Genomic DNA, 72,089 nt, shown 5'->3' on the forward strand with positions numbered 1-72,089 from the left:
GGACTCAATTACATAGTACAGTTTCAATTGCTAACAATTTTTCTTTAATGGCATGATTAAGTTTTGCTTTCTGTGTGTACATATGGCTAAAAAATAAAATTGACAGTCTTTCTTAGAATATACAAAATGTCAGATTTTGCCTTTGCAGTTGCCTCATTAATCATCTCCAATGACAAATTATGTTAATAAAGGTGGGAATATAAGAAAAAAGATTCTATTAAAATGCAGGATATTAATAACAGGATGATATATTAAAAACATTCTCAAAGCTGATTTTTCAAGTCACTTCATTTCCATTATATATGCAGAAAAAGGACTTTTACAGTGGCAAACCAGCTAATGCAAATTTATTCATTTTTTGCTTGCAAATAATATTACATCTGCATCATTTAAGCTTAGTTTCCCAAAAAATAGCCATTCTGAGGTCTAGTAGATTAGAGTCACAATGATACTATAAAGAAATTGCTCACATTAAACATAAAAGTTATAACAAACTGGCACGATGTCAGTGAGTTATAAATGCTTAAAGAGTAAAAACATCCCCCTTTTTCCCTCTCATATCCGTAAATGGCTAAAATTGCAATGAAATTCTTCACCTACACAGGCAAAATGTCCACAGATTCTCAGCTCACGTTCTTGGATTTTGTGCTGAAACAAAGATGAAGGATATGGTGGTAACTTTCAAACAGCACGCAGTAAAGCAAACCTTACAAAAATGCATTTTGGGTAACTATTTTTATGGAATTTCCTGACTCATATTTTTAGAGTTCAAACATTGAGAAGAAATATTATGCCAATGAATACTCAATAATGTTAAACTGGCTACCTAATGAAGACAATATTCTCATTCTTCCATCTTGGCGACATAATGCACCAGGACTGTACTCATAATCTTTTTCAAACTAAGTATAAAAATAACAAAGTAGTCATAATTATAAGCCTATCCTGCTGCTTAAGGAGAGGGATGGCTTGGGCCTGAAGGACCTGAAGTTTTATAAGAATTTAATAAAAATGAAATATTTCTCACTTCTTTTAGAATATGATCTGAAATGCAAATAAAGGAAAAAATAACTCACATCTTCCTCGTAATACATTTTCTAAAGGGAGTTGAATCATTTATTTTATACATGTTAAAATTGTACCGCATTAAGAAATCAATTAATTATGAAATTCTTGAAAGCCTAGGATTAAGCAACGTTTAAATTTTTATATCAAGCTGCAAACTTAATCTTATCTTGGAGAAGCAAGTTTAATCTTATGTTAAGTGTTATATACCAGTGCCAACAAATTAATATTCTACTTTACAAGAAATATTTCTGGGTGCTTTTCTTTAAAATCTTTTTTTGAGCATTGGTTTTTCATATTAAATATTTGATTCTTAGCTTTAAAATGAAGAAACATTAAACTGGAAAAGAGTGAACAGTATGGATTTCTGACATTATATAAATACTTACAGAAATGAAAACATACGGTTTTCTAGCAATGGAAAAAATTTAAGGCCCTAAGTACTCCTCAAATACAGTGTACACCCCTTTCAAGTTCCCACAGTTGCACAGACCATTATGTGAAAGGATGTGAATCCATGTGGCATTGGGAGATGGAATAAGGAGACTTCAACTCAACTCAGTCTAGAGAAGAACTAATAAGATGGATCTCAACCTAATATGGCTGCTATGTGAGCTGGAAATGAACTGATGAACTGATGGGATGAGGTCAAGCAGAGGCTGGATAAACAGGTGTGGTTTTTCTCAGGTTCCTTCAATTCGAAGATTTTATTAGTCTGTATAGTTAACAGAGATACATACATGTTGATATGACATGATAAAGTCAGCTAGACATCACCTCATCAAATAGTGTTTACATGGCTGGCATGCATTAAATAGCTTCAGAAAAATCAAGGTTATAATTTTTCTAAAGGTAACTTTGCTATGCTCATGATGAGACTCCATACACCAGAAACGTAAATCTAAAGACCCCCGAGGTCATCCACGAGAAATTAAAGAACAGTGACCCAAATTAGGATGTGATCGAAAATCCTCTGTGCGTCAAACGACAATGCATGGTGTCATTTCAACAAATCTTTGTCAACTCTGAAGAGAGGTCAACCAAGTCATTGTGATCATTTGGGACTAAGAACACCAAGGGAAAGAACACTGGGAGAGTGCCCTGCAAAGAATTAAAGGAACACCAACGTGTACAGGGTCAAGAGGAGGGCTGTGTGAAGGAAATCAGTCATTCAGTCACAGTAGCAAATGCTGCAGAGGTGAGGATCGTGGCCTTTAAGAGGGTAGTTTCAAATATTGAAGTTGCAATCTAGGTTGCAGTGGGTTGAGGAGTGAATGGGATGCCCAGATAGGAACCCTGCTGTATTCTCAAGTGACTATGTTCTTCTCAGAGTTCCATTGTATGTCCTTTCTGGATATATTTGACACTACTGATGGGACAGTACCACATAAGATAGAAGAGATACAAAACTTTTTCTAAATTTCTTAGAATCAGACCATCTGTTCTGATTAATTTTAACCTTAATTATAAGGAAAAACTCTTGGAATTATTTTAGATCAATGTTGAAATTATGTTTTAATAGAAATTTTGACCAAGAAGGATTGTGCTCAGTATTTGGTTCATTTGCCATGTACTTGGGTCTACTATTACAAGAAACTGAGCAACACAAAGATCATCCTCAACGGGACTTACAATGGGGAATTATGTGTGCTTGAAACAATGACATAGGCTTCTGAATCAGTTTGATAGTCTTTAGTTTGGGGAATTTTCTTCTTCAGTGTGATAGAAAGTGTTTTTCAGGTCAGATACTTTGGCTCAGTTACTCACAAGCTTAGCATTTTCAAACTGTGTCCAAGAAGACTGACAAGTCCAATTTACTGACACCTTTTATAAGTGTAGATATTAATGAAAGTCTCCCAAAATAGTTTACATTGTAAAGGCTATGGAAAGTCAAAGTCATAGTACTCAACTTAGGTTGAGGTCTGATATAAAAGAATCTTTTAACAGAGGATAAAGGTAGGATTAAGTGGCAATAAAAGGGTCTAATTTAGAAAGGTACATATTTTTATCAGCAAGTTAGTCTCCTCTTTCAAGCTCTGAATGTATTTCTGAATTGGACATATCCTTTCTCTCATTTAGCAACTGGGGTATCGGGGGAGGGAACACTCTGTGTACTGAGGTATGGTATTTAACTGAATTCCTGTTAAGGTCTTATTGCTTAATCACAGGCAAGATAGTATCTAAAATGGTGCCATCGAAGTGTTAAATCTTGTTGCTACCCCAGATTTGTAATTCTGGAAAGGAAATAATTCACTGATGTTAAGAAGGCACATCATTCTTCAATGTATATATTGAAGTATTTACTGTTTGGCCCTATACAGAAAAGGTTTGCTGACTCCTATTACAGATTATTAGAATCCTGACCGAAAAGCAAACTGTAAAATACACCACACACACACGGAACATGAATGAGATGACTGGAATTTTGAACATTGACTAGGTTTTTGATATTAAGAGATTAATTTTAGTGAGGCGTAAATATGCTATGCTAAAAAAAAAGCACATCAAAATTGAGTAAACGTACTAAAAATCTTATATTTGTACTTGTATGGAAATATGTATGGAAATATGTTAATATAAATGTTTCAGACATTACATGAAATTTCTAAAAATCTTATATGTTCTGGTATAATGTTATAAGTAATAATCCTAGTTATTACTTTAAAATGTATATCTCAGAAATAACTAATTTTCTTGTCAACTGCATTATTATGAACTGTCATCAAATGTTTAACCGTGGTCATTGTTAAGTCTTTTGTCATTTACAGACAGTTCTGGGTGTACTCTGATGATTTTGCAAATATGTTCCTATAAAAGGGTTTCATCTTCAAGAAATACATGGAAAAGACTCTGACAAGTACAGGTTTCTGGTAACGGACTGTACTGCTGAACTGAATGAATAAGCATTTTCAGAACTCTAATGAAAAACTGATGAACTCATAAAAGTGCTAACAAAAGATCAAGATGAAAAAAAAAATTAATTACATGGGACTGAGTGAACTGATGAGGATGAGTATAATTTTTGTGACTTTCTGTCTGAATTAAAAAAAAAAAAAAAAAAAAATTCCACAAGGACTCAGAGGCAAAGAATATACAAATCAATTTTCACTGCAAAGTAAAGGAGCTGTTACAGTGGAGGATTACTGGACTGAATGTCAATACTATGACATAGTATGAGTGTGTTTCATGTTTGGTAATTGCAATCATTGTTGCTTTTGTTGTGGTCATCCATGTACAATGCTTGGTGTCAGTCGATTTATCTCTTGTAAAAATAAAATACAGTGTGTGTGTGAAAAAAAAATAAAAAAAAAAAAAAAAAAAAAAAAAAAAAAAAATTGAGTAAACGGGGTGGGGGGGAAGCGGGGTGGGGGGGGTGGTAGGATGAATTGGGAGATTTGGATTGACATATATACACGTATATACACTAATATGTATAAAATAGATAGTTAGAACCTGCTGTATAAAAAAAATAAAATAAAATTCAAAAAAAACTGAGTAAAGATCTTATCATAACTTTCCTTAAGAATAACTTGGGGTGGAGTTGGGGACTACGGAAGCCTGTGAATTTCATCCTTTGAGAAGAGGTGATATTCTTTCCCTACTCAGAAAATATGTGGAATGAACACTAGCCCCAAGTTCCTACAATTTTACTGAACTGCTTTGTTGGATACGAAACCTCTATGTCAAAGTCTTCATCATCTAGGTCCCCCAAACAGTAGGTAGACTCTACTAAGGTGTCCGTTTCCCTGAGTACACAGATGGGTCTTCCGAGAAAAGAGGAGCTTGTCTAATCCTACAGACTTGTCCAGTATAGCTGACAGAGAACTGGGAGGCACCTAGAAAGTAATAAGTTTTCAAGGTGAAAGTATTCTTTCTCCTCTTTCTTACATTGAAGAGGGACAAAGCAAAGTGCTGTGTATGCATTACTAACTTAATCTGCACTGTTTTATATTTTCACTCCACACCTCACAATCACTAACTTTTTTAAATTGCTGAAATGAAAGGCCTCTTTGATAAAGTTCCCTGATTGTCTAACTTTGCATCTTTTCCCATCCCAAATGTCTTGCAGAATAGAGAACAGAATATACACTGTGACCCCATTATCCATCACAGGTAACTGTTTTCTCACAAATTGGTATTCAGTACATCTGCCAAATACATGTATGACCAAAGAGGAAAAGAGTCCACTGACTGAAATGGGAGCTTACATTTTGAGTGTCGCGTAAGTCACCAGTAGTAACAAAGAAGGGCCAGCAAATAGACTAGGGTGCTAAAGAGTCAGCGACCTTCAGAAGGCACAAATAGGGCAAAAGTTTAGGATGATTAATGGCTCAAAAATAACTGCCTGAAGTCTAAGGTAGGATTCTAATAAACACCCTCAAGCCTATGAAATAATAAAATCTTTTAAGGAAGCAAATCAAAGAAAAACTATACCTACATATATAAAACTCTAGTTATTTACCTAGAACTAAAGTAATTCTTAAGATAATTTCTTCTCATTTCCCTTGCCATAGATGAGAAGTATAAGACCCTGGGTTAGTAACTCTTGGACACTGATCCAATTCCTATAATTGCCATTCTTTGGAATGAGCTAATTGTTTTAAGTGGCAATTACTTGAAAATTTAGTGTGGTAAAACTTGCTTTGGAGAATCACTCATGTCTCTTATGTAAATACCACCATCTCAGTTTAGGAATCTAGGTGCTACCAAAATCCAAGTGGATGACATAAGAACATGGTACAGATAAACACACATTTGTCTTTCATATGGTAAAATATAAATGCAACACCCAACATTCCTCTTCACAAATACCAAAAATTCGTATCAGTAAACTAAAACATCAGATCCAAATATCTTTATTGATGCATTGCTGCAGTCTACACTACATGAAGGAATACACTCCAATCGGGTTTTCTTCCTAGTTTTTTCACATCTTCCTTATATACACTGAATATTAGACATTTAGATGTTAGTGGTGGCTATGCCAGTCATTAAAATTTTGCAGCAAGTGGCTGATACTTAATCTTGTCACTTGTTATGGAGATGGTGTAGGTTAAAAAAGAATCACAGAAGACTACTTGCATTGAAATGTCTATGGTAGTATTAGCCAAAGGTTGGGTTTGGTCATTGTGCCTTTGGGTATGGACACCTATGGTGGTGTTGGGATAAAGGGCCCCGAGGGCTCAGTGTGATCCCTATGCATGGCACAACACAGACTACTTCTAAACAAAATTAGCTTGAGAGCTACATGCCACGAGATACTAGCAGGCAAAAGCCTTAAAAATGTTGAGGTCTTTAAAATAATCATTCACTTAGGAAATAATTTCGAGCTCAGACTATGTGTCAGGAATTTTATCTGAATTTTAATTTGTAGTCTCTAATGTGAAAGTTTTCCCAAATGTTAAATATTTATTGAATGAGTTTGTTGTGGGGAAGATACTGAAATGAAAGCCGAGGAGCCCTGGTCTAAAATTGACTGCAAAGTCATTATAGTTCCCTCTCTGGGAATCAATTCTATATTAGTTATCTCCTAAATCTTTATAAAGTTTCTTTACACCTAAAAAAATTCTACAATTATTGAGACCATTTTATATATTGTCCTCTCAACAGCTGTTGGGACATGTGTCAAGAAGGCTGTCTTTTGCATGTCTTTCACTAAGACTATAAAACAGACCTAATTATGCGTGGAAAATTAGTATTTTCTTATTGCCAAACTGATTCTATTGGAAAAAAGAAAAAACATTCAGAAGGTAGTATTAATAGCATGTAAGGCACCATGCAACTATGGAGCCTATTTTTTATTCACTTTAACTGAATAGATTTCCTGTAGTCCATTTTTAAATTTCCCTTAGTTCAAAATTCACTTAGGACATAGACTAAGATCTGAAGGACCTCTAATTTTCTTATCTAACTATAGATCCAATAACTGAATTTCCTACACCAGCTTCCAAACATTGGTCTGTGATGACTTGTAGTGAAAAAGAAAAAAGCTCAAGTAACAGTTTTTTCCATAAAGCTAAACATGATATTCTAAGTTTCAACTGTGTTCATTTTGGTGTCAAAATATCCTTCATGAGATATTTACACAAAATTTTATCAACATTCTAAGCAAAACAAAAAGTTGATAACTACAATGGTCCAAAAAAATTACAACAAAAAAATCCACCTTGAAATAGAAATTTTTGGTCAATACTGCCTTAGCCAAAATGCTTCTCAGGTAATCTTTCATTTTATTTAGGACATCTCCGGTGGTGAGGGGGTTTGGTTTTTTCCTGGAGTAATCCCACTTCATCTTCATTTATTAAAAACTGCTTTTTAAACCTTGAGCACTCTGAGCAGTTCCAATCCTAATCCCTTGGAACCGCAGAGAGTCTATCTATATAAACCATTAGAATATATCTAATTCTGCCACATGACAGTTCTTTTAAAAGTTTAAAGATACTAACAATTATATGCAATACAGGCATTCCACCCATTAATTTGCTGTTTTCCAAACTAAATCAAAACTCATTTCTTTAATAATTAAAAGCCTGGATATCCAGTCATTCTATGATTTCCTTTGGGCTATTACTAACACCACCACCACAAAAACCTCTAAAAAGTATGTTTTTTCTGTATTATTAAAAAGTTTCAGACTTGAAATTTATATATTTACTTATAATCCATTAATCCACTAGTATGCAGCAAATATGAGATGAAGTAGTTCACCTTGGCTTTTCAACCCATTTCCAAAAGTATGTACATTTCAGGAGGAATATTTCAATGTTTTCTACAACCTGTAGAGAATTCCAAAAAAGTAATAAAGATGAAAGACAATATGCTGATTACAAAGCACTGCTATTAATTAAAGCAGCTCTCCAAGCATTACTGGGAGGTAGTTTGGGTCTTTTATGCACTTCACATAAAAAGAGACAAACCAAAAAACCCTTAATATTCTACAATTCAAACTTGTAAACCTTAAGTACAAAGGTATCTGAATTATACATAAGTCAAATTTTACAAAGGTGTTCCCGACCCCAATTAGTCTAAATTAGTATATGTTAAAAGCAAAGAAATCTGAATTAAATGTCAGAGTCAACAAAATTCACAAAGCCAGAAGCAGTTCAGTGCTCACAAGTTTATATTTTTAGGTTTGATAAAGATTCTTGTGTATTTTCTAAATACACAGACAAAACAGTTGTGGAAGTTTACATACATGTCTTAGGACACTTATACTAGGTAGGTAAATTACATTAAAAAATTGGTCTTCGTAAAAGATCTTCCCAAAGAGCTTTTACAAACAGCAGGCAGAAGAAAGTGTTCTTTTATGTTTACAGTGTTTAAAATGCTGATTCTCCCATTTCATAATGGCCTCAACCATCCCTCTCCTAAACCCAAAATTTTGTTCTCAATAGCCAGCATATTCCAAATTTTAAGTACCCAATGTCATAAAATTCAGGGCTAGAAAACATCTTTTAAAGTGTGCTTATCCCTAATACATTTTAAACTACCTTGAACGGTTCAACTTCACTTGAAAGTAGGGATACAGCAAGAAAAAAAAACCTTTCCATTTAAAATCCTAAAGTGACTAAGAAAAAAAACACCTGTTAGTTCTAAGCATGTATATTATGTACCATAGTTAAGTTTAAGGATCTGGGTGACTGAACGGCACAAAAACTGGGGTTCACATCTAGTTCTTCAGTTAAAAATCATCCTTTTAAAAATGAAAATGCTATAGCCAATTAACAGCATGTGCTACACTGAGGTTGGGTATCTTGCTTATAATCATGTGATGTAACAATTGCTGTACTAGGAGGAAAGAGTATTAAGGATATTTGGGGGAGGAAGGATTAGACATTCAAATTCCTAACATAGCTGTTTTACAGGAAAAAGATGTCTCCATAGACAGACTCCTTTAAAGAGCTAAAATCCTACAAAAGTTGGGGCAATAGAGCCCCCTAAAAAGAGCATGGGCTTCAGAATCAGACCTGGTCAAAATCCAGCTCTACCACTTAGTAACTGTGTTACATTAGTGAAACTAAATTAAGCAAATTTCAACGGAGCCTTTCCTCTTCTATAAAATGGAGACAATAGCACCTACTTATAGGGAATTTGATAAGATAATGTAAAGCGCATGGCACGTGCAGGCACTAAAAAAAAAATGCTAGCTTTTGGAATTATTCAGAAAAATAACTTTTTCATCCTATGTTAACATCCTAAAAACATAAATAAAACTTATTGGTTTTAAATTTTATGATTTTTAAGACCCATCTTCCATCACACTTTCCCCTATTATACTACTCCAGTCATCTTCAGGCCTTTTACAGCACATTGTATTACTACAAATTTCTAAGCCCCAATCTTTTCATTTCCTATTTTCTCCCTATTCTCCACCCCTTTCCCCACTTCTTTTCGTCTTGGTATCCATGTATTATTAAACAACTAAGATGTGTCATGCCCCTATTACGCACCAGGCAGTGTTCTAAGCGCTTTACATGAATTAACTCATTCATCTCACTCTTCCTTCATCAGGATGGCTCTACCAAAACCAGCTCATGTTTTCCCCCCAGATTTCAGAGCTACTCATTACTGTTCAGTTTCCCCTTCCTATAATGTTTTTTTTAGCTCTTAATTGCTATGGTGCTAAAATTTAGCAAAATATCTAGTGAATATGAAAAATGAGGGCCAATAACAATGAAAAATCAGGGACCGTATGAAGTAACTGTCTCTGAGACTCGTAAGAAAGAATGCATGATCTTGATTTATGAGAGGGTCTGTTACTACAAAATGAATAGGAAATGAACAGTTTATACTCTTCCCCTTCATTAAATAAAAGCTCTAAAATATTTTTCATTTAAAATATAAGTTACAAGAGAAAAATTCAGCAAATGCGTAACACATAATTCCGCCAGGGCTCCACAGACAAAATTTTGAGTATTCCATTGTCACCTCTCTGAGACCAATCATAAGTTCTTAGTATCTATCAACTTCCTGAAATTGTACTGTAAGTCAGAAAAAGAATATACTTAAAAAAATAGAAACATCCAGTAGTATACCTTAGTACTAAACTATTTTTTTAAAAAAGATCTGGAAGGGAAAAGGCAGTCCCCTCGAGATCATGAAACAAAATAAGTTAGGCAGTCAGCAAGTAGAAAAATCTGTCAATTCTGTTTCTGGTAAAATGTTTACTTTAAAGATGAAATTTTTATATAGGCTGAGGCTAATATATTCAAGAGTATAAACATTTTTCCTTTGGATTACCTTTCTAAAAACAAACTCTTAAAGTATATTTCAGTTGACTAAAAATATAGCCAAATCTGTCACAACACAACATAAAAGGTAATGGACAATAATTATAGAATATTTTAAATTAACAGTAACAAGCCATCTACATCAAACCTTGTTTCCAACTAAAACCAAAACAAAAGCACAACAATCCCGTAGTGTACCAAGAGTGTATTTCAATTTACTGTATGCAATCTAACAAAAATTTGGTCATAATTTACCAGATATACATAAATGATTTAAGTAGTAAAAGAAAATTCAGTTTAAAGAGAGTAAGTTCATATCTTAAGGAAAAGTAAAAGTACATTAAGAATGTAAAGCCAAGTCCAGTTTCTATGCAATAAGTGAACTGTAGTTCACTTAAGTGAATCTAATAAAGCAGACTTAGGTGATTTTTAGATATATATCTTTTCTCTTTAATATATATTTATATATAGACAGATCTACCAATTGTAAACTATGGTTTATTTTAAAGGAGAGGGATAAATGGGATGAAAGAAATCTTTATACTATACTTACATATTCACAAAGCAGAACATTTTACGTTTAAAATACTTTTCCATTCATAGTATCTTTGCCCAACTAACGTCTACTTTGGACCCAACCAGAATTACATTTTACTCATTTGTCTAGAACATTGAGAAAAAGATGTACTCTTCAGTCTTAAAAGTCAAACCAAAACTATTCATGTCAGTTTTTCAGTTTTGTAGAAACTATGATAAAGTTTAGGTGACAAATGATGCATCTAACCATGTAACTGTACTTTATCTTTCTTTGATTTATCCAAGCAGAAGCATCAGTGTCTAACGTTAAACCATTTTTCTACTGAAATCAGAGATGATAAGAAAGCCTGTCTCTTAAAAAACCTATCATCTTTTCAACTTTGATCGGATGGAGCACCAAAAGGATTATGTCTGTCAAAGTGTACTTTGCAATTTTTTCCACACGACTAGCATAATTTAGTTACCTGATATAAAATAGGAAAATATACTCAATTTCTATTTAAAAGAAAGCTGAAAATATGATATCCCTCAATCTTATATAATATACAATATGTTCCTGATAAATGTTGTGCATGTTAATATCAATTACGTGAAATGCTGCTGTGAGTCAATCAGCTAATTCATCTGTCATCAGGCTAAATAAGTCTGGCAATTTCAACTTAACACATCACCCCCTTGTACCCTGAAGAATTTAGTTAACAGAATAAAAATTGTAAAGCCTCTCAATGCTTTATTTGTAAGATTTTTGCAGATTGTTGAATCATGGTGACTACTAGAAAGACTATATATCAAGATGTAGTGACTTCAAGGAATTGAAAAATAAATTAACTAAATTATCTATCATAATTTCAAACACTGAATACCCCAGTAAGTATGAAACAAAAGAGAATGCACTTTTTGTGTTAATTTTAATGATAAAAAGGGCACAGGAGTAAAAACCTGATATTTCACTTATATTGCATAACAAGCTAACCAAAACTGGACATGGAGGATAAATTATAAAACAAATCATTTTATCTATGACTTTTCTTTCGATTAGATTTCTGTCTTTTCAAATAGGACTGAGGTATAGTACACTGGCAAAAATAAAAAGAAGCAAACAAGAGTAGTGCCAAAGTAACAGATACCCAAAACCGAATGCCTTGTCAGAAAACGTCATATAGTAACCATTTATCAGATTAGAGCAGCAGGAAAAAGTTACTTCTAAATCATAATCATTTTAGTGGTATTTGTCAACCTCACCACGGTACTTTGCAACATCATTCTTCATTTGTAAAGTAGTAAAATTCATGTCAAAAAGGAAAAGGGGAATGGAGGAAGTCAGTTAGTTCATTCCAATAAATTACCTCTCCAGTTCTTAGAGACATGCCCATCAGCACAAAATTGAGAAATAATACCTAAGACTAGAAGAGACTTGGTTTAAGTTATGAAGCAAATTAAAATGGAAAATACAGAAAAGTAGAACCAATGGGGTTGAAAAGGCCCCTCACTGAAAATCTGTATTAAAAAAAATAAAATTAATAAAAATAAAAATAGAAACAAAACTCTACTAGTACAAACTAGCCTGAGTGGTTTGATGGACAGAGTAATTAGGTCAGCTGTCACTGTACTCTTAATAATGGATTTTCTTCATTCATGTTAAAGTGGCACATGAATGTAAGCTTTTTAAGAACAGGTACTATATTTCCATAGGACCCAAATAGTTACTGTATATCCTATAAATAAAAAATATTTTTACTTTGATAACTGACTGAAGATGTGTGGACTCCATGTAATCCAGCCACAAGGTTGTCTGCTGTACAGTCCTGTGCAAATATAAAAAAAAATTTTTTTTGCTATAAGGCTTTGACCCTACAGTTTTCACAGCAACATAACTACCATCCAGCATGTACCATATTTTGCAAGCCTTCAAGTTCAACAGTTCAAATTGTTGATTCATATTATGTCCAAATGCAGCATCCTTGAGGAGTATAGTAGGTCAGTTAGTCATCTAGAGACATACAAACATCTCCGGATTCATCCCATCGAGATGCATCATTCTGATCTTCTCCATCATCAACCAGCTCTTCGTCAGCTTCTCCTCCTCCGTTCCCCTCATATTCTTCATCCCGAGGGAAATCTGTATCCTGTCCCTGATCTACACCTTCCTGCCCTCCTGGTTGTGATTTATCTGCACAGTCTACACAAACACCATAGCGTCGAGATCCATGTCTTATTCCAACACTGGCTGCTAACATGAAGATCTTCTTACACACCATACATTTGTATTTTTTATCCTTTTTATGCACCTAATTGAAGGGGGGAAAAATCCAATGTAAGGATAGTACAGACAATATAATACATTTGAACCAATCAAATTAAACATCCCATTTAACAGTGAGTAAATACATCATTATCTTTCTGTAGCAAGTTCAGTACTGGTTCATAAATCACATTCATTGTTTAAAGCAATTTATTTAATTATCTACCTTCCTTAAATTTGCAGGTAATAGTGTTAAAATATCTTAAGCTTCACTGACACAAATATAGTTTATCTCAAAGATCAGTTACATTTAAAGTTACTTACCAGGGAATGTCTTTTTACATGTTCTCTGCGAGTAAACAGTTTCCCACAAATATCACAGCTAAATGATCTGACTCCCGTATGAATGAGCAAATGCCTTTTTAGTGTTCGTCTGTATTTGGCTACATAGCTACAATGAGGGCATTTTAACTTGTTCATGATTAGAGATGATTCACCTTTGAGAATTAAAAAACAAACAAAAAAAAGCACTTATTATATATTAAACAGAAAACTTGCTATCAAAAGCTTGTCTATTCCTGAGAACAGGGATTATTATAGGGCTACTAGTATCTGAGTTTTTTAGAACCCAGAATGTGGAAGCTTTTTAATTGATAAAAAGTATTAAGAATTCTATAGATGTTTGACTAATACTTGCCATTTTCCCAAGTTTCTTGTTTTGGCCAAGATTCAGGCAATAATCCATACTTGAAATCGTTAGAAGCACCTGGTAGCAATCCATACTTGAAATCATTTGAAGTACCTGGTAGCAACCCATACTTGAAATCGCTTGAAGGGCCAGGCATCAGGCCATACTTGAAATCATGTGAAGGACCTAAAACAATTGAAAAGTGATCCTGATGTAATGATGGTAATTAAGATCTGTCTCTTATTAGAATAAAAAAAATCTATATTTTATGATAGAACAGCTTAATATAAAATAGCTGAATTAAAAACTATATTTTAGTCTAAAGCTGAGATGGCCTCATACCTTATTATCCCAATTTATAATATCCTGGTTGGCAGGCTATTAGAATAGAAAACAAACTAAAGTTTAAAATACAATTCAACCACAGAAAAAAAAATTCAGTAAAATAAAAATACTATTTAATGGTATGTGGAGCCACCTGAAACTACCCTTTTAATAGCTGCTGTTTCTAACTATACTATCACTTAAGACCAGTATCAGCTGTGGAATGGGAAACCCAGCTGTGGAATGGCATAGTCTCGTATCAGTAGAGAAGAAATGGGCTAAGGATGAAGAATATAAATATAGGGTAATTACAAATGTAAAGTTCTTGTATTATTAGACCCTTGTTTGTTGTTTCAGACACACTGGTGCAAGGTAACGGGGAATCTGGGGGTTCATCAACACCTCTCTAATGTCATCCTTAAATAAATAAAAGTCTGCAAAGTAGACTCAATGAACCTTAGGGAATTTGTGCCTGGGGATCTTCAGACAAGCTAAAGTAGGAATCATCTCCTCTGCATTTAATTCCATCTTGAATATGTATGTAATTCCTCGGATCCAGGAATCCTTTGGCAATGTGAAGATATCCAGAATCCCCCATAACTACTGACATCCTATTCCAATTGACCATCAACTGCTGCCTCTGGATTATCTTCAATAGCCATCTGCTTGTCTCCCAGCTCACACTGTGCTGCCTTCCTAGAGTTTATTCTCAACACAGCAATCAGAGATTCTTTTAAAACTTTAAATCAGAGCAAGGACTAACCATCGTACTCATAGTACAAGCCAAAAACTTCCAATATACTACAAAGCCTTACCTGATCTAGCCCTTGTTTCCAAACCACCCCCTTGGTTACTCTCTTCCAATCATACTGGCCTCTGTGCTGTTCCACCATGATAAATTGGCTCCCACTTTAAGGCCTTTGCACTTTGCACTTACTCCTTCCCCTGCTTAGAACACTGCTTTCTAGGATACATGCACAGCACACTCGTGCACCAATTTAATAATTTTCCTCCCATATACACGATTTTATAAAAGAATGCTTGCCAAATGGGTTTTCTAAGAATTCAATTTCCTGTATCTACTTCCCAGATACATTGTTTCTTTTAAAAATTAAAAGAACTTAAGGGGCTTCCCTGGTGGCGCAGTGGTTGAGAATCTGCCTGCCAATGCAGGGGACATGGGTTCGAGCCCTGGTCTGGGAAGACCCCACATGCCGCAGAGCAACTGGGCCCGTGAGCCACAACTACTGAGCCTGCACGTCTGGAGCCTGTGCTCCGCAACAAGAGAGGCCGCGATGGTGGGAGGCCCACGCATCGCGATGAAGAGTGGCCCCCACTTGCCGCAACTAGAGAAAGCCCTCGCACAGAAACGAAGACCCAACACAGCCATAAATAAATAAATTAATTAATTTAAAAAAAAAAGAACTTAAGATTTCCCTCTTGAGGAAAAATTGAAAGTATCAATACCCAACAACACAGAAAGGTCTTAAGGTATTTAAAAATTGCAATTCATTACTACTATTGTAAATTGTTTTGTACCTGGAATACCTTCACCCACTTTTTTTTTAATGTTAGGAAAGCCCTCTGTATCCATAATTATATAATTTAACTGTAATACTGCTTGGGGTAAAGTTTCAGAATCCTAAAGTGAGACACCATATCTATATGTGTGTGACAGAGATAAGGTTGGGAGTAGTAGCCTGTGAAAGTTCATCAATTTTCAGTTTCACATTTCTACATAAAGTTTGAGTTTTATGATTCATAGCTCTTGTCCAAATCAGTACAAAACAAAGTAAGCTCTAAGAGCAAGGACTGTGCCTGTTACTCACCTCAGTATTTCTAATGTCCAAAACATACAACATTCAATTATTTGTTGAATAAATGTATCTAGCAAAGTGCTAACATGTACTATTTTTTACTTGCTCAAAAAACTTGGAAAACTAACCTCATAAATCATGTTAGATATGCTAATATCCAACAAAATATTATTCACTGCATAAGAATAAAGAGAGCAGCCCTAAAACAAGTGATGACTTGATAACTCAAGATTCAGAATTGAAGATTTTTAACACGTGAAATGTTTCTCTAGACCTATAGTAAGATACAATAAAAAGCATCCATGGTCCAGGCAAGAAAACCGTATGTGGAATACAAAATGGTAATTCAAACTAAGAAAGCCTCATCTCAAACTTCTTTCGTCTCTCCAAATTCTTATAACCAGTACAAATTACTTTTAAGAAGTATAAGAGCAACTTGAATCAAGGTATTACGCCTTTGAGTGGGATGGAGAAAAAGGATACTTTGGAGTTAGTGGATGCAGAAAATTAAAATACAATTGTTACAAATAAAGAAGGGAGACTTCAAAAACAAAAGAAAGCCACAACCCAAACAAACCAAAATTTAAATGCCCAGAATTGGCAGTACCAACTGACTAGTATCATGGCAGTACCCGCCCACCCAAGAAAATTGTGCCAACGCATTTAGAAAACAAATATACAGTAAAAGTAAACACAAAAACAGCAAATTTCAGGTAACTATTTTGGATTGCAAAGAAGGATACATTTAATGTTCAAACAATCTGATAAAACACCCATTTGAAAACTGAAAAAGGTATTTCCTTTGCAATTCATAAAACTGAAGGATCATTAAGGTCATTAAGTTCTAAAATTGTGCTTACTGTTTAATAACACCCTTCTGGGTACATTATTCCATAATGGCAAACTAAGAAGAAAGCACTTCTTTTTGATGTCAAAACTATTAACACAGGGGCTTCCCTGGTGGCGCAGTGGTTGAGAATCTGCCTGCTAATGCAGGGGACACGGGTTCGAGCCCTGGTCTGGGAAGATCCCACATGCCGCAGGGCAACTAGGCCCGTGAGCCACAACTACTGAGCCTGTGCGTCTGGAGCCTGTGCTCGGCAATGAGAGGCCTGTGATAGTGAGAGGCCCACGCACCGCGATGAAGAGTGGCCACCGCTTGCCGCAGCTAGAGGAAGCCCTCGCACAGAAATGAAGACCCAACACAGCCAAAATAAATAAATAAATAAATAAACAAACAAACAAACAATAATTAAAGGTGATAATAATTTAAAAAAAAAAACCGTAACACAAGGGATCTCAGTTGCAAAAATACTATTTCTTTTTTTTTTTTTGGCTGCACCGTGCAACTTGCAGGATCTTAGTTTCCTGACCAGGGATTGAACCCATGCCCCCTGCAGTGGAAGCACAGAATCCTAACCACTGGACCGCCAGGGAATTCCCCAAAATACTCATTAATGCATTAGAATGTCCCCTAAAGAGAAATGACTCTAAATCAAGGATTTGCTTTTTAAGAATGAAGTGAATCATATGGACCGTCCTCCACTGAATATGTTTATGTGCACAGATTTAAATTTTACATCTGAATTCACATGCCCAACTAAATAAACCCATTCTTGAGCCAGATTTCTAAAACAAGAAAGCAAAGTGCAATAAAGTACTCTTGGCACTATTAGTGATTTTCTGTACAAGAGACAAGTGTTCAAAATTCAACGCATCTAATCTGTAAACTGCTAACTTCAAAATCTTTGTAAATTCTTTTCAACAGTTAGGAGAAACCACCTTAAGGCAGTTTCTTCAGAATTATGGCTTAATTTTGGTCCGTGCACACTGTATATTCAAAAGCCCCTGAGAGTTTTCTGTAAAAGTACCCCCATAGTTGTCCTGGTCCCCATCAATTGTTTATAAAGATTTCCAAAGCTACAGAAACTGAATCACTGAATATCCCATATCCCTTTATGTATCTTCAACAATGTTAGTCTTGCCACATGTGCTTTCTATGTATACATATACATACCTTTGTGTACTATTTGAAAACAACTTGCATGCTTCATCACTTCACCCCTAAACACAGCATGCATCTTTTAGAACTTCCTCCTATATAAACCATAGTGCCTTTATCACATCCAAGAATTTTTAAAATTGTTAAGACTATCATTTAACCCAGACTACGTATTCACCTTTCCAACTATCCCCAAAATACCTCTTCATTTTTCTCTTTTTTTTTTTGGATCAATGATATAATAAAAGATTGACATAATGCAAAATGCATTTAAGTTGGTCTCCTTCGACCTAGTGGTTCCTCTGCTTGTCTTTCTTGGCATTAACATTTTAGAATCTGGACGTGCTGGATTTGGAGAGATTCGTCTTTTTTTCTCCTCATGAATAAAGTCGAGTGAAACATTCTGGCAAGTACACTATAAGACATAGGTGATGTGTGCCAGCTAGTGCATCATACCAGGAGGCATACTAAGTTTAATCACTTGGCTATGATCATGTTCATCAGATCTCTTTACTGTACAGATATCTTTTCTCCTTTGGGAATAAAAGTAACCTGTGGTATGATACTGAGACCACGTGAAAATGCTATTACAACAAACTTTCGCCCAGTCATCATGGGATAAGCCCATCAATGGTGGCTTACTATCCAATGATGACCTTGAATTATTTCCCGTGGACATTGAAAAACAGGTGTTTTCCCAATTCTATCATTCTTCTATGTTTATTAGCTTGGCATTCTTCTGTTAAAAAAGCTTTCTCCCTTTCTAATTTACCTATATTATTCTTTGGAATATTCATGGATTCTTTGTATTCATGTGCACTTCCCCCAAAGTAGTTGTTATAAATATCACTATTTAGAATTAACGTTTTCTATAGTCATCAACAACCACACTATTATTTTACATCAAAGCTAATTAAAATACATTAGTCAACCATTCTGATAGTTACCATTCTTATTCCATCTATATACTAGCAGAAAGCCACAAGCTCTATTAACTTAATTGCTTTTGATATTTAAGAGTTTTAACAACTCTGAATAAATGACTCCCTCAAACAAGAAATACCTATCCATTTGTATTTACCAGGCTTCTAAATTCTACAATCAACATAGCTGCCGCAGACTGAAAGTGTTTATACCTAATACTTTCCTTTAAGGAAGAGAAACTGCAGTAGGTCCTTAATAAACACATACACAAATACCTCCCAATCTTCAAATCCTCTTAAAGGTACTCCTGCTAAAATTCTATTGTACCTACCAGCATCACCTCCATCTTGACTGGAGCCAGCTTCAGCCAATAAATTTGTATTCACATTCCTATCACAATCTGGCCCTGAGAGTAGAGCACCATCCAGATCTGAAAAGGAGATACAGAATAATCTGTTATTTACAACCACACAATAGCCATCACCCAGAACACCACTCTCTTCTTGGAATTGTTTCTTATGCAGACTAAATAGAGGATATCTGCAAGTACTGAATAGCTACTACGTGGTTAACGCTACAAGGCACAAAAGCATACATAAGACATGTTTTTCAACCACAGGAACAAGTGCACACTCACAGGAACACCAGCACACTAGATTAAGAATGAGCTTTAGAGTCTGGCTCCATTTGTACAAGCATGTGCCTCAGTTTCCTCATATGCATCTTACCTATATCATAGATTTGATAAGGAAATTTAATTAGTTAATGCAAGCCAAGTGTTACAATTATGGTGTCTGATACCCAAAAGATAGCTGCTACTGCTAGTATTAAGCACTAGATGTGTAAAACATTGTTTCTGTACTGGTTCAGAAATGGAAAAGACCAATTAATACTAGATTAGTAAAGGAAGACTTCAGAGAAGAGGTAATTCCTAAGAGTTAATCTTGAAATATGGAAAAGCAGCATAAAGGGCATACTAATGAGATAGTACTTTTGGTTCCAATCTGTTATTTCCCTTGAATCTGTTCCATCTCTTCTTTTTCTCTACCGCTGCCTTAATTCAGGCACTCATCATTATTCTCCTGGATTAGTTAGTGAATTACTTCAACAGTTTCTTGGTCCCCTTGCTGCAAAATACAGTGCTCACTCTTCATTTCCCACAACATTGCCAGAAAGATCTTTCGACAACATAAAACATGTTGCTCCTTTACTTAAAATCATCAATTCACCAGTTTTTAGGATAACCTTCAAACTCCTTAATTTAGAATACAAGGTCCTAATATTCAGGTTTCTATTTATGAATCTAGCATCATCCCACTGGTACTATCTACTCCTCAAATCAAAGTCTCAGAAGACATTTTTCAAATGCCACTTTTAATAAGCAATCTCTCCTCTACCTCCCATTCAAGACTCATCTTTGGTGTCACCATCCTATACTACCAAGAATTCAAGATGGAGACTGAAGTATGTGTTACTTTCATTTCATTCAATAAATACTGAGCACCTTGGAGGTCACCTGGTGATCTTAGAGTGGTACTGGTGGATCAGCTGGCAAGTAGAAAGAGTGAGAGTGGCCTGTGCTGTGAATGGAAGATGAATTAGAGATACATACAGACAATCTGAGAAATGTGACTGTAAAGGGCAAGAGTGAGATATAGGGTACGAGTTTTGGGTTTTTTTTAAGATGGAATAAACAAACATGTTTAAATACTAAAAGGAATAAGTCACCAAGAAAGGGAGAAGACACTGAAGAAATACTGCAAAAAGAAGGAATTATCCATCTTGTAAGATTGCTAAGGAGTCTGGGATCCAGAAGCGTTAAGACAATCAGTATATACAGAGAGAAGTTTGAAGACAGGCACTTAAAGACTAAATGTCTATTGGCTTTTATTTTCTCGTAACTTAAAACAGTAGAACGTGAGGTTACTGCCTAGAGTAATGGGTTGGAAGTCAGAAGGAACAGTAAATAGACACAGACTCCTTTCCTGTTCCTTGAGAGCAGGGATACTATCTAGATTTTATTTTCCCAGTATTTATCATAATGCATGACAAATAAAAGGCTTTTCAACAAATGTTGTTAAATGTTGGCTTCAGTAGTCTGCCCTTTGCAACCTGTGTTACTAATTTAAACTTATGAAGAATAATTTCTCCGGAGTTCCCTGGCAGTCCAGTAGTTAGGATCCAGCAATTTCACTGCCCTGGCTTGGGTTTAATCTCTGGTCAGTGAAGTAAGATCCTGAAAGCCATGTGGCGCAGCAAAAAAAAAAAAAAAAAAAAACATAATTTCTCAGTTTTCTGGTATATATTAACACTAAAACATCGATTAACTGAAAATTAATTAATTGGAATTTAGTGGCTTTGCTTTCCTATGAAAAGTTAAATATACTTCAATAATCAAAAAATAAAATTTAAATCATTATTTAAAAAATGTTACTTTTCCCAGCATCTTTTGAAATAAGTCATTATTCTAAAGTGTACAGTCTGTTCCAAGGGCACTTCTTAAAATTCTGCCAAGCAGGTTTGTAAATACAGGGTGTTTCTATTTATGTAATATTCTATAGTGATTTGTTCAAGGCTTTCAAGTATTAGGATTTAATTTGTGATCTTTAATGCTACATGGACACCAATACAGAATACCTCAACCTAAAAACTTAATAGATGGCAAATGTATTCTTTCTGCGTACAATAACAAAATCACATCCATACTACAGATGTTAAAACCCATTTGAAAGGTACCAACTACTTGGTTCTTGATACCAAAAATAAATCTTAAAATAGGTGAGCTTGTCCAGGTTGACAACAGCTTTCAAAAACCACGATTAACTTAGGCATCAATACATCATATCACTGCTGTACCTTATTTGAAATCACAACCCACCTAGCAACTTATTTTTAATCAGCTGAGTTGATGTGAGTAAGATAGAAGCCAGGCAACCAACCAATCACTTGATACAAGAATATATTCTGGGGGCTTCCCTGGTGGCTCAGTGGTTAAGAATCCACCTGCCAATGCAGGGGACGTGGGTTCAAGCCCTGGTCCAGGAAGATCCCACATGCCACGGAGCAACTAAGCCCGTGTGCCACAACTACTGAGCCTGTGCTCTAGAGCCTGTGAGCCACAACTACTGAGCCCGCATGCCACAACTACTGAAGCCTGCACGCCTAGAGCCCGTGCTCCACAACAAGAGAAGCCACCGCAATGTGAAGCCCCCACTCGCCGCAACTAGAGAAAGCCCCGCGTGCAGCAACGGAGACCCAACGCAGCCAGAAACAATAAATAAATAAAATAAAATAAAATAAAATAAAAAAAAAAAAGAATATATTCTGGGATTTCCCTGATGGCGCAGTGGTTAAGATCCCACCTGCCAATGCAGGGGACACGGGTTCGAGCCCTGGTCCGGGAAGATCCCACATGCCGCGGAGCAACTAAGCCCATGCACCACAACTACTGAACCTGTGCTCTAGAGCCCGTGAGCCACAACTACTGAAGCCCGCACGCCTAAAGCCTGTGCTCTGCAACAAGAGAAGCCACCGCAATGAGAAGCCCACGCGCTGCAACGAAGACCCAATGCAGCCAAAAAATAAATAAATAAATAAATTAAAAATATATATATATATTCTGCTTCACCAGGAACTCTTGGTCATCATCTTTTTCTCAAAAAAGTAAACTCTAATATACTTTGCTTTTGTGACATTCATGACCTTCCTATGGAAATCTTTCTCTTAATGTAAACTTAGCAAAAAGGGCTGAGACCTCTTTGCAAACAACAAAAGACCTTTTTTGAAGAGCTATTAAAACATTAGTTTTATAAGAAAATAGGAGGTATATGTACACTATGTAATACCATTCAAATAATCAGAACTAAATGCTAAGCCACGTGCAATTTCTTCTATTTTTACAAACGTATTTTCTTCAGTGAACAGATAATAGCTGACCCCCTCCATAAGAGAAAAAAAAAAGGTTTTATGCATAAAGTCTTTTTGTATATGCAATCTCATTTAAATTTCACTACATATTTATATAGTTAAGAATATTCTTATCCTCAACCTTTAAGAGGAAACTAAAGCTAGCGCAGAGTGCTGCACTGTTTGTTAACTGTATTACACTGCCTCCTGACAACATGAGCACCAAACCTGGCACTAACCAGGCAATTAAAAAAAAAAAAAAAGTACAATCTGCAATGTTGGAAATGAGAGTGCAGAATTATAAACATCTTAAACTTACTTTCCTAGTGATACTTGATATCTACTGCTAAATGAACAAAAACAAACCTACCTACACTCTGTGCCAAACCAGCCTTCACTCTATTAACTTCTTTACTTAACAAAGGCACCTCCAAAATCTTAAGTGTACCTAGTTATTAGCTGTCATTGTTCTTTAAGTAGTACATTTTTGTCTATCTTCAAAGCAACTTCCTCCTTAGAATGCACTTTTTTATACTTCTCTGATTAACCATGTATTGCATTCTTTAAAAAAATGACATCTTATTCATGGGTTTTTTAAAAACCTGATTACCAAGCAATGCAAAGAGAATGAGATGAAAAAGAATGGTATAAATCTCAGTCTCTACCTTCTCCCAAATTTATAACAATCATAACTTAACTTTCTTCACAAGGAAAGAGTAGCAATATTTACCCACTTCACAAAGTTGCTATGAAAAGTAACATTAGTAAATAAAAATACTGCATAAATTATAAAGTGCAACATAAATCATGATGTCCTTAAATGAGTTTAATCTTGGTGCATGTGGCTATAGGTTTCTCTTGGACCACATTGGGCTAGCATCACTTCCAAAGCATCTGGTGCTTAGTAAGGCACCTGCCTGTAGTGCTAAACAAAGCTATGTTGGGAAGGAGGTCTCCCTGACCGTTTGCTTTTGGTTCTCAAAATTCCAAACATAAGGCAGGTGTAGACTAATCCAGATTTTCTTAAAACACAAATATTCTTGAAAAGAATGAAATATGAGAGAGGACATCAGAAATCAAAGTTCTAGAAATAACTACAACTCCATCCTACAAAAACTCAGTAAGGTCTATTCAACTTTTGTTTTCATGTAAATATATACTAGCAACAAATTTCTCTGAAGACAGTTTCAGAGAACTAAGTCTGATTTTTTTTCATAAACAGTTATAGATTTTTTTCTATTCATTCACTGTTTTCAGAGTTTTTTTCCCTTTCAGTGGAGAGTAAATTCAGTTGCAAATGAATTATACAAAGCACCCTTGACAGTTCTATAGCAGCCTAGAAACTCAACAAATAGCAGTTTCCCTTTACCTCCAAACTCGATGATTCAAATGACAGACTAGGCTCTACTGTTTCTTCTTTGCTTCTATTCAGACAAGGCTGTTATTTCTTCCATGACTGGGCCTTAACAGGTCTCCTCGGGACACTCCTCTCTCCAATTCATAAACAACACCCTCCAAATGCCTTTGTGTTAAAGGCAAATATATACAGCTCGGATCCCTAATTTAAAACCTCTCACTGCCTCAGAGTCTATAAAATAAAATTCACAATTTATTACCATGTCAAACAGAGAATTACAATCTGGCCCTAACGTTTGACCCAACCTCATCGACCCCTACGACACTCCCCTTTCTATTCTTTCACCCACTTACTCCAATTTCTTGCCACCTTGCACCCTCTCCTGGCAAACTCCTATACAATACAAGATCCAACTCTATGAAGCTTTCTCCAACTCTTATGAGCAGTCAGGAACCCCCCCCCCCCCATTGCACCCTCTGCCGTACTTCTGATTTTAACATTTATCACACTGCACTGGTATGTTTCTACCCCACAGCCATCCTACTGTGAACAAGTTCTCAATCTTGACAGCAATATCACCTGACCTGTTGCTCAGTTTTTTGCGGATTTAAATAAAAATTTTATTACCAAATTTCCTCTTATGATGTGGAAAGCTATTTTGGAGTCCCAGAAAAGTAATAATATGTGATTATAACATAAAATTTCTGGTCACCCCAGAATATTAAAGCTATATCAGAAAAAAAAAATTTAGTCTTACAAAAATTTTCAGGGGTTGACACAGGGTTTAGACAGCTTAATCCCATCAACAGGTAGAAGTCACAAAAATGCTTTTATAACTGATCCACATAAGGCTTCCTCAACACACAGCTTTAGTCTGGCCACACAAATTCTATTTCTTTAAGGCTTATAACTTGAAGAGAAGGATCATTAGTGTAGCCATCTCTTGGATCAGATACGGCAGACAGGGAAGGGAAAGGAACACTAGGCAGAGGAAAGTAAAGAAGGAAAAGAAAGATGGCAGAATATTCCTATTACCATATAGTTACCTATTATCATCCTTTTAAGATTAAATATTGAGGAGTCTTATATATTAGTATAGTTTGCAGTCCATTAGCTAGTGGTGGACATTCATTTTTTAAAATGAGCATCAGGCCTTCAAACTACCATTTAATACCCAAATGTAAGTTTCTAGAGAAAAATGACTTTAAGTCACTTGTAGTTCATCCTTTGTAACATACTCAACCAAAAGGATGCCTGCAACGTAAAGCAGTACATCTGGAATCCCTTAAGAAGAAAGAACTAATCCAGGTCCATAAACCTGTTATGTAAAACACTTGGGCTAAGATGTAGAATGCATAAATTTTCAGATTTTAGGCCAGTAATAACTACAACACCCCCAGTGGGTGTAGGGTAGTAACCTGTAATCAAAATGGTATTTCTGCAATGAAACATATGGATATTCACATTTTAGGAAATAAGTAAAAAATATAAATAGGTGGTTTTGCTGCCAATTGATTATCAGGTTTTGTTGCCAAAATGATTTTTAAAAGCTTTGATTTATAGCCTCCAAGATTTCATAATTATGAAATTTTCTTTCCTTCTCATTAGAGACATTATGTGTGATGAACTCAAGCCAAGTTAAGTGGAAACATTTTAAGTAGTTCATACAGTAACTTTATATGGCATGGCCAAAATATTGGAAAATCTCAAATCAGACGGCCAATTTTCAAAGTTGTAAAAACGTTTAAATTTAAAAAAAAAGATCATTTAAGAAAGCATTTCAAGATTCTGCAACATCTGAAAGTGATGCCGTGTATCAATTATCACCCCAAATATAGAAGGGCATAAGTGCTGGTAATTCACTACTTCAAGTATGACTCATTAGGATATCTTAAAGATATATAATTTGAGCATTCTTTTCTCAAAGTTGTTTTCTAAATACTCGAATTAAATGCTTTTTAACCAAAAGACAATTACACAAATTAAAGATGTTAAAGCTTAAACATGAATTCAACTCTACTTGTTGGAATTAATAAAAATTCACAAATGCCACAAAGCTGTTTTCCCATCCAAAGTACAGATGAGAGAAAGGAACGTTTAGATTGTTTAAAAGAACCCTAAATTATATCCTTTGATCAACTAAAACCACCTTGCATCTGAGTATTTGTACGGCATCATGAAAAATTCAATTATCTAGATGAAATTTTACCAGCTTTTATTAGATAAAAATTAATTATATAATATACTGTTGCATTTACTAGAAAATGCTTTTGAGGAAATTGTAGATTATACTACTTGGTGTCAACTATACAAAACCCCACTGGAGAAATTCCTTTCAGAATTCAGTACCAGAAAAGTTTGTCATCCCACAGAACTGGTATGTTTCCTCACTTTGAAGGGTTTCTTATCATCTTAGAACCAACAAAAAGCAATTTTAATTAGGCTAACCATATTAACACCCTTGGCTAGCACACTTCTTTATTGCTAAATTTTATTTGTATTTTGATCATTTGTTTCTTGTCAGTCATTCAAAATCTTTGTTCAAAATGAGATATGTATTGCATGCATACATAAAATGTACGTATTACATGCAGAGTACAGTTATTTACAATGGGGGCAACTTGCCAGTGTGACTGGCACAAATAATACAAAAATACAGATTCAGAAAACCCAATGTTCCATGAGTCCAGAGTAGATCAAAAATGGGATTAACACACCTGACTTGTTCTAACAGTACAGATGAACACACTGTGTGAAACAATGTAGGCATTAGTTATTTTTGCCCCTACAATTTAATTTCTAATCTTAGATTTACATGTACTTTATTTGGCTGAAATTTGTTTTCTGGCTGTAAATCAGGAAGATGAGGTTTTGAAATTTTTACATTATCAAAGGAACTCATTAAATGACTCCTGTTTTTCCTATTTTATTACCCAGAATTGTTTTTCCTAACAGTTTTAATTATCCCATAAACCCCAATAAGACAGTAAAAAAGACAGAAGTTTCTAACTTTTCCTGAGTTCCACTTCCAAATATCTTCATATATCAAAAATGATTTGAAGGGAATCCCAGTATTGAGTCAAATAATAGGTATACTAGCTTCTTTAAGATTAAAAAAAATACCATCTGAATACAATCCCTAAACCTTCCTATCTCAATATCTCAATTATATTTATGAGGCATCCAAATACCACCTTCAACATTATATGACAAGAAGACAACATTATTTAGAGCTGTAATTTACAAATAGTAGGCTTAAGAATCTGGGAAGTCACAGTTCCTACAAGAGACCCACAAATCCAAATATGCCAAGCACTGCTTATAGACTAAATGTGTAATTCACCACTACTTTTCAGATGTTTAGGTATAGAATTTTAAGTACGTTTAAAAGCATTTATTTCACTGAAAAATTTCACTATTTTTTCAATAAGTGAAAATGAAAAAAAGTATAACCATTAATGTGGAATTCATTAAAATGTTACAAGTTTTAAATGGACCTCATTTTTTAAAAGACTGGGTCACTAGTTTATTAACTGCCAAGGTTTTAATGCCAGACAGTCCTAACATGGAACCTGCCTCTATTTTTACTAACTGAATGACCTTGAGAAAGGCCTTAACCTTGGTAAATACAGACCCACTGTGTTCTTTACTGGTCAGAATTTGCCTGGAGAGTTCTAGTCAATTCTGTGCACCAAAATTTCAGGGTGAAACAAACTGTCTATGACTGTTAAGAAGGGTGTAAAAGGGTTTGGAGTTCACAAGGTGGGAGGTACAGGACTTAGCCTAGAAGAAGGGGACTTCAGGGGAATTTTTTAAATGTTAATATCTGAAGGGTTATCAGGTTGATTAGAGAGATTAGAGGTCAGGCTCAGATTATACTACTAAAAACGGTAGAATTAGGAAGTTAAAGAGAAGCAAATTTTAGCACAATATAAAGTAACTTCCTAATAATGATATTCATTCTACCCTGGAACAGGCTGCTTAAAAATGTATTCTAAGTATTAAAACAAAAGGTCAGGCTGAGGCTGGCTATAAGACCACCTATCTAGAATTTGGTAGAAAGTACACTGCACTGGAAAACTGGTTTTAAATAATCTCAACAGCCTTTAAGGGGGACTAAGATGACCATGTCAGCTATGTTTTTGTATTTGTCATTTTTCATAATAACCCTATAAAATAAATAGCATATTCTAAAGAAGAGGAAACCGAGGGCACGAGTTTAGCTTAATTTGATTATGGTAATATAGTAAGTGGCAGAGCTCACTTCCCAATCCTGATTCAATTTGGGCTCTTTCCTCTACATCAGCGGATTTCAACCTTGGTTCACAACACAATCACCTGCAGGGTTTATAAAAGTTTCAACAAACAGGCCACATCCCAGACCAATTAAATCTATATCCCTAGCAGAGAGATCCAAGAATCATGACGGCCTGTAAAGTTCCCAAGTAATGCCAACATGCAGCCATGATTAAGACCCACTGCTCTATACCAAAAGTTGGCAACACTGGAACACACCCATGTTCATTTGTTTACATACTGTCTGTGACTGCTTTCATGCTACAATGACAGACTTAAGTAACTGACTTTATGACCAACAAACCCAAAAATATTTACTGGTTGGCCCTTTACAGTAAAAATTTGCCAGCCTCTGGCTCTGTATCATATTATGTTCTAGCTCTTACAGGACCCATTTTCTGCCACTGAATGAAGGTGTATTCAGAGGCACTAAAAAGTTGTGAAAAGTTTTAACAGCTGGAATGTAGCACATCACTGATACAACCAAACTTGTGAGTTAAGCAAGGTTCATCATATACTAATGTGGTATCAATGACATAACAGAATTTTCATTTATAAGATATTAGAGATAAGTTAAAAGCATACTAGACTACCAAAAATTAATTTATGATAGACCTAGTCCATTGATACAGCTAGGAGTGCTTGCTAAGATAATCACTAGCAATGTTATTTTTGAAAGCATGCACTGTGGTTCAAATTACTGCTTTTCTTCTCTTTGAATCACTCCAATTATGTGTGGCATTAATTTTAAGAATGGGGTTAGGGGGCTTCCCTGGTGGCGCAGGGGTTGAGAATCTGCCTGCTAATGCAGGGGACACGGGTTCGAGCCCTGGTCTGGGAAGATCCCACATGCCGCGGAGCAACTAGGCCCGTGAGCCACAACTACTGAGCCTGCGCGTCTGGAGCCTGTGCCCCGCAGCAAGAGAGGCCGCGATAGTGAGAGGCCCGCGCACCGCGATGAAGAGTGGCCCCCGCTTGCCACAACTAGAGAAAGCCCTCGCACTGAAACGAAGACCAAACACAGCCATACATAAACAAATAAATAAATAAATAAATAAATAAAAAAAAAAAAAAAAAAAAAGAATGGGGTTAGCTCTAATTAGTTTTGTCAATCAACTACTATACAAAAAAATCTGCTAACTCCTTATATTGCGTGTTATCTATATAAATTAAAAAAAAAAAACACTACAGGGTTCCCACCATACTACTAAATGATTAATTCATGCAGAAAAAGACAATGTAGCTCTAATTCTGAGAACTGCTTCAAGGTCTTCTACATTAAAAATTAAGACAAAACATAAAGTGCTCAAAGCTTTGAGCACTTTATGTAGTGTAGTATTAATAGTAAATAGACTTTCTTAAGAAAGTCTATTTACCATTAATACTTTAAAGAAACTACTTCTGGGGTTTTATTGCTAAAGACTTGATAAGTAGGAGGGGAAAGATCAGCAAATAGTATTCATTACACATGCATGCTGATTTTCACATGATTAAAAATTTCTACCAATGAAAATTAAACCCAAACCTAAACAGCCAGAGGAACCATTTCACAGGATTATGGCATTTTGCCCTTTGGGAACTAACAACAATGATTCTCTTTAACAGAAAGTACTCCATCCCCAGATGATCACCATCATGTAAATCAGACACTGAACAGTTATGCTCTGAAGCAACACAAGCACTAAATCGTATATGACAGTGGTAGACAAGTCTGGGGTCCACAAAGGAAAATCTCAAACCCACTGGGCTACTTCTTCAAATAAGTTAAACACAATCAAATTAAACGTAAAGAAAAGTTTCAAATCTATTTTCACTCTTCAACAATGGTCCCCCACTCACTCCATTTTTTAAAAAACCCGCACTACAAATGTAATATGCTAAGGTTCTTATATATATTCCTTTGGTAATATATTGAAGAGAAAGGTCTCAGAGGCCTCTCTCTTACTTAACTAATGTAAATGAGAATGAAAATGAGGTAACAGTGGGACAAACTTAAAATATTCCAGCTTCTGAAAGATTTATGGGGAGCACAGAACAGTAGCTCTAAACAAAGTAGAATAATCCCATTAACATTTGCAAACTTCTATAAAACAAGTATATGTTTACGAAGAAAACTGAGAGTAAAGAATATTAACTAGATCTCAAAAATGTCCTGAAATGACAAACGGATCACACATTACAACCAGAAGATTTTATCTTTTCCAGCACTGGGTACAAAAAGTGATCAGAGGCTAAAGATCAGGAAAGTCAAAGAACTATACATGGAGTCCACATTCCGTAAAATACGGGCAAATTCCTATATTTAACACAACCTTTGAGAAACTCACATCTACATGCTTAGAGAAAAAAACCAAGACATGCCAAATCTTACATTTAGTATAAGATTATGTAAGATATAATATGTGCTTGTTTGAGTGATTTTCCTCCCTTCTATTATAAAGACTCAAATTTTAGTATTACTTATGTATATTATTTTTATAATGAAAAAAATACTTTAAGAATACACACAAGATTATATCCAACCAGAAACAGAATGAAAACTTAAATACCTTTGTATATACAATATTTACCTGGTTCTTCCTTGATGAACGACAAATCTTCTTCTGGATAGGCAACAGATGGCTGCATCACTGAGCAGTCTTCTAAATTTGTTTCATTATTAGGTGGTATATTATAAATAAATCTCTTCGTAGCTTGGGTTTTCCTCCTTGTTTTGCCAGTCTCTTGAATTCCCTGGGAGCCCATATTATTCCAAATAAACACTTTTGTTTGACCTTGAGACTCATTTTCTGTCAATTCAGGTGAACCATCCTGGACCCAACTACTGTCATTCATTTGGTAGTTTTCTATTTGGCCCTCGTCGACGTTACAACCATCATTTTCAATTTTTACATTACTTGCCAAATTGGTAAGATTCCGTGTTGCCCAAAAACTGGCAATTTTTTGATCCCGTGATGAAGACAGGCCATCTCTGTTAACTGGTTTTCTATTATTATAGTCCACAACTACAGACTCTGGAGCTTCTGATTTAATGCTTATATTTAAGGCATCTTTAATGAAATTTCGGCAAGTTTGAACAACTTCACTCATTTGAAGATAGCTGGCCACTGTCATTACTTCAATGGCATTTTGGCTTGTGAGCACCAGGTTACCAGAATACAAGAAGTCCAAGATGACTGAAAAACCTTGAACTGCAGCAATATCTAAATGGGTAGTATTGTTTTGGTTAGGGCTTTCTTTGTTTGAAAAGCAATATAAAGTCTTAAAGAAACGGCTGCCTGCAACCAGGATGTTCTTATGAGCTTTAAAGATTTTTCCGCTCACCACAATGCTGACATCACAAAGAATACCTTTCTTCCTCTGTTCATTTAGTTGTCGAAGAAGTTGATAGCAATAAGAGTTCTCATTTGGCCTACTATTAAAGTCACAGTACCCCTCCTCTGATGGTATTTCTGACTCCTGTAATAGATGGAAAACATTAATATTAAATTTTATTTACTTTTTAAAGCCATCAGACCAAAGACAACAAATCATTATCAGTAACTTTTTAAAAAGCACTATCAAATACACTAATTTGTTAGTAATCATTACATATGGAGACTGAAGTGTTCACAATCCCAAATATTGAGAGGAAAGGAGTGAACAGCTTAGCTTGCTGCAAGCCACTGTTAACATAAAAAAAAAAAAAAAAAGAAACATCCCAAGTATCAGCAGAATTTCATTTAAAGAATATGTATCACATATCATGCTATCTTTTCAAATATAGCTGAAGACATGGATTAAGAATTATTTAAGGGACTTCCCTGGTGGCTCAGTGGTTAAGAATCCGCCTGCCAGTGCAGGTTTGAGCCCTGGTCCAGGAAGATCCCACATGCCGCGGAGCAACAAAGCCTGTGCGCAACTACTGAATCCATGAGCCACAACTACTGAAGCCCGCGCACCTAGAGCCTGTGCTCCACCACGAGAAGCCACCGCAATGAGAAGCCCACGCACCACAACGAAGAGAAGCCCCTGCTCACCGCAACTAGAGAAAGCCCACGCACAGAAACGAAGACCCAACGCAGCCAAAAATAAAAATAAATAAAATAATAAATACATAAAACTCTTGGCAAACATTGAGTCAAACAGTTTAGGTCAACAAAGTTAATTAAATCTAACTAATGATAAAGTTAAGACCCTAATAAAAAATGTGCTTCAAGCTACAGGAACAACCAAGTATATAATTTCCCAATCAATTTTCAAAATGACTTATCTCTTTAGGATCATAAATACTATCCATCAGGTAAAATTCCTGAACTCAAAATTCTTAATGTTTATAATCTTCCCTCTCAGCAATCTTGTAAGTACTCATTACAGTTCATTTTAGCATCACTAAAGCTATGGTAATTTCCTATAAAATAACATGTGATATCAACAGAAAAAGGAGTGTGATCTAGATTTGGAATGCTGCCTATGCTAGTTATTAAGCGTGTGTCCTTGGGCAAGTCACCATGCCTTCTTAAACTAGAAAGCAGTAAGTACTACGAATGTTTCTAATTAAGAACTTCAGGACTTTACTCACAGAGTGACTAGGTGGGTAAGCTCCCTAAATGAGGCAGGTGTCTATTCTCTCAGCACCTTGCTCAATAACTTTCCTAGATAACTGAAGTTATAATTGTTTTCCAGCAAAAAAAAGTGCTTAGACATTTCTAGTAGAAAAGATAACTGACAATGCTGACCTTATTTAAGTGTTAAAGATTCATTACTTTCTTTGGCACAAAATATTAACTTAAATAAAAGTCATTACTATAAAATAATGAGATACATATATACAGATCTATGAGTATATGAGCCTGGGAAAAACATGGAAAAGATACATGCTGGGAGGACTGATATGCTTGGAGAGGAAAAGAGAGAAGGAGGAATTAGGGGAAAAAAGGTTATAGAGAACAAAGCTGTTAGGACTGCAAAATATTTCTCATTGAATATTCTAAATGGTGGTGAGATTCCTGAAGCAATCTCACATCTCCATTTAACCCCATCATGGGTAGGGCTAAATTACAAAAATAACAGGATTCATTCTGAGTCCTGAACACAGGGGGTCATGCACATAACAATCCCAATTCTCTGAAACTAAACCAGATCACATAATCTATCTAAGAATTTTCGTGCTGCTTCCAGGTATGAGAAGTCAACTGAAAGAACCAAAACACTAGAATTCCGGGACACTTCAGTATTTCACAATAATGAAACATTACAGAAAACCCTGCAAATCTGGAGTACACGATCACTACAGAATGAAGCGCAGAAAGTGGAGAATTTCCTTTGCATTTCCAACTGACCCTTGGCAGCATCCCTATCACTTCCCAGCGCTTCAACTGCATACTGATACTTCATACTTATACTTACTGCATACTTATACTGCATACTCATACTTCATACTTATACCTCATACTTACACTTCATACTTTTACACTGCATACTCATACTGCATACTCATACTGCATACTTATACTTCATATTTATACCTCATACCTCATTTTTATACTGCATACTTATATTGCATACTTATACTGCTTACTCATACTGCATACTTATACTGCTTACTCATACTGCCTACTTATACTTCATACTTATACCTCATACTTACACTACATACTTATACTTCATACTTTCATACTGCATACTTATACTTCATACTTTTATACTGCATATTATACTGCATACTTTCATACTGCATACTTATACTTCATACTTTTATACTGCATACTTATACTGCATACTTATACTTCATACTTTTATACTGCATACTTACACTGCATACTTATACTTCATACTTTTATACTGCATACTTACACTGCATACTTATACTGCATACTTATACTTCATATTTTTATACTACATACTTACACTTCATACTTTTATACTACATACTTACACTGCATACTTATACTGCATACTTATACTTCATACTTTTATACTGCATACTTACACTGCATACTTATACTGCATACTTACACTGCATACTTATACTGCATACTTATACTTCACACTTTTATACTGCATATACTGCATACTTCATACTTTTATACTGCATACTCATACTGCATACTCTTACCTCATACTTATACCTCATACTTACACTGCATACTTATACTTCATACTTTTATACTGCACACTTATACTGCACACTTATACTGCATACTTATAGTTTATACTTTTTTTTTTTTAATTTTATTTATTTATTTATGGCCGTGTTGGGTCTTAGTTCCTGTGAGAGGGCTTTCTCCAGTTGCGGCAAGCGGGGGCCACTCTTCATCGCAGTGCGCGGGCCTCTCACTGTCGCGGCCTCTCTTGTTGCGGAGCACAGGCTCCAGATGTGCAGGCTCAGCAATTGTGGCTCACGGGCCCAGTCGCTCCGCGGCATGTGGGATCTTCCCGGACCAGGGCTCGAACCTGTGTCCCCTGCATTGGCAGGCAGATTCTCAACCACTGCGCCACCACGGAAGCCCCTATAGTTTATACTTTTATACTGCACACTTATACTGCATACTTTATACTTTTATACTGCATACTTATACTGCATACTTACACTACATACTTTTATACTGCATACTTATACTTCATACTTTTATACTGCATACTTATACTACATACTTATACTTCATACTTTTATACTGCACACTTATACTGCACACTTAATACTTCATACTTTCATACTGCACACTTATACTGCATACTTATACTGCATACTTATACTCTAACCCCACCCCCACATTCTTGCTCTGTCAGACCAAAATATTCTAAATTGGCTATATTCTCCTACTGAAACACCCAATCCTAAGCAAAAACTGCTAACAGCCACAGTTGGAGTAAAGTAATCAAGTAATTCATGATTAAGTCCCAAATGTTTGCTTTGAGGGGCTGGAGGAAAGGAAGTGAGGTAAAAAAGACATTTTAACTTTTAGATCTTGTACATAAACCAGTATGTTGTGAAGTTTCAAACTATTTAGCAAAGGGGATGGGAAATGTTTAGGACTTGTATGAATATATAAAGAACTAAACCAATACTAAAAATATCTAAAATAGTTACTGCTGTAGTATAATTTTCTACAGAAGTATCATACTGTTTACTTTTACTAAAAGATTTTTTACTGATTTGCTTATGCTCTCTATTCACTACAGCAAATTTCCAAACTGCATCTTTTTTTTCATGCAAGCCTAAAACTAAGCTTTGCTATGCATGCCATACCTGCCCAGCAAAGCTCATTCGGTTCGAAGTTCTAACAGGTATTGTAGTAACAGTATCAATACTTGGAAGAAGCAAAAATTTTAAGCACTGATCATAATTTACCAGCACATCATGAAGAGTCTGTGGAAGCAGTGAATTAGCATTTACAAGTCAAGAAGTGCCTGAAGTTCATATACTAAGCAATTCAAAACACTTTAAAAAGGAGGTGGCTACGTCACAGCAGTTATTTTAGGCCATGGTCAATGTGTTCTGAATTTTCTGGGCCAGTCCTAATTTCTGTAATTCTCTGCCATTATCAGACCAAATGTCCTAATTTTTAAAAATAACTTAGACAAAAGCCTATCCACCAAAATATTTGCCCCTTCCATTTTTGACACAAACTATACAAAACCAAGCACGCTATTCAACTACTATTTTTTCTCATTACTATTGTGCAAGAACAGTAATGTTACCTGTTTTTACAAGCAACACTAGCTGTTTCTCCTTCAGTACTCATCAGAGCACTATGCCATGTTTTTGTAGCACCTATTAAACATGCTCTTCACAATGAAGGGTTTACAAGTCAAGAGTATATGTATTCAACAAGCGGGAGTATTATTTCAGGATATGGGTAAAACAGAGCAAAATAAGCACTAAAATAAACTGCCAATATTATTTGCTGAACCAAATAAATTCCTAGTACTAAAGACAAAAATTAATAGATCCCTAAGAAGTCATCTGTCTCTCTAGTTCTTTCTTTAACATTCTATGTCCATTCTCAGTATATTGATAAACATGAGATATCACTGATAAGTAAAAATATACTGATAAAAAGGTTTAAATATTTCCAAAACTAGTCTTTTTAAAGACTAGTTGGAAAATTTTCTATTCCCTTTCCCGAAAAGGAAAACACGACTTAGCCCAGACATTAGTCTAAACTAGATAAACAAGGAGTTTTTTTTTTTTTTTTAAGACTCAGTCTTTTTTTTTTTTTTTTAATAAATTTATTTATTTATTTATTTATTTATTTATTTTTGGCTGTGTTGGGTCTTCGTTTCTGTGTGAGGGCTTTCTCTAGTTGCGGCGAGTGGGGGCCACTCTTCATCGCGGTGCGCGGGCCTCTCACTATCGCAGCCTCTCTTGTTGCGGAGCACAGGCTCCAGACGCGCAGGCTCAGTAGTTGTGGCTCACGGGCTTAGTTGCTCGGTGGCATGTGGGATCCTCCCAGACCAGGGCTCGAACCCGTGTCCCCTGCATTGGCAGGCAGACTCCCAACCACTGCGCCACCAGGGAAGCCCAAACAAGGAGATTTTAAGGAAATGGACAGTCAGACTTCAAAAATCAGAAAATGTGCTATACCAGAGAATCTATAAATATGAAAAGTCTTCTGTTATTTTATTTGTGAAGACGCCCATATGTAAAATTATAATTTTAGATCTGGAAGACACCTTAACTAACTTTTCCAAAATGAAGAAAATATAGAAAAGTATACATTTGGTTAAAATCCTCACAGCTTATTATCTTCAAATTTATTTCCAGAGAGGCCAAAAAATAGTAAGTATTTTACTCAGAGAAAAAGCTGCTAAAAGCTTGAAAAATCCTGACTTTACTCACTTATTTAATAAGCATTAAGTGAATGCCTACTTTAGACAGGTTGTACACTGTAGATCCAAAATGAATTAGTTCCCAACCTGAAGTTATCACTACTGAGCAAGATTCTTAAGGTACTGAAGAGTATAACAAGCATGTTATGAGAGCAGAGAGCAGAGAGGAAGTGTATCTAATCCACTCTTTTTGGAGGTGGGGGAGGAGATGCTTTTTGAAAGAAAGATCTGAGCTGAGCCTTAAAGGATGCAAGAGTGGAATGGTAGGATGAGCACTCTAAGCAAATGAGATGGCGTGAGAAAAAGAACCAAGATGGTCTACGGATCCTCACAATTCTAGATTTATGAAAGAACTTCAAGGTGATCCCAAAAAAGTCCAAGAAATGCAAATATGCTCTTATGAATGTTTTTGGAGCTAAGTGTCTATAAGTTGCATCAGATTATCAAGAGATTCAAATCCTGCACAAGATTAACCATTGCTATAGGTGCCTACAGAGCTTTAGAAGTAGTGATCTGATTGAATTAGCAGATAGAGATGACTGTGGCAGCAAAGTGGAGGATAATTATCAGGGGATGAAGACTAGAGATACTGTGACCAGGGGAATCTATTGTTAATAGTGCAACACACTGCACTTGCCAAGAAACAAGGACCTTAATTAGGTAAGAGAGAGAATATCAATGGGGGGAGAGGTAGAGAGGCAGAGCCTGGAAAAAAATTTGGAAAGTAAAATCCAAACTTGAGTGACTAACTAGATTTCAAGGTAGGGGTGGGGAGAGAGATCATAGGGTCTTCACAGCATTCTAGCTGGGGGAGCTAGATAATGCCACCAACCTGTAGAGAATCCAAGACCACACTACCCAGTCTCCCCACCCTTCTGAGGGGTACAATGGGAGAGAGAACTTCAGCTGCAGTGAGCTCACCTGTAGTCAATCCATAAATAAAAAAAGTGCTATTTGGCTAGAAAAATCAAGTAATTAGTATTTACCTCCCTACCCAGAATTATAGTCCTCTTTTGATAAATGGATTAGTAGAAAAAACAATTTCCAACAAAAACATCAAAGTGTAAGCTAAAAGAATTAAAACCAAAAATCTTTACTACTTTTGTTGCAGCAACCCACTGGAACAGTATACTGAAAGATTTAAAACATCAAATGTCCACTTACAAACCCAAATTCAATTTCTAGTAATGAGGACAAACAAGGCCACAGCAAACATGATGCCAAATAGATGCCTGCTAGTAGTACTGACAAATTATGTAACAGTCAGTAGAGAAAAAAAGGAAGATGTCCTTTGCAATCTTCTATCACTTCTCTGATCTCCTTGAGTGATGGCATCTTTTCTTGCAATTTAAGTACTATCCCCAGAAATTCTAAATCTATAGGCCTGGGGTATTAGCCTTCAGGTGATTACAACTTCCAACCAATTTCAGATGCCAAAAATATGCTTTATTATGAGCTCTCCTCAAAACCCACACATACACACTACACAGGTGCTTCTAAACAGCAACTTACACATATTTCATCGTGGTTCTCCCCTGCTTAAAACTGCTGAATAGTTTGCCCATTGTTAGCAGAATAAAAAGTCAGTACAATCATTTCAACATAAAAAGATCGTCCATAACCTGGAGTCTGTCTACCCATTCAAACTTGATTCTTCATCCTGCTCAACAACCAAATCATCTACTTCTCAGACACATCAAGACATCAATTTCCACTATGCTCAAGCTGCTTCCAACTGCAATGCCTGGAATGCCCTCCCCTCTTCAACACTTACTCACTTAACACAATTAAGTTAGGAGTCAATTCTACAAGCTTCTCCCAACCTTCACAAATAGAACTGATGACTTTCTTAGTGTCTTAACTGTAACTTGAATATACTTCTAACATGGTAGCTATCATTTTATGTCTGTCTCTCCTGACTAGAGTACAAGTTTCTTGAGGGCAGAAAAATGTCTTATTTATATAGGTTTATCTTCAGTGCCTTGTATCTACCTAATATGTGTATGTAAACTTAAGAGGGAGAAACAAGCCAATCTTAGATACACTGTAACATATAGTAAAAACCACAAGGGAAAGGAACCAGCTTTTACCAAATCAAAAACAATGAATGACTGTTAGAATCTATGTAAGTATTATACAAACTGATTACTTAATGGGCCATAGGCTCTGTAGTCATCTGTAATACCTATTTCTCCTTCCTAGTGAAAGGTTTTTTCAGTCTTTCTTCCAAAATCTTTAAAACAAAACAAAACAACTTATTTTTGCCAAATGCAAAGAAGGCTGGTAGATCTGTCTCACCTTTGCTTTTGTTGCTCACCAACATATTCCAATTTGTAATTTTAATTAGATCACTGATCTGAATTAAATATTTACTTTCTGGAAAGGTTAACTAAATTTGTAACAATAACACGTTTGAGTGCATGTTTTAGGCTTACTAAACTGGAAAGAGTTGACAGAATGTGTGATTTAGGCTACGAAAATTTCACAACTGGGTAGAAAGTGATCTGAACCAAGATACAGTGGTAATCACTGTTATTAAAGCAATTTTAAAGTCCTCTGGGCCAAATGGTCAAATCCTATATGAGCTAATCACTGAACCTGACTCTTCAGATATAGGCAGTTGTTACTCAAAATAGAAACTACATGTTGTCCCTTACATCCTTATAAATACAAGGGTATTTCTGAAATACAAGGCTCCAGAACAGATTCTGAAAGCATATTTATGGACTCTCACATGAGCAATCCTTAACAACCAACATCCAAATAACAGAAGAATATCAAAGGTTTTAAGAATGTGCCACAGGGAATTCCCTGGCGGTTCAATGGTTAGGACTCCACACTTCCAATGTAGGGGGCACAGGTCCTTATTCACATACTAAGATTTGGCCAAACTCTTCTCAAAACAAACAGGCCTCCATGTGCTCCTGATTACATTTAAATAAGAGAGGATAAACACACAGATGCATGTATATGCAAAGACTGGAAGTAGATAGAAGAAAACTGTTATTGGGAGGTGAGGGGGAACTAGGTAAGAGGGAGACTCATCTGCTATTATTTATCCTTCTATATACTTTTCCAATTTTTGAAAATGAGCATATACTATTTTCATAATAATAAAACTTATCTTGCTAGTTTTCTGGGTTTTAAAAAAAAAAAGGGAGGGGAAGATAAAGGGAGTGAATTACACCCTAGCCTCAAACTTAATTCTTGCCGGAGGAACTCCAGAGGAACTCTTATTTCAGCATTTTTAAGACAGGACAAAGCTAATGCAAGATATTTCTTACGAAGGTGAGAAAAATTGATTGTATGATGAGAAAGTCTCAATCTTCAAAGAATTGAATGGCCAAAGTCTCTAAAAGTATGAAGAAGAGAATTGGTTTGCTCTCTAGAATCAAGAGTGATTCCATGAGATAAAGTGGCTTCCAAACTGAGAAAACTTGTAACACTGAGACATGAGGTATCAAGTCCCCCCAAAAAACGTTGTTATAGTTATCTACAATGAAAATAAGTAATGATGGTAATAACCGTTATCATTTACTGAGTGATTACATGCTGGCATATATACTTTGCACACATGAGGAAACTAGAAGTTAACTCATTTTCCTGCCAAGAAAGAGGATTAGGACTCAGGTCCCCCTTCTTTAAAGTCAAGAATGTTCTTACAGATTGTGTTATACTGCCTCCTACAGGTAATCAAAGGCTACATGGCAACGGAAAAAAAGTGATTAACTCTGCCCATAGGAAGAAATAAGTCAGTTCTTGAACCTGACACTCATGTAATAACAAGACAAAAGGATTCTATAGGTGGTACCTGGGGTCAATCACAAGGTAACACCCCAAACTAAGGTTAGTTAGAATGAAAACAGAAATAACATCCAAAATCCAATCCAGGGAACCAATAAATAGCCTTAGGCAAAGATGACTACTAAACTTTATTATTCTCTGTCTAATGAAATAATGTCCTAAGAGAAAAAAGGTGGTCTACAGATTATATCTGTAAAAAGGGAGTTTAAGGGGGCAAAGGGTAAGGGAGGGATAACGCAGGGATTAAGTTTAGAAAAGGGTTTACCTAGGAATGAATTCCCTAATCCAGACATATGCCTAGGGGAGAAGGATACACCACACTAAGTCTATCATAAGGTTATCCAACTAATTCCCCTTCCTCTGATTTCAGGTTCACTAAGCAGCTAATTATAATTTGTACTCCCATTCAGATCTGCCTACACGTAGACTACGCTGAAGAAGATAAGAGTAACTGGTCCGCTGGATTAGGAAAATTCATTCTGATTGTCTTTTTAAATGCTTCTAAATAACCAACTTACCATTTAGAAAAGCACACTTTCATTTTCACAAGCCTTCCACCTCCATCATACTACTAAATAACTTCAACAATATATAACTCTTTAAAGCCTCTAGACTCCTCTTCTGTAAAATGGGAAGAGAATAATTACTTGCCAGAGTAAGGGACATCTGTATTCGGCATACAGAAGACAAGTTTGGCACTCCAGTGCCCAAGCTCACAAAGCTAGTAATTGCAGAAAGCTGAGATCTGAACCTAGATTTACTCCAAAACTTTTTTTTTTCCATTGCAACATTCCTTATAGACTTCAGTCTCATTTATCACAAGAACTGTAAGACTTGGGACAATTTACTTAACCTTTCTGGGCCTTATATCTTTAAGTGACCTTCCTTCTAGGGCTTAGGCAACTAAAACTTGTGCAAAAACTGTTGCCATTGCCCCCTGAGAAAAACAACCCTATGCTTTAACGTTAAAGCCTCAACTTCTGAGAAACTTCTGGGCTACGGGGTTATTGGATAGTGCCTAATTAACTCCAGTATAAGTGTTCTGAACAGCAAGATCATTCCAATAAACACACAAAGGGACTAATATCCGAAAGGTGACTTTCTAAAATCAATGGCTAGCAATACAAAAGAATAAATTCCATCCACCACCACAGGTTGTCTAAAAGTCTTCGAAGCACTTATCAACATCTGTTTGGCTTGAAAAAGGATTATCAAAATGGTAAGACTATTATTTTTAGACTAGAAATATTAAAACAAGAGCTAAGAACAACTAAAATATAACTTTATTTGTTTTATAACTAAGAACTTATGATTTTAAGGAGTTTGGTAAATACATTCTCTACCAGTCCAAATCAACTACTTGGTATAAGTAACTTTACATTAAACATTTCAAATATGCTAAGTTTAAAGTAAACTGCACTTACAAGAAACTTTTTGAAAAGGGGGGTTACAGAAAATCTCAGCACAAAAATCTGGGTAGAAGGAAACAAAAACTACCACAATTTACCAAAAGTATGCCTTTGGAAAGAAAAGTTCAACAAGTTTAACGGAGATGAATTTAGTAAAATAACCCACGAAAAATGAGTCTTATCCAAATAGCTTCCTCTACATTTACATACTGCTCTCATATTTCACATTATCCTGATATGATAAAAAATATTTTTCTCCGTTGGATGTTCTCCTAAAAGGGGTAGCGTCAAAGATTAAGGAAATTGTTTAATTCATTCTTCAAAGAGTTACCAGATTTGACTTCCACCAGCAAGCTGAAAGACTACCAACATAAAGCAGCTTTCCTAAAACCACAGCTAATAACATTTTGACCCCACAAAGCCAACCTTACAGGGTTAAACCCTTCCACCTCGCGTATTAAACTTTCCTTTTGATTCAACCTGATGGGCAAAGAAATCTGCGTCACGAAAAAATTAAAACAAATTCAGCGTTACGATTAGAAAATTGTTATTCCCCCCCTCCCCCCCTCCCCCGGTAACTTTTGAAAACTTGTTCCCAGGTTTTCTAACCCCCCCACGCGTAAGCTCCCGACACCTCTCTCCCAACAGGAAAGATGTCTTCACCCAGGAAAACGGGGTTTTCAGCTGATAAACCTTTCCCCCGAAGTAGAAACAGAATACACCGTACCTGGGCGTTGGCTTCGTGGAGTTTGTGCTCGGTAGAGACGTGGTGCCTCAGAAGGAGGGTTTTCTTGTAGTTGCGGGTCCCTCGCGAAAGCTCGTCGTGCCCCACTGGAGGCAGGTCCCCGCTTATCCCGTCCTCGGGGGTCTTTTGGCACCAGCCGCAAGACATAAGGCCAGTATCCTTGGAATAGCGCAGCCAGGGAAAATCTTTGAGCCAGGAGGTCTGAAAGGAGCACTGGAGCTTCTGCATTAGGGACTTGGGCCGCGCGAGCGGGAAGTGCTGGACAGTCTCCCCTTCGCCAGCTCCCACTCCGCTGCCCTCCGCTTCGTCCCCGCCATCGCCGCCCGACCGCCTGCTGCTGCTGCAGCTGCCGCCTTCCGCCCCGCTGCCGTCGCCCAGGCTCGCCCCCTCCTCTTCGTCCTCGGTGCTGTCGCTCAGGGACGCGCCGTCCGGCATCAACTCCTTCCCCTCCAGCGCGTCCAGCTCCAGCTCCACGGCCGCGGGCCCTCGCCCATTGAAATGCCTCAGGGGCCACGCCGAGGTCTCGGGGCGGCCGCGGCTACTGCCATTGTTGCCGAGCCCCCCACCGCCGCCGCCGCCGCCGCCTCGGAAGGCCAGAGTCCGACGGTTCCTTTCCGCTAGCAGGGGGCCCCCTGCGCCACCGCCGCCCAGCGAGGTGGGGCCGCCCGCGTCTTGGGGGAGCAGCAACTCCTTGGTTTCCTCGGCGGCGGCGGCCACCCCGGCAGAGGCCTCCAGGTCTTGGGGCTCCAGGCCCTCCAATTCCACTTCCTCGTCGGCCCCCCGCCCATTGAGCTGCTGCGGCGCTGGCGGCTGGGGCTGTCTTGGCTGGGGGTGCTGGGGCCAAGCCGAGGCCTCCCCGCCAACGTTATTGTTCGCGGAGCCGCCGCCGCCGCCGCCGCTGGCGGTGACCAACCCGCCTCCTCGGAACGCCAGCGTCCTGCGGTTCATTTCACTGAACGACATGGCGCGCGCCGCCGCCGCCGCCGCCCGGTGCCCCGGCTCGCGCCCGGCCTCGGGCCGCGTCCCGCGCGCTCCCCCTCCGCTTCGCCCCCGCCCCCACCCCGGGCGTTCCGGTCTCGCGGGGCTCGGCCTCGCCCTCCCGCCCGGCTCGCGCTCGCTCCCCGGGGCTGCCTCACGCGTCCGCTGCCGCCGCCGCCGCCGCCGCCGCCGCCCGCCGGGCCGCCGCCTCCGGCCGCCTCCTAATCCTCCACCCCCGCCCCGCTGCGCTCCGGGCAGCGTCCCGCGCGGAGAAGGGGGCGGGCGGCGGAGAGGTGAGCAGCGAGCCGGGGCGCGTGGGGCCTTCGAAGTTGAGAGGCGGAGTGCGGGGAGACCCTCCGCTGCCCCCTCTTTAAAGCCGCGCGCACACACCGACCCTCCAAACAGATATCCTTCCTCCGGCGCGCCGAGGAGTCCCAACCCGCTGCCGGCTTCCGAGGCGCTGAGGGCGAGAAGCACGTTAAACTGCCGGGCTCCGCCACATAACGAACCGACAATAAAGCCGGCGGAGCGTTTCCGTCCGACCAGGCCCCGGCGGAGGTCGAATGGCAAATGAACAACGGACCGTGCGCCCACAATGCACCGGGGTAGCAGTAACCGCTGGAGGGGGAAAGGGTGGGGGCCGGGCTGGGGGAGGGGGGCTGGGCTTGGGGCTGGGCTGGGGTGGGGTGGGGTGGGGGCGCCAGGGGACCGGGAAAGGGGCCGGGCCGCGCCTCCGGCCTGGGGGCGGGGGTGCGGCCGCGGGGAAGGAAGTCGGCCGAGGAGCGGGGGACAAAAGGCCGGGCGGCGGGCTGGGGGTCTCGGGGAGGGGGCGGGCGTGTGCGGCCGGGGCCGGGCTCCGCGGAGGACAAACAGCTGGCGAGTGTCAGGGTCTGGCCGCCTCCCCGCTACCCGCACGCACCTACCCGCGCCCGGGAAGCACATTTTCCTTCTCTCGCCACGAGTTCACCTGGGACTTTGGAAATAACTGTGCGGTGGGAGCTGCGCTCCAGCCTTGTCATTTGCTGAGGGTGGGTGGCGGTGCCCAAGGAAGTGAACTTATTTTGTTCCTTCACAAAGACTGGACCAGGCTGTGCCTTTCACGCGAGGAGGTTGCAACCACGGACACCTCCTCGTCTGAGGCATTGTGTGTGCGAGGCAGCACTTCAGGCCCAAGGCAATAATCATTTCACAGAAAATGCACCGCCCCGAGTGTCTTATTGCTGTGATGAAATGGAAATTTAAATAAAAGGTCGAACACGTGCGTTCAGTGGGAAGTATTGACATGGGTGTTACATCACCAGCAGCCAATCAGATAACTCCAGTCGTGTTTATACTTCTACAACCACCTTGTGAGTATTACAGTATGTCATAACGTTATAAATATTAGGCAGGGTTTTCCCCAAGAGTGGGGAGGAGTCTGCTTATACAGACGCTGCGTGCGACTCCGAAGATCGTGTGTGTAAAGGCAAGAATTGATTTGTAGGACTTGTTTTTTTTAACTGTTTACACTGCATTTGGAATTTAGAATGATTAGAAGAACAGATGGAGCTGGAAATGAAACTCTTACAATAATAATCGTAGTCAAGTTTTTCAGAAGATTTTCCAGCTTAGAGCCCTTATACTCCTATTTAAAATTTTTTAATATGCTGAATTTAGCAAAATCTAAAGTGTTTAGATTCATTTTACTATTTTGAAATGTGAAACAAACTTGTAAAAACACAAGAAGAAAAACTGAAAGGAAAAGCAAAAAAAACAAGAAGTGTGAAATCTTAAATTATTTTTATTCAAACATATTTCAGGTTAAAAAGATTCTCAAACTATGGAGGAGCTTTTTACTCTTTTAAGAAATATAATAAGAGGACTAAATGAAACAATGTATGTAACCTTAAAAATAAAATAACTCAGTAAATTAAAAATTAAAAAATATATATTAAAGGTTTAATCACAAACTAATATAAAATATGTTCAAGATAATTATTGAGTGGGAAAAAAATATGTTACTTCTTACATTAATATATGTCAGGATGTGCATGGGGGAAAAAATACAAACTCTACAGTTGTAGATTATCTTGTGTTAGAGGTTTTAATCTTCTACATTATATATTAATGAAAATTATGTATGTTTAATAAAGAGCATGTGTTACAATTTTTAGGTTCTCTAGTCTTGTGATTCAGAAATTTCTACTTTTAAAATAATATTTAAAGCTTTGAATATACCATGAGGAATATGGAATATGCTATGTTTTTCAAGATTAACTTTTAAAAAAACAGATTTATTATAAAATACCATTTGTCTTAATATTTTTAAATGGACTAAGCACATGCATGCACAGCCAGACTCATATATTATTGATTATATAGATTTAGTCAAAACAGCTTTCACTTGATTCACTGTAATTTTAGTATCTGTATAAATGAGCAGTGTTGTTTATCAAACAAAAAATATGAGTTCTACCTTATAGATGAAATGTAATTTTAATGTAAAGAATGATGGTACTAACTTGCCACAAAAAGGTTTTGGCTTTGAGTTTTTTTTCAGTAATGATCATATTGCCACCTGTCCATATTGTCACCTGGCCACCAGTGATCAACAGCTTGAAATTCCAATATAGGTCCTCAGGTTGGTACAGTTCGTGGGTTTTTAAAAAACTTTGTCCTGCTTTGTTTTAGTTGGAAAGTTTAGGACAGTGGAATCTATGGTGACCTAATTTGTACATTGGAGAAATGAGAGGATTCTGCCTGCTTGGCTGTATGTATTATGTGCTTCCATGTAATATATGGAAGAATGTTATAATAATACTGTGCTTTGTCCTTAATGCATTTTTTAAAATTCCAGGCACTTTGCAAATAAATATATATACATTATTTATTCAATTTTAACCACCACTGCCTCCTCCATAAAAGGAGGGAACAGTTACTGGAGTTAATTGCTTATCTAGGGTTAAGGTGATGGGAAGTAAAATGTACCTAAGAATTTTTTAATTTCAACTTTAAAGATTATTTTCATTCCCATACTGTTAAATTCATATCTTTGCTTCTTTTCATCTTATATGCCTAGTACATAGTAGGCAATATATAAGTTTATGCTAATATTATTATTTTTGCTGATTCCAATAGCACCAGAATCACCAGAAATGCTTGAATCCATAAAGTTGTTAATTGTGTCCGAACTGTATTTTTCTCAGACATATATCTTACCTTATATTTTGTAAAATTCACATCATCTTCTGTCTGGAATTATGTTTAAACGTGCACTGATGAGGAATGAACAACACTAGATTCAAGTGGTACAAATAAATGACTTAAATTCTAGGGCCACTGACCACCTAACAGCCAAACAGTGGGAGTGTGTGGTGTATGTGTGTGTATGTATTTATATTTTTATCATTTTATATGTATAAATATATACTCAGGTGTCTTCTAAACCCTGAAGGAAGATCGAATCAGAAACAAAGTTCAAGAGGACAGTAATCCACAAATGGCTCAGAATACCCTGTACAAGGGAACTTTGAGTTAACAGAAGGGGATCTCCTGTTCTGTAAATGGAGTTTTTAAGAATTCCCCCACCCCTTCCAGCCTCCTAGCAGCAAGCCAGGATCTGTTCTCCCCTCTAGCCCCTATATTTACAGTTGGGGTTCTACCATATTTAAGGGGATTCCCCCTTATGCTTACCAGGGGAACCCCTCCAGAATGGGGCACCCCCAACCAATTTGTCCCCTAATTTCACTTTAGGCTATGTGGAACTGCTGCAGGTTACCTTGATAACTCTTCCACTGTAACTCTGTGATGAGGCTGAGCTCCTAGACCTGGTTCAGCTGATTTCTGACAGTCAAACTTGACTGTCCTTTATTGCCTTGGTAGAGGCACTTCGCCTCTGTCAGCGCTTTGCCTCTTTAGGTTCTAGGGACAATGGTCTGTGATTCCATCTGTGGCACTGACATGAGTCATCCACCAGAATAAAGTACCTGAGAATAGAAACTCTGTATTATTCACTCTTATTCTCCCCTTCCCCAGCACCACCCCAGCACAAAGTAGGCAATTAATAAATGTTTATTGGATAATCATCTTTCCTTGCAATCTGTTTTGGTAGGCCACTTTTTTCTTTTGTTTCTTCTTCTTTCCCTTAGATAATTAAAAATACTCTTTTCAAAGATATAGACCTACTGTTTCCATTGCATTTACATTAAAAGCAATAATAATCATATAATACACAATGGAATATTATTCAGCCCTTAAAAAGAAGGAAATCCTGCCATTTGCAAGAACATGGATGGACCTTGAGGACATTATGCTAAGTGAAATAAGCCAGACACAAAGGGAAAAATACTACATGATGCCACCTATGTGAGGAATCTAGTCAAACTCATAGAAGCAGAAGGTGGAATGGTGGTTGCCAGGGCTGGGAGGAGAGGGAAATAAGAGGTATCAGTCAAAGGGTACAGTTTCAGTTATACAAGATGAATAGTCTTAGAGATCTACTGTATAGCATAGTGCCTATAGTTAACCATACTGTACCGTACACTTAAAATTTTGGGAAGAGGATAGATCTTAAGTGTCCTTATCACAAAAAAAATCAGTAAACAGACTGGGCAGTAGTCTATTTGGGAGATGATGGATACGTTTATGGCATAGGTAGTGGTAATGGTTTCATAAGTGTATACTTATCTCCAGACTCATCAAATTGTGTACATTAAATATGTACTGCTTTTCCTATGTCAATCATACCTCAATAAAGAGGCTTAAGCAAAAACAATGATAATCATGGAGTTGAATATAAATAACATTAGCACCATTTTCTGTGTTGCTTACAGTGAATCATAATTTACACAACTTCCTTGTGAGTTAAATCTGGGCAGGTATTATTATCTTCATTCAACAGATGAGGATACCCAAGTACGAAAAGGTTAATTGACTTGCTTAAAGTTATTGGATGAGGCAAAATTTACCTTTGCAAGTTGAAGACAAGGATAATGCTCTCTAGTCTAAGGCACCCTTAGCTACTAAAACACAAATAATACACTTAACAATGTTGTATCTGCATAATTGTAGGCTACACTTAATTTTAAATATTTTTATTGTTCAAATACTCTCATAGAAGAAAAGAAAAAGAAAAAAGATCATCAGTGCCCAGAACTAACCACTATTGTGCAAATACAGTCTTCTTTTTTGTGCCTAGCCAAAAAATTTTTTTGGTGTTTATGAATTGGACTTAGCATATTTTTGCTTTTAGTTTTTAATATGTTTTAATATGATTAAATATTTTTTGTATTTTAATGGATATAGATATACGATAATTGATTTAACCAGTCTTCCATTGTGGAACATTTCATTGTTTACAGTTTGGGGGGTTTTGCCATTATAAATAACTCTTTAGTGAGTATCCTTGAAACTAAAACTTTGTATCTTATTCCTTTAGGATAAATTCTAAAAGGGGAATTGCTGGCAAAGGGAATGAACATTTTATAAAGTTGTATTAATATCACCTGATTGCCCTCCAGAAATGTTCTCAAAGGTGTAAAAAGTACCAAAAGAAAATGTTATTAGGGAGGTATTTTTATAATGCTGGGGAGTGAAAGACCTAGTTCTAAGAGGAATACAATGTCCAGAAACTTTAAAGGAAAAGATTGTCAGAACTGACTATATAAATTATAAAACTTTTGTTTTCCAAAAACGTAATAAAGATTTCTTAGAGTGAACTAGGAAAAAGAAATAGGGATATATATGACAGAAAGAGGCTTAATATCACTAATATCCAAAGGGCTCTCATAAATCCATAAGATAAACACATATCTAGTAGAAGAAAAAGAAATGTGCAAAGGACATGTATTAGAAAATCACAGAAGAGAAAATACAAGTGACTAGTAAACTTATGAAAAGATGTGCAGACCTGGCCAATAATCAGAGAAATGTGCATTAAAAACACCAGGAGAGGGCTTCCCTGGTGGCGCAGTGGTTGAGAATCTGCCTGCCAATGCAGGGGACACGGGTTCGAGCCCTGGTCTGGGAAGATCCCACATGCCGCGGAGCAACTAAGCCCGTGAGCCACAACTACTGAGCCTGCGCATCTGGAGCCTGTGCTCCGCAACAAGAGAGGCCACGATAGTGAGAGGCCCGCGCACCGCGATGAAGAATGGCCCCCGCTTGCCGCAACTAGAGGAAGCCCTCGCACAGAAACGAAGACCCAACACAGCCAAAAATAAATAAATAAATAAATAAATTTATTAAAAAAAACAAAAAACAAAAAACACCAGGAGATGAAATTTTTTAACCCATCAGAGGTATAGGAAAATGAATATAATTGAGAATGGGGATAGGAACAACTTTTCTTGTAGGCTATTTGGCTATAGGTATCAAAATATAAAATGTGTATATATCTTTTTACCCAGCACCTTCAGTTCTAGGAATTTATCCTAGAAAAGTATTAAAATGTCTGTGCAAGGATGTTCATTGAATCACAAGGATGTGTTTATAAGCCTAAAACTTTTGAGCTTCCATCAGTGTGGGGTTATTTACATACATTATGGCACATGCCTATAATGAATTATTGAGCCATTAAAAAGGTTGATGTGGTATTATGTAAGTCCAGGGCTTATTACTGAGTGAAAAAAGCAATATGTATATTAACAGATATAACAGGAATAATTAATGCAATTAATAGCTACTGAGCACCTACTTTTGTTAAGTACTGGGCATACATTCGTTACTGAACGAAAAAGGCATGCTCCCAAGAGCGTATATATAAGTTTGTATGTGAGTACAAGCATAAAAAGTAGTTTAAAAGGATGTACTTTCCATACTGTCTTATACTGATATTATAATTTATATTGAGTATATAATACAAAAAATAAAGCTGTTTTCGGTTTTGGGGAAAAAGTTAACTTTGATGATATGTTTTTCCCCAGGGCTTCTGGAAAATACTGTCCTTTCTTCTTTTTCTCCATGTATCGTGAACCAACTTTGCCCTGCCCCCCAAAAATAAACACAAAGATTTAAAAGATAAAAACCAGTGATTCTTTTCTTAGAAAATTCTAAATCCCTTTAAAACATGATTTATATTTCAAAAGCTTGTGTTTACATGCATATGTTCAGGGTAGCATCTATCTCACTAAACCATACATTCTAGCCCTGCCCTCTAATCCATTCTTACTGTGAAGCCAGTAATCTTTTTAAAATGCCAATCTGATTTTATCACCCCACCCACATTAAAACCCTACAAAAGTTTTAATTATTTTCTGTTGGTCTACGTATCAAAACACCTTAAAGCCCTGCAGAGCCCAGCAAGTCTGGCTGCCTTCCACCTCTCCAGCCTCTCCTTCTTCCTCTAACCCTCTCCTCCAGAAGCTAGCCTCCTTCTGTCCTTCAGGTTTGCTTTGATCCCTGTCTGGCCTTTGCACCGTTCCCTGTCTGTAACACTCTTCCTTCCCTTCTTCTAATGAACCCACATTCATTCTTTTTTTTTTTTTTATAAAGTTATTGATTGATTGATTTTTTTGGCTGCATTGGGTCTTTGTTGCTGCATGTGGGCTTACTCTAGTTGCAGCGAGCGGGGGCTACTCTTCGTTGCAGTGTGTGGGCTTCTTATTGCTGTGGCTTCTCGTTGCGGAGCACGGGCTCTAGGCGCGCGGGCTTCAGTAGTTGCAACACGCGGGCTCAGTAGTTGTGGCTTGCGGGCTCTAGAGCGCAGGCTCAGTAGTTGTGGCACACGGACTTAGTTGCTCCGTGGCATGTGGGATTTTCCCGGACCAGGGCTGGAACCCGTGTCCCCTGCATTGGCAGGTGGATTCTTAAACCACTGCGCCACCAGGGAAGTCCCCCCACATTCATTCTTACATCACTTCCTCAGGGCAGCTTTCCCTGACCACCCACACTCCCCAACATTCAAATATCCTGTTGCAGATTCTCCCAGCACTTTTTCCTCTCCTTCACAGCACTTGTTGCAACAGCAGTTTTTAAACATGTTGTCAAAATTGCAGTTTTTATTTTTGTATATATATATATATATATATATATATATATGTATATATATATATATATATATTTTTTTTTTTTTTTTTTTTTGCCACACCCTGCGGCTTGCGGTGTCTTAGTTCCCCAGCCAGGGATCAAACCCGTGCCCCCTGCATTGGGAGTACAGAGTCTTAACCACTGGACTGCCAGGGAAGTCCAAAATTGCAGTCTTCAATTGATTATTGCATAATCCGCCAACAGACTGACAGCTCCATGCAAGCAAGGACCATTTCTGGGTTCGCTCAATATTGTGTTTCCAGCATCTAGAAACAGTGACTATGACATAGCATGCAATCAGGAAGGATTTGTTAAATGAATCAATATATGAATGTGCAGATTGGCAGGCACTAGGTACACACAACCTTGAGTTTTCAACAAAAGACTAAAACAGATTTTTACTGAATAAACTAGTAGAACAGAAATATGTTATGGTAGGTTTTAAGTGTTGATAATATTTGCATGTTATACCATGTAAGGCATTTCCATAAAATACATAGTTGTAGAAAGGTTTTGAAATTTTTTAAAATTAAAGCTAGTGAATAAAAATTCCAATTTCAACTACTAGGTCATTAAAAATTTACACAAAACCGCTTTATCTGTGAAGTTATGCATTTAAAAAAATTTTTTTTAATTTTTGGCTGCATGGGGTCTTCGTTGCTGTGTGCGGGCTTTCTCTAGTTGTGGGGAGCGGCGGCTGCTGTTCGTTGCGATGCACGGGCTTCTCATTGCGGTGGCTTCTCTTGTTGTGGAGCACGGGCTGTAGAGCGCAGGCTCAGTAGTTGTGGCACACGGGCTCAGTAGTTGTGGCTCACGGGCTGTAGAGCGCAGGCTCAGTAGTTGTGGCTCACAGGCTTAGTTGCTCCGCAGCATGTGAGATCTTCCCAGGCCAGGGCTTGAACCTGTGTCCCCTGCATTGGCAGGCGGATTCTTAACCACTGTGCCACCAGAGAAGCCCCTGAAGTTATGCTTTTAAATTCTAAATTTAATGATAGCTAACCCTTTTGTGATTGCAGTGTCTATATTCTAGTTAATCACAAATATGAGTTAGTTCAGTCTATTCTCAGAGAGAGGAAGTAAAAAGTAAAATGCCTCCTTTGTATATATGAGTTGCACAAAAACAGATTATTTTTACAATATGAATTTTTATATAGGCTTCAAAGGATGAGAACTATGGAGTAGGGAAGGAGGTCAATATTTATTTTTATTGAAAACTGAATTATTAAAACCACTAATAGATTACTGACTTTTGTAGGAGTTCCATCCCAAATATTTAGTTTACAGATACTGTTTGATTCACAGATTCATGTTCCTGCTAGGCTGATTAACTAGGCTCTGTTCAGTAGCCACAGAGTCCACACTAACCCACCTTTTTCATAAATTTGCAAATGCAAACCAATTACCTTCAGAAGGACCAGGTGAGAAAACACGGAAGACAGAAAGATGGCCAGGCTGTAATGGTACAGTGTCATGAAGAAATACCCTAAAGCAGGACTTTTTACATAACTTCAGGCAATAACTTCATAGGAGGCTTACATTCTGAATAGGGTAACTCCTTTCTCCCAGAATTTGAAGGTCATGTCAAGGTCAGAAAATACCACACTTTGAAACTAAAGCTGAGAGAATCAATATCAATCATGAGATCGGTCTTTACAAAAGAAACATACCATCCCAAAGCTGTGATTAGGGTATCTCCCATGTGTTCAAGATTGAGGGTACATCCCAGGATTGGAATGTAACTGCTTCAAAGAAAACACTTAATACTTTCAGGTCTAGTCCAGTGCCCTTCATACTGGGGTATGCTTAGCCCTGGAGGTATACACAGAATTTCCAAGGGATATGTGAGCACATAGATGGTTTTTTAAGATAATAAGCTGTCAGGCTTTCAACTTCCGTACGCATTCGTTTTCCAAAACTGGACTGCTGGAGAATGTTCCTCTCAAGCTGGTTTTCCTTTCCCACCTCCCTTTTCACAATCACCTTTCTTCCACTTCACCAAAAGAGGCAAGCGGTCCACTCATCACTGATATTCCTGTTTTACATTGCCCTAGGATGGAAAAAGAGCACAGAGACAAATTGAGAAAGTAAATGTCATAATTATTTGGTAGCTACGCTTTTGCAGCTCTAATAGATTCCAGCTTTTACTTTCATCAAAACTCAAGAAGGCCCTAATTGAAGTGTCAGTTGATCATTAAAAATAATTTTCAACGATAGATCACTAGGGGTTTTTTGCACATATCTTGGAAGGAGTGTAAAGAATTTTGTGATGTAGTTGAAACAAAACCCTTTCTATTCCCATCATCCATAATTTTTTGTGAACAAATGTCCTCAGCACGTATTCAAAAAAAGAAGAACATTTTCACTCTAGAAAACAATGTTTTCTTGGCTGCACTGCTCGGCTTGTGGGGATCTTATTTCCCTGACCAGGGATCAAACCCGTGCTCCCTGCAGTGGAAGCACCGAGTGCTAACCACTGGACCGCCAGTGAATTCCCTAGAAAACAAATTCTTGGCACATTAATTAGTTGAAAAACTCAGCTAATTAAGGAATGTATTTCCAATAAATGTTTGTCATATTTAATATCAATATATTTATGTTCCTTTGACCAAATGTGCACTAATAATTATAATGGTAACTCATTTCAGGATATTTTATAACATTTAGGGTCATAGAAATTTTTTAAATTAAATTTAAATTGATAATAGACTCCTCAGTATAAATATTATAAAACTCTGTGGGGAAGTGGAATGGAAATAAAGGAATAATGTAGATTTTCCATCTGTTCATGTATTTTTTTTTTAAATGGGAATTATTTATTTATTTATTTATGGCTGTGTTGGGTCTTCGTTTCTGCGCTAGGGCTTTCTCTAGTTGCGGCAAGCGGGGGCCACTCTTCATCGCAGTGCGCGGGCCTCCCACTGTCGCGGCCTCTCTTGTTGCGGAGCACAGGCTCCAGATGCGCAGGCTCAGTAGTTGTGGCTCACGGGCCTAGTTGCTCCGCGGCATGTGGGATCTTCCCAGACCAGGGCTGGAACCCGTGTCCCCTGCATTGGCAGGCAGATTCTCAACCACTGTGCCACCAGGGAAGTCCCCAGTATGGATATTTTTAAGTGAATGATTATGGGTATCAAATAAATTGATTGGTATAAAGATTCCATTGATTGGATTTTCTAAGAAGATACAATTTTAGTTTTTAGTGTCAATATTTACAACATGCCAGAAATGACATTCATTACAACAATTTGAACTTACAAGGAAAATATCTCAGATGCTACCTTAAGAATGCATAAAAGCGGGGCTTCCCTGGTGGTGCAGTGGTTAAGTATCCGCCTGCCAATGCAGGGGACATGGATTTGAGCCCTGGTCCAGGAAGATCCCACATGCTGCGGAGCAACTAAGCCCTTGTGCCACAACTACTGAGCCCTCGCACCACAACTACTGAAGCCCGTGCGCCTAGAACCCGAGCTCCGCAACAAGAGAAGCCACCACAATGAGAAGCCCACACACCCCAACAAAGAGCAGCCCCCACTCGCCGCAACTAGAGAAAGCCCGCCTGCAGCAGCGAAGACCCAACACAGCCAAAAATAAATAAATAAAATAAATAAAAAATAAAAATAAAAAAAAAAAAGAATGCATAAAAGGGTACTTAATTTTTCAAAATTATTTTGGGGAGGACACTGATCTATTTCAGCATTTCCCAAATGCTATTTTTCACCAGTTGGTGGTGAAATGAAAAATAAATACAATCTACAGAACTTTTCATAAAGTTAAATTTGTTCATTTTAAGACTGTTGATTATTCTGAAATTATATCCTTTCTGATGTTTTAAGCTTAAGATATATATTTTGAAACTAAGATGTTAACAGATGGTAGCTTTTTTTAATGCTCTTTATTGCTCCCCAAAATATTTAAAAAAAAATTTTTACTAACTCACAAAATTCAGAACCCTGAGAGAACCACTGGTCTAACAGAATGTAAAGGGGAATATTTTATAAAATAGAATATTCTGGAATTGTTGAGGAATTGAGACAGCCAATTTACCACCTAGTTTAATGGACATAGCAACAAGCATTTTAAAGTCTTTTTTTTTTCCCTACTGCATGCCAAACACTAGAATTTAATAGATAAATAAGATTGTCCCAACCCCCAAGAAACTCACATTTCAGTGAGGGAGATTAATATGCAAATTAACAATTATAACAGTTAAGTATTGATAGGGATATGTACAAAATGCTATGAAAACATGGAGGATAGAATGTTTGAAAAATTGAATTGCTAAGGAATATAGATCCTTGAGCAGGGTTTTGAGATATAGATATGAATGTGGCCAAAATAAAAGGAAATTTATCATAAAAGTAAGGAAATTTTTAGTAGTTCAGTGTGTGTGGACTATAAAAATGCTTGAAGTGAGATTTGAAAAGAAAGGAGGGGGAAAGATCAATAAAGAGTTTGTATTTTTTCCTGAAAGCGATGGGGAGAATGAAAGATTTTTAAGCAAGGAAATGACTAAATTGGATACTTCTTAATAATATTTAATTCCTAATTGTCACTCATCCAAAAATCTGATCTTTAATTGGGCCTTCTATGTAGTCATCCACTAGGAAGAAATTCCCTTAGTAAATGAAGTGGGTTATCCTGCCAGATAAATGTTCCATTGAAAAACAGTGAATTGGCAGTCTCTTCTAAATTTGATTGGTTTGAGGTAGTGTCCAAAATCTCATAGATTTTAAATATAGCGATCAAGCCCAGTTTGGGGATGCCCATACCTGAGTTGGAGATCTGAGGTGGTATTATTGAGATCTAGTTATTGCCACCTCTTGAAGTCCTGCCTGAGAAGCTAATAAGACTTCTAACGACATCCTGTATAGTACCCTGAAGACTCCATACCTATCAGCCTCCCACCTCTCAGGTATACTGAGAATTCCACAGTCACAATGGCAATAATTTCATAAAAGATGGTGTGATACTTTAAAAATCCTTAACACAACTTCCAGAAATGAAGATGAAATTCTTCTAAACATATGTGATCAACTAACATAAAATTTGCCTCAAACTTTGAGTTATTGCTCTTGCAACAAGAGCCATTAAGAATAGCCGTGCTGTCATACCTCTATTCTCATCTGCGTGGACCAGATGGTGTGGGGGGAGAAGGAAAAATTCCTAAGTACCTTTGCCTAGACTGCTCAAAGTAGTAGCGCTACTTAACAGTGGCTCAGTAGTGTCATGGGCATGTATAAAGACAGTCAGCATAAGTGAGGTAAGTTGTTTTCCTGTCGGTGCGATGAGAATCAAGTCATTAATTGTGGCTTGATGTGTTTTTTCACCGCTTTGAGATGTGTTTCCCAGGCTAGTCATAGTTAGTGTTGTACTGTGCAAAGTTATTATGCCTCACTGGTCAGTGAAACAATTAGGCTCATTGAACAAGTACAATCCAGGTACAGCCTACTTTTTTCTTCTGTTTAAGTAACCTGACCTAACAACCGCGGGATTCTGTTGTTGACTCTTAAATATGTCAGGATTTTCAGGTTTGCTCAAGAGACATAAATGATCAATTTGTGATTCAGAGATTCCTTCCTTTTCATACGCTCAATAATGGTACTTTAGTTAATATGTTTACATCTACAAAGATATCCACAAATGATGGGTAACAGTCACACATGTAGTTTTACTGCCGAGGACTTCAGTGTTCATATTGTGAAACTTGGGAAAATCACCTAATATCTCTAGATCCTGTTTTACTCATTTGTAAAATGGAGCTAATAATAGAATGGTAGTAACCTCATAACTCTGTTTTAAAAACGTAATGAGATAATATATGTAAAGCACTTAGCTCAGTGTGGGGTAAATATCAACCAACAAATTAATTTACTCAACTTTTCAAATACTTACTATGTGCCAGGTGCTATACTCAGTACTGGAGGTAAAATGGCGAACAAGAATAGACACAGTTCTTGCTCTCATGAAGCTTACAGTCTAATGGAATGGAGGAGGTTGGCAATCAACTAATCATAAAAAAAAAAAGTAAAAAGAAGAGAGGGGGCAAGAAGTGGAAGAACATGGTGCTTTTGGAGCTTATAATAGAAAAATTTGACTCGACTCCAGAGGGTGATTGGAGCAGATTTCTCTGGGAAAGTGTCTCTTGAGCTGCTACCTGCAGGTTGATGAAGAGTTAATTCAGTGATATGGAGAAGAAAGATGGCTTTCCAGCCTGTGTCGAGGCCTGCAGAGGAATGGGCCATCACAGGTTTGAAGGTTGGAAAGCAAGCCTGAGTGGCTGGAGAAGTTGAGGGGGTGGGGGGAGCAGGATGTGAGACAAGGTGGGTTTGAGATGAAGTGGGCGGGATCCATTGTGTAGCAGCTGTAAGTTTGTCTTTTTGATAACAATGAGAAGCTGCTGAACGGCTTTTGAATGAGGTGGGAGGAAAGGGCAGCATGATCAGGTTTGGATTTTGAGATCATCTTGGCTGTAGAATATGTATAGGAATAGGACCAGAGGAAATAGAGGCTATTATAAGAGATGATGAGGGAATTCCCCGGCAGTCCAGTGGTTAGGACACTGCACTTCCACTGCAGGGGGTATGGGTTCAGTCCCTGGTTGAGGAACTAAGATCCCACAAGCTGCATGGCATGGGCAAAATTTTAAAAGATGATGAAAGCTTGGACTGATCATGGTAAAGGTGGAGAGAACTGGACACATTTGAGAGATATTTAGGAGGGATAATTTATAGGAGTTGGTGATGGATTGGATATAGGGATTAAAAAGGAGCAAAGTGTTGAGGATCACTGTTAGGCTTTGGCCACCATTCCCTGAGGCAGTTAATGTCAGAAGAACAAAGTTTGGGGGTAAAATTATGAATTCATTTTTTGGAAATTTGATTTTGAGGGTTTTTTTGGATATTCATGGCTAGAGCACAGAGGATATATATGTATCATAAACAAGTATAATGTATACACACACGCACATGCACTACACATGTCATCTGCATATAGGTGGTGACATTTTCCCCTGTAAAGTGGGAATACTACACCTGCTTCATAGGAATGTTGTATGATGAACATAAAGTACCTAAGCATATGTGAATGACTGTGCTAGGCTAACAGAGAGTAAGGAAACGGTACGGGGTCCAGTAGCGGAAGAGTAATATGGAAATGCCTGAGAAGATCCTACAGGGAGTGTCAGACGAGCAGCATCCTGTATCCAGTGTGATGAGAATAGTCTGATATATACCACGTCTGAAGGTCACAAGATCTGTTAGTGGGCTACTTAACTCAGATGTTTTCTAAATAAGCAGTTATTGAATCTGAAGCCTGGAAGGCTCTTATTAATAATAACTTCAACATTAAAGTATTCAGAGGAAGTTTTCATGGAAATTCATGAACGTTTATTGAGGGTCATGAGTCCAACGTGGTAAGGTCAGAGAAAAATCCCCGGAACTGAAGTGTAGAAGTTGACCATAAAAAGAAGTGAGAAGGTATCCTCTAGGAGGAGTGAAGAGTACAGAGACTTTAAAAAGCACAGGTAGGGCTTCCCTGGTGGCGCAGTGGTTGAGCATCCACCTGCCAATGCAGGGGACACAGGTTCCAGCCCTGGTCTGGGAAGATCCCACATGCCGCGGAGCAACTAGGCCCATGAGCCACAACTACTGAGCCTGCGCGTCTGGAGCCTGTGCTCCGCAACAAGAGAGGCCGCGACAGTGAGAGGCCCACGCACCGCGATGAAGAGTGGCCCCCACTCGTCGCGACTAGAGAAAGCCCTCGCACAGAAACGAAGACCCAAGACAGCCAAAAACAAACAAACAAATAAATAAATAAATAACTTAAAAAAAAAAAAAAGCACAGGTACATAAAAGCACAGTGGGATGAAGGAAGTGAAATTATCTTGGAATTAATAACGTTTGGGGAGTGACAGGAGATGATATTGGCTAGGTAAAGGGACCAAATGATGGAAAGCAAGTGAGTAATGGGACTCATTAAAAGATTGTAGTCAGGGACTTCCCTGGTGGTGCAGTGGTTAAGAATCTGCCCGCCAATGCAGGAGACATGGGTTCGAGCCCTTGTCCGGGAAGATCCCACATGCCGCAGAGTAACTAAGCCCGTGCGCCACAACTACTGAGCCCGCAAGCCACAACTACTGAAGCCCGTGTGCCTAGAGCCCGTGCTCCACAACAAGAGAAGCCACTGCAATGAGAAGGCCGCGCACCACAACGAAGAGTAGCCCTTGCTCACCGCAACTAGAGAAAGCCTGCGCGCAGCAATGAAGACCCAATGCAGCCAAAAATAAATGAATTAATTAATTTAAAAGAAAAAGATTGTAGGTAAAGAAATGATATATTAGACTTGCTTTTAGATAGAAATGTTCAGACCATCATACACACCAGAGAATGAAATTGGAGATACAGAGGTATCAGTTATGATGCTATTGCGATAGTGCAGGTGAAAGATAAAAGCCTGACTTCCAGGAGGTGCTTAGAAGGTAGTCTGGACTGGAAGCATTTAGAGATATATATTTGGTAATTATCAGCTTATAATGGGTAATTAAAGTCAGAATAAATGAAATAAACTAAGGAGAACATGTAAAGTGAGAAGAGATATAGAATTTAAAAAGAACCCAGTGAAATGGCATCATTTAAGGAACAGGTGCAAGAAGAGGATCCTGAGAAGGTCTCTCATCCAATAATGCTCATTCTCAAAAGTTCTTCTTTGTATCTAACTTAGATCTGTCCTGCTGTAATCAATGTCTATTTCTTCTGTCCGCTCTCCAGCTGAGATAGAAAGCAGCTGTTCATCATCTTGTGTATAACAACCCTTCCTTTGCTTGAATACTGTTATTAAGAAACCTGGTAGTCATCTCTAACTCAGGCTAAATAATTTCTAGCTCCTATTTTTCCAACCCTTTAATCATCTCTGTGACTCTGTTGAATCCCTTCCACTTTCTCCACAAACATCTTTAACTTGCAGAAGCCTTGGCTGGGCATTGTACTTTCGAGATTCACTCTGAGAATTATGGAAGAACTTTCTTAAATTTCTTATATGGTAACTTTATGTATCCCAATGTTATGCTTGGATCTGTTCCATGTGAAATACAGGATTTCTCGTAAACCAGTTTATTTTGGCTATTTATGTCTAACTAGCTTGTATTTATTATTAACACTAAGTCCCTTTTGATTGTGATGTTTCAAAGACATAATTCTCAATACCCTGCTGTGACCAAATGAAATAAGTTATCTGTCCCTGGTCTCATGGATATCAGTTTGGGCAGGAGGTAAAAGCTTTGTACTCCATGTACTTGCATAGGATGACATAGATTAAGAGCATGTTGTTTTTCATCTCTCCTTTCTCGTTTACACTGTGAAATCAGATTAAACTCTAAATGTGAAGGAACCTCCCTTATTTCTCTTATCTCACATGTTTGTCTCCCTTACTCCACTGAGAGCTCCTTGAAGGAGGAGCACAATTCTGGTTATCTTTATATTCTCAGCCGACTTTTTTTGTTGTTGTTGTGGGCAGGCGGTGCTGCACCACATGGCATGTGGGATCTTAGTTCCCCAACCAGGGATTGAACTCATGCCCCCTGCAGTGGAAGCACGGAGTCTTAACCACTTGACCACCAGGGAAGTCCCTTAGCCCACTTTTTTTTTTTTTTTTTAATATTTTTATTTATTTATGTATGGCTGTGTTGGGTCTTCGTTTCTGTGCGAGGGCTTTCTCTAGTTGCAGCAAGTGGGGGCCACTCTTCATTGCGATGCGCAGGCCTCTCACTGTCGTGGCCTCTCTTGTTGCGGAGCACAGGCTCCAGAAGCGCAGGCTCAGTAGCTGTGGCTCACGGGCTTAGTTGCTCCGCGGCATGTGGGATCTTCCCAGACCAGGGCTAGAACCCGTGTCCCTTGCATTGGCAGGCAGACTCTCAACCACTGCGCCACCAGGGAAGCCCCCTTAGCCCACTTTTTATCTCAAGGAAAATCACATTTGATGCCTACCTTAAATCCAGTGTAAAAAAGGAAGGTCTTGACCAGCAATGGCATTTGCCTTCCATCTTGCTTGTCATTTCCAATTGATTGGTAGTAATTTACTTATTCCTGAGCAATGTGATTAGAAGGACTATGAAGCAGAGTCCTGGATCATCAAAACCTGCTGTGGCCAATTGGAACTGCTGGGACTTAGAATTCTGAATTGCTCTAGCAAACTGTTTACCGTGGACATGGGACATAGGAGACGAGGCATGGGTAGCCCATATTTGCCACTAAAAGCAATACAGGACTATGCCTTCATTTCTATACAATGTCTTGATCCCAGACTAGTCATGGACTACTCCTATAAGAAAGAAAACAGCACTTTGTTCCGTTTATGGATCATAGCAAAAACAACAGAAAATCCCAGAGTTCATGGCCCTATTTAAAAAAAAATTTATCCACCCACTCATTTTGCCCAATTGCACAAGGCCTATTTTTAGTAGCTCTTGGAAATTGTGTTAGTGCTAATCTGCAGGTTGCCACACACGGTTCTGAAATGTCATTACAAGAGTTTTGTTCACAGTTCTCTCCTGGAAGCTGCTCAGAAAATAGTTTTGATTTAACTTAAAAGTCAACGAAAATAATAGAGGGTGTTTTGTTTTGGTTTTTTTGAAGTTAATCAAAATTCCACTGCCATTTTAAAAGTTCCACAAATAATCTTATGGTGTTATTGCTAATTGTTACTTTGACAGCATATTGTCAAAAGATGTAGTACTAGACAAAGAACTCGATCACTGAAACTTTAGTGACGTCTTTGCCAGATGGGTAGAGTTTGGTGTAAAAGCTGAACTAAGGTAGAACAAACTGAAGAATTAGTATGTTGGGGGACTTCCCTGGTGGTGCAGTGGTTAAGACTCCACGCTCCCAATGCAGGGGGCCTGGGTTCAATCCCTGGTCAGGGAACTAGATCCCACATGTATGGTGCAACTAAGGAAGCCGGCGAGCCGCAACTAAGGAGCCCGCCTGCCGCAACTGAGACCTGGTGAAACCAAATAAATAAATAAATACATAAATTAAAAAAAAAAAAAAAGAATTAGTATGTTGGGGCTATTGTCCAGTCCCTGGAATGTAATAAATAGTCCTGAAGAACTGTCAGTACATTCAACTTTTAATACTTTTGTTTGTTTGCTTCTTTGTTTTGGTGGTATTGTTCTGTGCTTCTTCACTTAACATGAGCCTCCATGTCTAGGCTTTGGAGAATAACCCCAAAGATATATAAGTTAATGATAAGTCAAGTTGGTTGATCCACTCATGATAGGTACTGCATCTAAAGTCTACGGTTAATGGTGGAGATGAGTGCTCTAAAAGTATAACTTCGCAGTGAGTTGAGAAACATTGTCACTCTACATTCTTTCTGAGTTACCTGAACCGTTGACATGATTTTAAGTATCATTTGGTAATGACACTAAGTCTACAGCTACACCCCAAAACTTTCCCCGAGCTGCTGCCTGCTACATGAACCCTCTGGGTACACCTCAGCCTCAACAAGTCTCAAATTATTAAAGTCATCCCTTCCTGTCAAACTTCCTTCTTGTCCTGTAATCTCTATTGTGTTTGGTATTGATGCTATGCTCCACAGTTGTCTTTAACTCCTCCATTTTCTGTATTTCCCACATTCAATCTATCACCAAGTCTCTCCAGTCCACCTTCTAGCTAGTTCTTGAATGCTTTTCTTACTCTCCGCCTCTGCTATCACTGTCCTAGTTCTCTCATATCCTGAATACTGCAACAGCCACTTAAATAATCTTCCAATCTCTGTTCTGGCCCTGACCATATCTTACCATTTCGACCCCTTATTTTAAAATTTCGGCAACTCTTCATTGCTTGTAAGATAAAGTTCAAGCTCCTTAACCTGGAATTCAAGAATTTTGTGATCTGGCCCCCATCTAACTTTCTATTTTAATCCCTCATCATCTCCTTATACATCTTGTCTTTCACTTTCCTCTCTAGCAATGGTGCTGTTTTTTTTCTTCTCTGTCTCTATATGGAACACCTTTCCCCTTTCAACCCTCTTCCTCATCCTTTGGTTAATTCCTAATTATTCTTTAATAAAACCAACCTCAGTTACCATCTCTTCCTAGAAAGTCTTTTTCTACCTACCTACCTACACACACACACACACACACACACACACCTTTGTGCCTTTATGATACCCAGGATCCATGTCTACCATTGCCCTTAGCACATTATATTAACATGCCTGTGCATGGATTTGTCAGCACCACCATGCTATGAACGCTCTAAAGAGACATCATGTCATATTTACCTTTGTATCCATAACACACTAGCATAGTGCCTTGCACTGGTAATCTTTCTATGGATGTTGACTGAAAAAAAAATGACAGAGTGTATCATTATTGGTGCATGCAATAGAACACAAGTAGAAGCAATAATATCATCAGCTTGAATTTGCAACAGATTAACTAAAACGGATAATACAAAATACAGTGACTAAGCAAGGACAACAACTCCTGATGTACTTCAAGTCCCCTAGAAGTCATTGAAGCCTCTAATGCTAAAATGAATATAACAAACATGAATAAGTATAATTATTTAACTTTAGTGCCAAACTCTCATAAATGACTAAGTAATATATTTAAAGGTTGCTAACCAAATCAGGATTGTTAAGTAACACACTTCTAAAGGAAAATATTTAGACCAAAAGAACTTTTTTTTTTTTTTTTTTGGAGAAGTACAAGCCCCTCTTAGAAGGAAAATCCATAAAAATGTATTACTGTTTTTGAAAGCACAAGACTACTAGAATCATCAGTACTATAAGAATAGAAAGAGGGCTTCCCTGGTGGCGCAGTGGTTGGGAATCTGCCTGCCAATGCAGGGGACACGGGTTCGAGCCCTGGTCTTGGAGGATCTCACGTGCCGCGGAGCAACTAGGCCCGTGAGCCACAATTACTGAGCCTGCGCGTCTGGAGCCTGTGCTCCGCAACGGGAGAGGCCGCGATAATGAGAGGCCCGCGCACCGCGATGAAGAGTGGCCCCCACTCTCCGCAACTAGAGAAAGCCCTTGCACAGAAACGAAGACCCAACACAGCCATAAATAAATAAATAAACCCAAAGTTAAAAAAAAAAAAAAATAGTGGCTTTAAAAAAAAAAGAATAGGAAGAATGGCTAGTTATGCCCCATTTTTCCCTTCAATAAAATAGATCATTTGAATTTTAAAAGTGTACATATTTTCTCCCCATAGTACTACTATTTCCATATTATATGAAAAAATTTTAAATACAGTCTATATCCATAACATTTTTATTTTTCTAAATTATCTCCTAAGCCTCCCCCTAACCCCCCAAACTCCCCCCCAAAATTGATAACCAAGATTCTAGTATAAAATGAACAAGATAACAATTTCTCATTTGTGGCTCTCAGAATCTCTGCCTTTCTTTGCCTAGTAAGTTTCCCTAATTATCCCCCAGGTTAATTACTTATTTTCCCCACTAACATGTTTTATGGTTGACTTGCACAAGGATTTTATTGAAAACCTCAAATATTACAAGACAACTAGAAAATTAAACATCAGGTTTGAAAGCTTTATTGATATTTTCGTCTTTAAAAAGAAAATCATAGAAATACTTCTTTGCTTATTTTGGAGTACCTGATGAATCTTAACAACACATTCTTTGAATATTTTGGTTATTGTACACTCTCTTTTTACTAGAAAACAGGTTCTTCATATTTTGCTTACTGAAAATTATGCAAGCATATGGGCATGACATAAATACCTATCTGCCAATCTTTAGTTGATTAGTAGGATTTTTGGATCAATGTTAGTGCCCTCAGAGATTTCAGTGAGAAGATGCTAAGTCAGAGAGACCATTGTTGCTCGGTTAGAACTCTTTCTTGTTCCATTTAATTTACCATAGATGAATTTAAAATGAGACTGTTTAATGTGAAATTTACTTTTCATATCTGAAGGACAGTCTGAGTAAAAGGTGCCTCTTCCCTGAATTCACATGAAACAAAAAGAAGCTCTCTGTCTTCTTAAATACGTGCAGCTATGCTTTCTGTGCTACTTTCTAATGTATGTAAATTTTTTTTAGCACTCACTCTCTTTCAGTTTGATAAAGTCAAAAATCCTTAGGGATTCAAGAATTTCACATAGGTTCATGTTTCTTTTAATTAACTTTTACAGTCAGAATAATATTTCCATGAGTGAGTATCATACATCCTTAATAGGTATGTATTGAATGAATAAACAAAGCAACCCATCAATGACATGAGAAGGATCATGTGCTTTAAAATTTTCTGTGTAATATTTTAAATATTGGTTGGACATCTATTGTTTTGTCTACCAAACAATCAGTCTTCTGAGACAGCCCTTTCCTCAATTCCTATCAGAGCTGCCAAGTTCCCACGTGACACTGCCACTCACAGTGGTGAGCGATTGAAACAAGCTGGGCCAATGAATCCCACATTTTTTTGAACTTTTGATCTAGAAAATAAAATGTAAAGTCTGGATTGTGCTGTGGTAGCACAGTGGTCTAAAGCGTAGGCTCTCAACTCGAAGGGGCTTCCACTGGCCAAAGACGGGACAATTTAAACATCAATAAAAACAACAAATGCAATGGATTGAAACAGTTAAATGTTAGAATCCATGAGTCCATAGTGATACCAGAAAACATTGATTGGTCACTTTTACTGGAGAACCAACTCATTATTTTGAACACTAGTTAATAAAGGAAAATGATCAAGGATTTATCCTGCCTTCCTTGAATTTACTGTACATTAGGGTAGCGAAATAGTTAAAGAAGAATTTATAGATCTGTGCCAGCTAATAAAAGAAGAAGGAATGATAGACTAGGTTACACTCATTTGCAAACGCCTAGTGGGCTATGCAATACGATATCTACTAGCCATACATGGTTATTGAGCATTTGAAATGTGGCTGGTCCAAAATGAGATGTGATATAAGCAATGGTGTGCTGATAAATGTTTAATAACTGGCTCTCTGAGATGGAAAAAAACCTCTTTTTGGTGTTTGCTGTGGAGTGACTATTACCACCATAGTGAATTTCGAACAACCGAAGGAATGTCATGAGCATAGAGTTGGGATGAGATGCTCACAGCTGGCTCTCATAGGCTAGTGTGAACAGGCACCCACCGGCTATGAGTGGAAAAAATACACAAGACTTTGAAGACTTAGTATGAAAATAAGAATATAAAAGATTTCATTTCATTGCAATCATTGTTGCTTTTGTTGTGGTCATCCATTTACAATGATTGGTGTCAGTCTATTTATCTCTTGTAAAAATAAAATACAGTGTGTGTGTGTGAAAAAATAATAATAATAAAAAAAAGGATCAGAAAAAATAAAAAATAAAAATAAAAAAATAGAAGATTTCATTAAACATTTTAAATAAACGTTGAAATGGTAATATTTTGGATATACTGAGTTAAATAAAATATATTATTAAAATTATTTTTAAAAAGGAGTTCCCTGGCAGTCCAGTCGTTGTTAGGACTTGGTGTTTTCACTGCCGTGGCCTGGGTTCAATCGTTGGTAGGGGAACTAAGACCCCACAAGCTGCATGGCATGGCCAAAAAAAAAAAAAAAATTTATTTTTATTTTTTAAAAAAATAGGGGCACTAGAACACTTAAAATTACATATGTGGCTCATATTCTATTTCTCTTGGGCAGTGCTGCTGTAGACAGTGATCATCACTAACTGCCAACATATCAGGTAGCTAGACAACCAGATATTGTGTGACTCCTGATGGAAGTACATGACACCACCTGTGAAGCAGTCTCTCTCTCTTTTTTTTTTTTTGTATGTGGCCACACTGTGTAGTTTGTGGAATCTTAATTCCCTGACCAGGGATTGAACCTGGGCCTGGCAGTGAAAGCTCCTAGTCCTAACCACTGGACCGCCAGGGAATTCTCGAAACAATCTTTTAAAGAACCAAAACTGTACAAGGTCAATCCTCTAGGATAAATTACTAGGTTAACAGGAAATACGGGAGACAGAGGAACATGTTAAATGACATCATAGGGGTACAGCCTTCAAAATCCAGGCTGCGGGATATATCATGGGACCCAGTTTCTTCAACAAATACACTGCAGGGAGGAAAAAGAGAAATGGAGGGAGGATAAATACCATAAGATATCACTTATATGTGGAATCTAGACTATGACACAAATGAACCTATCTACGAAGCAGAAACAGACTCACAGGCATAGAGGACAGACCTGTGGTTGCCAAGAGGACGGGGGGTGGGGAAGGGATGGACTAGGAGTTTGGGGTTAGTAGATGCGAACAATTACATATAGAATGTATGGACAAGGTCCTACTGTACAGCACAGGGAACTATACTCAGTGTCCTGGGATAAACCATAATGGAGGACTTCCCTGGTGGCACAGTGGTTAAGAATCCACCTGCCAATGCAGGGGACATGGGTTTGATCCATGGTCTGGGAAGATCCCACATGCCTTGGAGCAAGTAAGCCTGTGCGCCACAACTACTGAGCCTGCGCTCTAGAGCCCGCGAGCCACAATTACTGAGCCTGAGTGCCACAACTACTGAAGCCCATGCGCCTAGAGCCCATGCCCCACAACAAGAGAAGCCACCGCAATGAGAAACCCATGCACTACAACGAAAAGTAGCCCCTGCTCGCTGCAATTAGAGAAAGCCTGCACGCAGCAATGAAGACCCAATGCAGCTGACGAAAAAAAAGAAAAACCCATAATGGAAAAGAATATAAAATAATTTATATATATATATATATATATATATATATATATATAAATAATTTATATATATATAAACGGAGTCACTTTGCTGTACAGCAGAAATTAACACAACATTGTAAATCAACTATACTTCAATTTAAAAAAAAGAGAGAGAAATGGAGGGAGAACCTACACAGCTACACAGTAAAAGAAACTTAAGAAACTATCAACCAACTATAATTTGTAGACCTTACTTAGATCTTCATTCAAACAAACATTCTGTATGAAAGAAACCCCTTTACGAAATTTATGAGAAAACTGGAAATTTGAATACTGATTGGATATTTGATGATACTAAGGGATCATTGTTAATAGTTTAGGTGCGATGATAGAGACATTTTTGTTATGTTTTTTAAAATCCTTATTTTTTAGAGATAAATGCTGAAATATTTACAGATAAGATGATATGATGTCTGGGATTTGCTTCAAAGGAATACAGGAGAGAATAAGTGAGTGGGGTTATCTATGAAACAAGATTAGCCATGATTATTGTTGAAGCTTATCCAGGGTATTATGTCTACTTTTGTGTGTTTAAAATTTGCCATAATAAAGTCTTTAGGAATCTGTAAACTAGTTAGGAATAAATGTATTTTCATCTCCTGTGTATATTTGTACATTGGATTTCCTAGACAGGAAAGTATTTGAGTGCTTAGAAGTAGAAGAATCCTAGGTCTTTTCCAAGGGGTGTAATAGGTATCATGTACTATTCCACTGTTTTTGTTTTGTTTTGTTTTGTTTTTTTCAGAACAATAATATTATTCTTGGAGACTGTCACTGAAAGTTATTTTTGAATTCCCATTCTACTTTCGTTTTCTGTGTCTTTTGCTACCTATCAATTTCTACTTCAAATATAACTATTTAGGTCTTACCTATCCTAATAAAGTATAGTCTCTTAAAAAAGAGAGAGAGAGACTTAACAGATATGGCCATCAAATGTAATATTTGGGTATCATTTGGATCCCAATGCAAATAATCACCTGTAGGGAAAAAAAGTTGTGAAACAACTAGAAATTTTAACACTGGGTATTTGATGATATTAAGAAGTTATTGTTAATTGTTAGGTCTAATAATAGTGTTGCCATTGTTAAAAATTCTTTTTTAGAGATATGCACTGAAATATTTATGGATGAAATGAAATTATGTATGGGATTTGTTTCAAAATAAACCAGTGTCAATGGGAAGTAATTGGTGGGGGTATGTATGAAACCGAAGTCAACATAAGTTGATGATTGTTACTGCTAGAAGATTAGTCCATAAGTGGGATTAATTATATGAGTCTGTCTACTTCTGTGTATCTTTAAAATATTCGATAATGAAAAGTTAATGAGTGTGGGCCCTGTCAATAGGCTGCTTGGGTTTGAATCCTGGCTCTGCCACATTTTAACCTTATGACCCTGAACAAGTTACTGTGTCTCAGTTTCCTCATCCATAAAATGGAAACAACAGTTGTATCAACTTCATAGGTTACAAAAATTAAATTAATATAAAAGAAAGGAAGGAAGTAGATGTGTAAGGAAGAAAGACTTGAGACTGTGGGACTGATGTGACTGAAGTCTCTGGGTCCAGTTCCCCAATACTCATATTACCCTCTTTAGGTCCCATAAAACACTCCAGAGTCCTCCTAATCAATTCCCCTTTTTTGCTTAAGTAGGTTCAAATTGTGTCTCTGTCACTCAGAACTAAAACAGTTTAGTTTAACAAGTTATAGATAAACACATACTTTCAATCTAACATCCTATGAGATGTGAAGTTTTGTGTGTGTTCTGGGAGCAGCCAGTCTTAGAGTACTTTTCTGGAGTTCCCACTTGGCCCCAGGTTGGCCAGCCTCTGAGTTTGGATAAGAAATTTGATGTTTAGCTTAGAATTGAGGAGCCTTCCTTTGTATTATTGTTTATTTGATGATTGATTGATTGATCGTTAACCTTAAAAAGCTTAACTTGACTGCTTCATTTCATCTAAATTAAAAGACTTAAAGGTGGCTTTGGTACTTTTAGAAGTTGTATGTCTGAAACAACAATACTTTGTTTTTCAAAATTCTCTAGACCAGATACCTCTGAAGTTTCATGATCTATTAGGTTACATGAAGATATTGATACTGTTTGTATTTCTATTATTTTATCTATACAGTAATATAATTACTAATATTTAATATAGAGATTGACAATATTTTAAGATTTATAAATAAATACAATTTATGGAGCTGCTTACTAAAAAAAATTATTTTGACCCATAGGCATAGGACATTAAAAAGTTTAGACTGGGGATCCATACCCAGGAGCAATCTAGCCCTCACCCCACTCTCCCCTGGAGGGGAGGGACCCTGCCATAGCTCCAGGGTCTCTTCTCCTAAAAAAGAAAGAAAAAAAAAAAAAGCTTAGGGATCACTGTCCTTAGCCAATGAATTTCAAACCCTCCTTTATCACAACTGGCTGATACAGCCCAGCCTAGGACTCATTCTTCTCACTGCTTACCTCTTCCGATTTAATTTAATGATATTCACTCTCCATACTCTTCTCATTTCATCTGGGGTCCCAATGCCATTAATTAACACCACCTTCTTACTTACTTTAGAAATATGGCCAGTCATTCCAGAAACAGTCCCATGCCTCATACTCTAAGGGAATCAATCACCAAATCCTATCCATTCTACCTCTTAGGTATTTCTTGAATCCATCCAGTTCTCTCTATCCAGTGAGAGGCATTATCAAGTCTCGCTTGTACTATTGTGATAACCCTCCTAAGTAGGTTTTCTGCATTCAAGTTGATTTCCCTCCAATCTGTTCTCTCCCAAGCAGACACAGTCATCTCTTTAAAACCCACATCTAGTCTTGTCCCTTTCTGGTTCAAAATCTTTTAATGTCTTTGGATAAAACCCCAAGTCTTTAAGTCCCTACATGATCTCCTTCACTCCACTTCCCAACTCTCTTTACCATGCTGCTTTCTACCTTGAGATGTAATGGTGTAATGCTGAATGAAATGCTCACTGAGCTTTGAATGCTCATACCTACTTACTTGCCTGAAAAACTCCTATGTACCTTTTAGGTTCCAACCTAGGAAATAAACTTCCAGAGTAGCTCAGGGTCCCCAACTCTCAAAGTAGCCTGTGTTTCTCTTTCAAAACACATATATATTAATATCTTCCTGCCCCACTACCCTATAAGGTCCTTGAGAGCAAGAACAATATCCCAAATACCAA

General features: G+C 37.6%; 1 protein-coding gene across 2 annotated transcripts; it reads right to left on the minus strand.

Annotated features, from left to right (window-relative positions):
* Positions 1 to 10,661: 10,661 nt before the first annotated feature.
* On the minus strand, positions 10,662 to 45,291 carry ZBTB10 (zinc finger and BTB domain containing 10). Of its 2 annotated transcripts, none has more exons than XM_059901929.1 (6): positions 45,062 to 45,291; positions 30,959 to 31,847; positions 19,161 to 19,259; positions 13,772 to 13,948; positions 13,399 to 13,571; positions 10,662 to 13,120 (listed from the first exon to the last, which is right to left on the minus strand). In XM_059901929.1, exons 1-6 carry the CDS (start codon positions 45,155 to 45,157, stop codon positions 12,815 to 12,817), a joined length of 1,740 nt encoding a protein of 579 aa, XP_059757912.1. In that variant the 5' UTR covers positions 45,158 to 45,291; the 3' UTR covers positions 10,662 to 12,814. The 2 variants fall into 2 exon arrangements, with proteins under 2 accessions (XP_059757912.1, XP_059757911.1); XM_059901928.1 differs by lacking the exon at positions 45,062 to 45,291 and adding an exon at positions 43,143 to 44,171.
* Between the last annotated feature and the right edge of the window lie 26,798 nt (positions 45,292 to 72,089).

This window comes from Balaenoptera ricei, chromosome 17 (genome assembly GCF_028023285.1).
Source record: "Balaenoptera ricei isolate mBalRic1 chromosome 17, mBalRic1.hap2, whole genome shotgun sequence".
Classification (NCBI taxonomy): domain Eukaryota; kingdom Metazoa; phylum Chordata; class Mammalia; order Artiodactyla; family Balaenopteridae; genus Balaenoptera; species Balaenoptera ricei.

Coding starts and splice junctions, on each gene's coding strand:
- ZBTB10 (XM_059901928.1), bottom strand. CDS start 44,123: ATGTCGTTCAGTGAAATGAACCGCAGGACGCTGGCGTTCCGAGGAGGC. Junction 31,848..43,142: donor TCCACGAAGCCAACGCCCAG/GTACGGTGTATT, acceptor CATCTATTACAG/GAGTCAGAAATACCATCAGA. Junction 19,260..30,958: donor GTTCATCAAGGAAGAACCAG/GTAAATATTGTA, acceptor TCTCCTTTTCAG/ATCTGGATGGTGCTCTACTC.